General features: G+C 42.2%; 7 protein-coding genes across 7 annotated transcripts; 2 read left to right on the forward strand and 5 right to left on the reverse strand.

Moving 5' to 3' along the window:
* Positions 1-3,503: 3,503 nt before the first annotated feature.
* Positions 3,504-4,442, reverse strand: LOC126494269 (olfactory receptor 2H1-like). The gene has a single exon (XM_050131522.1). The coding sequence runs from the start codon at positions 4,440-4,442 to the stop codon at positions 3,504-3,506; it is 939 nt and encodes a 312-aa protein (XP_049987479.1).
* Positions 4,443-15,425: 10,983 nt separating this feature from the next.
* On the reverse strand, positions 15,426-16,364 carry LOC126494268 (olfactory receptor 2H1-like). The gene has a single exon (XM_050131521.1). The coding sequence runs from the start codon at positions 16,362-16,364 to the stop codon at positions 15,426-15,428; it is 939 nt and encodes a 312-aa protein (XP_049987478.1).
* Positions 16,365-24,444: 8,080 nt separating this feature from the next.
* On the reverse strand, positions 24,445-25,383 carry LOC126494266 (olfactory receptor 2H2-like). The gene has a single exon (XM_050131519.1). It carries the CDS (start codon positions 25,381-25,383, stop codon positions 24,445-24,447), a length of 939 nt encoding a protein of 312 aa, XP_049987476.1.
* A 9,331-nt stretch (positions 25,384-34,714) lies between these two features.
* Positions 34,715-36,908, forward strand: Ubd (ubiquitin D). Its single transcript, XM_050131516.1, has 2 exons — positions 34,715-34,846; positions 36,140-36,908. The coding sequence occupies exons 1-2, from the start codon at positions 34,829-34,831 to the stop codon at positions 36,605-36,607; spliced, it is 486 nt and encodes a 161-aa protein (XP_049987473.1). The 5' UTR covers positions 34,715-34,828; the 3' UTR covers positions 36,608-36,908.
* Positions 36,909-37,888: 980 nt separating this feature from the next.
* LOC126494254 (putative olfactory receptor 2I1) lies at positions 37,889-38,858 on the reverse strand (the record flags this gene model as incomplete). Its single annotated transcript, XM_050131510.1, is given in 2 exon segments — positions 37,889-38,837; positions 38,839-38,858. Coding segments are annotated over 2 exon segments (969 nt in total), but the record flags the coding sequence as incomplete, so codon positions are not given.
* A 7,556-nt stretch (positions 38,859-46,414) lies between these two features.
* Positions 46,415-47,434, reverse strand: Or10c1 (olfactory receptor family 10 subfamily C member 1). The gene has a single exon (XM_050131539.1). It carries the CDS (start codon positions 47,432-47,434, stop codon positions 46,496-46,498), a length of 939 nt encoding a protein of 312 aa, XP_049987496.1. The 3' UTR covers positions 46,415-46,495.
* A 9,870-nt stretch (positions 47,435-57,304) lies between these two features.
* Positions 57,305-58,246, forward strand: Or11a1 (olfactory receptor family 11 subfamily A member 1). Its single transcript, XM_050131514.1, has one exon. It carries the CDS (start codon positions 57,305-57,307, stop codon positions 58,244-58,246), a length of 942 nt encoding a protein of 313 aa, XP_049987471.1.
* The last annotated feature ends 3,489 nt before the right edge of the window (positions 58,247-61,735 follow it).

Genomic DNA, 61,735 nt, shown 5'->3' on the forward strand with positions numbered 1-61,735 from the left:
GATTCCTGGTTTTCATGCCTGAGCCCAGATCTGTATTACTTTCTTTCTGTATCACAGTCTTGTACTGACTAGGCTCTTTTCAATGCTATCATGAAGAAGGACCAGACTCAGGTTAGATTTAAAGGTATGGATGTATGTGTGGGATTCACCTCTGTATGCTGTGAATACCATTGATTAATAAAGAATCTGTCTTGGGCCTGGTGGGGCAGAATAGAGGTAGGTGGGGAAAACTAAATTGAATGCTGGGAGAAAGAAGGTAGAGTCACGGAGAAGCCATGTAGCCCTGCCAGAGATAGACACTGGATGGAACCTTGCTGGTAAGCCACAGCCACATGGCAACACACAGATTAATAGAAATGGGTTAAATTAAGATGTAAGGGTTAGCAATAAGAAGTTAGAGCTAATAGGCCAAGCAATGATTTAATTAATACAGTTTCTGTGTGGTTATTTTGGGGCTGAGCAGCTGGGAACAAACAAGTGGCCTCCTATTACAGATGTAAGTTCACACTACAGTTTTGCTTTAAGATTGTGTCAGAACTCTTTTATAACTGTGTCCCAATGGTACATAGACAGTGTCTTTCCCTTCTTCAAACCAGCCTGAGATAGAGCATGTTCTATCTATCTATCTATCTATCTATCTATCTATCTATCTATCTATCTATCTATCTATCTACTTTATATCTGTAGTTTAACTTAGCCTTCTTCCCACTGTCCGTCCTTCTGTCTGTCCCTCTTTTCCATCCCATCCTCTTTCCCTTCTTGGTTAAAGGGTCTCCCTCTGTATCCAGGGATGACCTGAAGCTTGCAGGTCTTTCTAATGCTGATATCAAAGATGTGCACAGCACACTTGTCTGTAGTGTAATTGCACTGTGGTCAATTTTTAACTATCAATATGGCGGGGCTATGGTGGAGCATATCTTTAATCCTAGTACTCAGAAGACACAGGCAGATGGATCTCTGTGAGTTCAAGGTCAGATTGATCTGCATAGTAAGTTCGAGGATAGGCAAGGCTATGTGGTAAGACCTTGTCTCAAAAACAAGACAAAACAACCAAACACAGCTAACCAACCAAACAAATGAACAAACCTTTTTGATATGATATGTCACAACCATATAGAATTGGAAAGAAATACACAGTTAAACACTGCTGTCAGTGCATGATATAATATTTTATCGTCTAGAAGACATGGCTATAAATAGCCAAAGAGCATAAATAAAACAACTGGGAAAGCATGAGTTTAAATATTTATTATCTTTGTTTTAATAGAATTTACTTCAATTTGAGCTTGTATAAATTAATTTCTTAATGCTGTTTGGATAGATTTATTATAATAATTCTATTCTTTTAAATAACTAAAATAAGATTTTTTTTTTACTTATATGTATGTTGTGCAAGAGGGATGCCTACAGAGGCTGGGAGAGGATTCCTGATCTCCTGGGGCTGGAGTTACAGGTGATTGTGAACTGCCTAATGTATGTGTTGGAAACAGAACTTGAGTCCTCTGGAAGAGCACTTTCAATTGCTGAGCTGTTTCCCCAGCCTCATGCCATTTCCTTCCTCCTCTAGGACAGAGGAGTGATGTGGTAGTCTCTGGTAAAACAGCATGAAGGGAAGCACAAATTAGGACTGAGAAGAAAGTTGTAACAATGTAAACGTGACAAGATTATACAAGGAAGAGAATATTAGTTGTAGGCACATGATAAAAATGACCGTCTATGAAAGGAAAAATTGGGCAAATGTGTAAACCTGATTATGATAATTTTCTTATGAATAACTTGAAAATTTCCATATTTTCAGAATATGGAAAAGGCAACATTTGCTAATCTAAATATTATCTGAAATAGTTAAGAAAGTTCTAGAAATATGTTCAGAAATATTGATGATTCACATAAAATATTTAGAAATATGGGGAGTTGGAGAGATGGCTCAGCAGTTAGGAATGCTTATTGTTCTTACACAGCACCTGGATCAGATCCTAGCATACACACCACAGCTCACAATTGCCTATAATTCCAGTCTCAGGGCATCCAGTGTTTCTTCCAGCCTCTGAGGACTCCTGCACACACATGGTTTGCATATATACATTTTCTAGAGATTCCCTAAACATATGCAGGCACAAATACATGTACACATACAAAACACACCTATATTACATGAACCCATTGCATGAAACCAATAGCAAATTTTCTAACTTTTCAGAAACACATTTTCAATGATCCATTAATCAAAAAAGTTTAAAAGCTACACAAATATTAGTCCCTCTAATATTTCAAAAGGATTTCAGTCTATCCATTGATTCAACATGGTTTAAAATACATGTAGCGAAACTCATTGCTTAAATTTGATTTTAAATACACATTACCTAAAATAAACATTATTGCTAAAAATAAAACATTTTACTTCTATTTTTAAGAGTTAAATTAGAAATAATACCCTAAGACTTATTTTAATAAGACTTGTTGATAATCAGCCTGTTTATAGTTTTCAGAACATTTCCTTCATGATGTGAAATTTCTGAGAATCTTATACAAAGAAATTTCAATCAGGATCTTCATCGCTTGTTTGTAGAATTTGCCGCAGGGAGTATTTTCACAGGACTTTGAAAGTATTAGCTACTACTGACAATTACCTAATCATTAGTCATGATTGAGTTTAACAACTGTTTTCTAGAATTCCAGAAAATTTAACCATCAACTTAATTGAAACTGTACTGGTTAAGCAGGATCAGCCAGGAGAGAAGTGTACAGGAAGCATTTATAATAGTTCAGAGAGTGGGAATAAAACCCATAGAGATCTAGGGTGCCTCATAATTTTGAAATTGTTAGGGATCTGATAGTCTGGACCCTGACGTGACATCCCTTCAGAGTAAGGGCAAATTCTTGTGTTCACATTTAACACCACTGGTAGTTAATCTACTAATGCTTTGACCACAGGGGAAGCAGAGTTCAGTGATGGGCTTCCTTCCTAGAAGCACTTACTGCTGACAGACTGGACCTCAGAGCAGAAAAGGGCTGCTGTACCAGGGCATTGCTGCTTTGCACATCTGGAGTGCTGAAGTATCAGTGGTGGGGAGGAATCCTTGGCCTCGAGAGTTTTTGGTCAAGGTTACCTTACAGTTGCAAGAAAGGTACCCATTGTTTCAGGCCTGCTAGTCATTGAAACCTGTTAGAGACAAGGCTCCCAACTGTGGGATATCTAATGTCCGCATGGCTAGAAATGTTTACCATGAGTGGCTTTCTGTCAAACCAACTGGAAGCTGCACTAGGAGACTGCGCATGACGACAACACCCTTCACTCTACATCTTGAGCAGCTGTACATTTTGTTGTAACACAAGCAGAACTGGAGTTGAAGCAAGACTCAGGTGCCCATCGCATCTCTCCTGTTGTACACATCACTCATTCATGCTCCAATTACCAATTTCTCCCTAATGTTGTTCAACAAGTCTTAATATATCTACCATGTGGGCCTAGTATTAATCCTCCTGCCGTAAGTGTTTCTCTGTTAGGTATTTTTGGAGTCCCCATTTTTCCCCAAAAGCCTCCAGAATGCCCTCTTTACCTCCTTGTTCCTCAGAGTGTAAATGAGAGGGTTGAGCGTAGGCATTCCCACGGCATAGAAGAGGCCAAAGAACTTGCCCCTCTCTTGAGCATAGGGATTTTTGGGCTGCAGGTAGACAGCAATGACTGAGCTGTAGAAGAGGGCAACAACAAGGAGGTGGGAGGAACAGGTCCCCAGAGCCTTTTTCCATGCTTCAGCAGAGTTTATCCTCAGCACTGCCCTGGCAATGGCGCCATAAGAGATGAGGATGAGGCTCAGAGGCACAACCACAAGGATGACACTGGACACAGCTAACTGAATCTCATTAAAAGTAGTGTCCCCACAGGAGAGTCGAATTAGAGATGGCACTTCACATAAAAAGTCATCTATCTGCCTATGGGGACAGAAGGGCAGTTTGAGGGTGGGAGGTGTCTGAACTATGGATTGAAACAAACCAATAGACCAGGCCACAGCTGCCAAATGCAAACACAGGCGGGGGTAGATGATGGTGGCATAGTGCAGGGGCTGGCAGACAGCCACATAGCGGTCAAAGGCCATCACTGTCAGGAGGATGCACTCAGTGGTTCCCAAGGAGAGGAAGATGACGAGCTGGACAAAACATCCCAGGAAGCTGATGGTCTTTGTAGGGCCCCAGAGGTTGACCAGCATCTGGGGCACACAGGTTGTGGTGAAGCAGAGGTCCAGGAAGGAGAGGTTGGAGAGGAAGAAGTACATTGGAGAGTGGAGCCTGGGATCCAGTGTGGACAGCAAGAGGATGAGTGTGTTCCCCAGGAGCATGAGGAGGTAGGAACACAAGACCACCACAAAGAGAATCTTTTCGAGGCGTGGGTGTTCAGAGAAGCCCAGCAGGATGAAGCCCACTGGGGAGGTGTGGTTGACCATGGCCTGTTTCTGCTATGAATCCAACTGGAGTTACTCTCCCATCATCATGATTCAATGTGTCACGAAGTTCTGCTATTTGGACATTTCTGCCTTTGTCTTCTTGGGCACATATCCCAGCAGCTCCTTGTGTTCTCTTCCTGCCCCTGGTCTTCTCCTACTGCTCTGGTCAAATGTCTAGGGATACCAAGGAAACCCAGAACAGATGAATCCTTGTACTAGATCCTCTGATTGTTTGGTTATGGGCAAAGAAGCTGATTAAAAACATAAATTCACTAATTAGTTTTCATTGTCATTACAGATAGTTCCTAAGCATATGTGATGATCTGAACACTGGACTGTTGAAGTTGTTCCTTCTGTTTGGTATAAATGACAATGAGTTGTGTGATGATCTGAACACTGGACTGTTGAAGTTGTTCCTTCTGTTTGGTATAAATGACAATGAGTTGTGTGGCTGATTGTTGATCTGATGATAAATATTAGCAAGGATTTATCTTATTTTGTGGTCACATTTGTGTTGTATTTAGTTCATGTTTGTAGAAGTTTTACCAGAGATTTATATATATATACATTTTCTCATGCACATAAAATTAAATTTAAATAAGAGCAATCTTTATGGCTTATAAATCTGGAACAAATATTTTACCATTAACTGAAAACCTTTACCTCAACTTATCAATATACATATGTGGAAAAATTTAAGAAAAAATTGTTATATCTACAATGACTGTCATATGATACTATATGACATAATTTCTTAAAAACTATAATCATGGGGATGGAGAGAGGACTAAATGGTTACAAATATAAACTAATCTCACAAAAAATTTGAGTTGGATTTCCAGCACCCATGTTGGCCCTCTCACAACTTCCCAGATTTCCTGTTTCAGGGGATCTTACTCCTCTGGGTTCCTCAGTCACCTGTACACATGTGTGCATACTCAAGCACAGACACACATAATTAAAAACAATAAAAATAATATTTAAAAATTGAAAAGAGAAGATACAATACTGGCATTGGTCTGTCTTAGGTACGAGGGCCTGTGAGTTTGAGACAGCCTGGCTACAAACTGAAACCCTGCCTCACAAAATAAAACAGAACAAAACAAAAAAAAAAAGACCAAAAACCACATGCAGTTTACTAATGAAAATCTAAAGTAGGTTCATTGAATTATTTTCATTTCATATAAGTCTTAATTTAGTATCTTAAGTACAATTTACTCCTCCCTGCTCCCCTTACTCCTTCCTTTCCTCCTGGTCTCCCTCCTTCCCTCCCTCCCTCCCTCCCTCCCTGCCTCCCTCCCTCCCTCCCTCCCTCCCTCCCTCCCTCCCTCCCTCCCTCCCTCTCCCCTCCCCCTCCTCCTCCTCCCTCTCTCTTCCTTCCCTTTATTCTTTGAAAGGCAGGGTATTGTTCCACTGCAGAGACTGATGTAAAACTGACCATGTAGTCCCAAATGAACTTGAACTTGAGATCCCCCTGTCTCAGCACCATAATGTTGAAATATGGGACATACAAAGCAGAGTTTGGTTTTGCATAATTCTTGGTTAATAGCATTCAGATACATTTTAAAATATTTTATTTTGAAGTAAGATTATGTATTCATAAAACTTACCAGAGTGTTTTCCTCTCACACTGTATTTCCAGAGAACTTTTTTTGTTTGTTTGTTTGTTTTTCAAGACAGGGTTTATCTGAAGCTTTGGAGCCTGGCCTGGAACTAGCTCTTGTAGACCAGACTGGCCTCAAACTCATAGAGATCTGCTTGTCTCTGCCTCTTGAGTGCTGAGATTAAAGGTGTGTGCCACCACCGCCTGGCCCAGAGCACCATTTTATTCTGAGTATTGAGAGCATATTGCTGGAGTCAAGGTCCTTTCCTCCTCCATATTTCATTATGCATTGGCTACAACAATGTGGTCTCTGAAATAAACTGTACAGGAAGTGAATTCAAAGAATTTAGTTTTTAAAGATATTTTATTTTATGTATATGAGTGCTCTACCTGCATGTGTGATTTTATCCTAGAAGAGACCACCAGAAACCCATTATAGATGGTTGTGAGTCCCCATGTGGTTGCTGGGAACTGAACTCAGGATCTCTGGAAGAGCAGCCTTGAATTCAAAGAATTTATCAATAATATAGTACTGTTACCTCACAAACACCCCATATTCCAAAGTTATCCATTGTTCCAATACCTTTGGAGGTGTCTTTGTTAGGGTTTTCATTGCTGTGATAAAACACCATGGCCAAAGGCAACTTGGGAGGGCAGGAAAGGCTTATTTCAGCTTACAGCTCTCAGGTTACATTTCACTGCTTAGAGAAATCAGGGCAGGAACTGAAGAAGAGACCATGGAGGCATGCTGCCTACAGCAGGTTTGCTTTTGGTGGCTTGTTATTCCTGCTTTCTTATGCCATCCAGATCTACCTCCCCAAGGTAGAGGAATGCCTTTCCTCCATTAATCAAGAAAATACCTCACAGATTTGACTATGGGCAAGATGAGGGTGGCATTTTCTCAAATGAGGTTCCTCTGCCCATATAACTCTAGCTTGTGTTAAGTTAACCAACCCAAACCTAAGCAAACAACCAAACAAAAACCAACCAGGTCAATAGGATTTCTTTTCACATAGGATCAAGTCAAATATCACATACCATTTTTAGTTCACCAGGTTACTATAGCAGGCCACATTAAGTCACTAAGCTAAGAAACTGCTTCAAATATTGGACAACATGAATAGACCATGTGCCAGAGCTCACAGTCTGGAAAGGTGAGTGGTCTCATGCATTTGAAAAATCCAACAGGGCATTCAGCATCCTCAGAAGCCATGTGCCATGGGGTAAAGTTACTGAGTCAGGGAAAGGCAAAGCTATAGAGAAAAGTATTGCGTCCTGAAGGAGGTGATGCTACTGTTTGGAAAGAGAGGAGATCTGGGGCACTGAAGCCCCCCATAGAGGTGGCAGGCAGTGACAGCTGAGAGGCAATAGGTGTGACCTGTGGAGAGGATGGTTGGCTGTGTCTCCTCACAGGTCCCTTCTTGTAAGTTTAGTAGTTCTGTGCCTTCTGGGTGTGTTCGTGCACGCCTTTAATTCCAGAACTCCAGAGGCAGAGGCAGGCATATCTCTGTGAGTTCCAGGACAGCAAGGTCTATAGAGGGAGACCCTGTCTCAAAGGGAAAAATATCTGTGTTGTCTTTCCTTGTCCAGCTTAACTGAATCTCCTTCTTCTTCCTCCTCTTCCTCCCACATTTCCTCTCTGAGGGAAGAGCTTTCAGCCGAATTATCAGTGCTAATTGTTAATAATCATTGCAAAAGGCTGTTTAAGTTTGAAAAGCCCTTTGCATGCCTCTCCTGCTCACACTCACTTCCTACCCCTAAGAGGCAATCACTCTTGTTTATAATATGTTCTCCTGTGTTGTTTTATAGCACCGCATTCTTGTGCAATTCAAGGACATCTTCCTCAGCTGTAAACTCTTCAGTACCCTTCCTGCATCCCTGGTTGTCTTTCTCTCCTGGTCACTTTGTGTTTATTATTTTCAAGCTTCTCAATGTTCACCATCCTTTGTCTTCCTGGTTGTTGTTGTGTTTCAAAACATTCCCCCTTTTACCTGATCTTCTAATTCTGAGACACCACCAAAAAAAAACAAAACAAAACAAAAAAAACCCTTAAATACTACCTGATAGTCTTCCAGTTACATCCATTTTCATGGATGTCTCCTTGTTCTTTGCTGATCACTAAAGACCTATCCCATGTACTATAAAGTACATGAAATGGGTTGCCATATCTGCTCTTGATGGCTTCCACATCCCGACTCTGTTACCATGTGCTGAACACTTTCTGCACATCCGATCCCATGCTACATTTCTAGAATAATCATGGCGATATTCTCCCTTTACAGAGGAGCAGTACCTGAGCGTTGAAACAACTTACCCAACACTACACAGCCAATAAAACCAGGCCTGGACTCTGGGCCCTGTTTGGCTTTCTATTAGGTATCTAGTACTGTACATCAATTGTGCAGCCCAGATACAATGGCTGCATTCTGCCTTTGTTTGCAAATGACGAGAAACACAGAGAGGTTAAACAATTTGTTCAGGATAATACAGTGTGTGCCAGATGTGGCTCCACTCTTGAAGACATGGGTATTTTGATGGACCATAGGAGAAGAAAAATCCCAGGACTTACCATGATCAAGTCAGAATCTTTTCACTTTTGACACCTAACGCTTCTTCATGATGAGGAACTTCTGGTCTGAATGGAGTGTCCACTTAATAGTCACAGCCTGAGAGCAAATTGATGGCTTGTGCTCCTTTGAACGCACTGGCATTATGGCTCAGCAGCAGTGAGCTGGGAATGCCATGCTGTTCTTCATAAAGTACTTTACATCAACGGCATTACATGAATACAACTACCGTGTTTTGCCTTTGATTTCCAGTGAAGAGATGGACGCACAGACAGGCTAAGCAGTTTAGTCAGGATAATATAAAATGAGTTTACACTTGAACCAACAGAGAAGGCCTCCAGGATCTGTCACTCACCACATCTCACCACTATTCAGCCAAAGTCAGGAAGTCGCCTTCCCTTTCACTAGCACTGGAGGTAGAAGGAGAGATCCCTGGACTCCCATCCCATAGGGACACCTGCTCATTAGTTCTGCCAGGACTCTGGGGCCTCTGCCCACTGATGATTAATTAGCAGCTGTTGACAATAATAGTTAAGAGTGGAGTGGGTGGAGGTCAACATTCCATTAGACTATTCCACCCTCTGCTGCTTTGTATCAGTAGGGGGCATGATGACATGATTTTATCTAAGTTGTCCTCTTGGGTGTCCCATTATTTCTCTTAAGTGTTGCTTCGACTCTCTCAATACTCAAGTATTCTATTTTATTTTTTATATTTGTTAAAATTCAAGTACAGTTTACACAAATAAAGTACTTAGGTTAAAAAATTATTAACATGTATTTATTAGTACATTGAGTTACATTATATTGTGTTCACATATGTGTGGAGGCCCCAAAAATGTGAGCCTATTTCCACCTTGTCTGAAGGTCAGAGAGTTTGAGGTTGCTCAAAATTGTTAATAATCAGGGCTATGCATTCTGACCTAGGGTGTGGTTACTTGGTTCTTTTGACATTAAAGTACAACTGGTGGTAGAGGCACATGGTAAGATTTGCTGAAGGAGGCAGAGGCAGGAGAATCACGAGTTTGAGGCCAGCCTGGGCTGTTATGAATTTTTTTTTCTAACACGAGCTCTCTGCCGATGCATATTCCCAATCAAGCCAAATCAAAACAAGCCAAATTAAGAAATATCCAGGTTTAATGGGATTCCTGCGCTCTCGAGTGGCCTCGAGGGGGAACCGAGAGGCCGCGAAAGGACCACCAGAAGGAAGGAAAAGGGACCATGTGATCCTCTTTTGGGAGTTCACTTAAATGCTCGTTGGGAGTGTCATCCTGGTATTTGGAGTCCAGACCAATACAACTCTCAGGCCCGGGGGCTGGGGGCTTTGCTTCCAACTTAACTTAGGCTACATGTTTTTGCCAGGTGATGGTGGAGCATGCCTTTAATCCCAGCACTCTGGAGGCAGAAGCAGAAGGATCTCTGTGAGTCCGAGGTCAGCCTGGTCTACAAGAGCTAATTTCAGGACAGGCTCCAAAGCTACAGAGAAACCCTGCCTTGAAAAGCCAAAGAGAGGGGGGGGCATATAGGTAGATCCACTCCACTCTGACCAATGTTCAAGATAGTCAAACATACTTCTCCTTCTTTTGAAATAGGAGGCTTGCCTTGGGGGTGGCTGCCTTCAGGATACTTGATCTATGGTGGGTTCACTGCATCAACAACAGAGTGCTAATGACTTGATGTCTCAAAGTACTGAGCACATAACTGTTCTAGTTCTTCTTTGTAGCATGTTAAAGCAGTCTTTTCTATTCTTCCCCCTGTTGTAGTGGGGTATAAAAGTGTATGGGAAATTAAAGGCAGGGGAATTTCAGTATTCACTAGACTCCCTCCTGGAACTATTCTATGTTTTCTGTTTATTATTTTCACTCCTGTCTTTGTTCTCTTTGCTATTTTTCTAACCCCCAAGCCTTACCCTGGTAAGTAGTATTTTTGTTGAAGCTGTTCTCCGACACATATGTGTGCAATGTATTTTGATTATATTTCCCTCTGTTACCTTCTCTTGTTCCACTCCTTCCATTGTTCTCTTCTTTCCCCCATCTATTTTCATGTCCTTTTTTTGGTGTAACACAGTGAGTTACATTAGGTTTGCTTACAGCATGGGCCCCTCCTCTGTGGCTACACAATTGAAGGCAATGTCTCTTTTCTCCTTCTCAGTCTCATTATATATAAATGAGCTGTAACAGCAGACAGTTTATTATTTATATACTTCAAAATCAGAAGGAGTATATGATGGCAATAGTGTAGATATAGCCTCTGTATTGTCAGGAGCTGTGGGGTGTAGGCCAGAGATGCAGCCATGCTGCTTCCTGCAGCAGCCTGTGGAGGTCTTTTCGCAGACTTCTACATAAGTGAAGATGGGATAAGTTTGGTGAAGGGAAGAAATTCAGTGTGAGCCAATGTGAAGCAGAGCTTGATTTTCTGAGGAAGAAACCCTCTACAGACTCAAGCATTGGAGACAGGGGTCCTCAGAGCAGGGTAGAGCACACAGAAAGTGTGTGTGGACTTCTCAAGAGAACCCTCTACAGACTAGAGTGTTGGAGACAGGGGTACTCAGAACAGGGTAGAGCACACAGAAAGTGTGTGTGTAGACTTCTCAATAGAATCCTCTACAGACTAGAGTGTTGGAGACAGGGTACTCAGAACAGGGTAGAGGACACAGAAAGTGTGTGTGTGTGTGTGGACTTCTCAAGAGAACCCTCTACAGACTAGAGTGTTGGAGACAGGGGTACTCAGAACAGGGTAGAGGACACAGAAAGTGTGTGTGTGTGTGTGGACTTCTCAAGAGAACCCTCTACAGACTAGAGTGTTGGAGACAGGGGTACTCAGAACAGGGTAGAGGACACAGAAAGTGTGCCCTCTACAGACTCAAGCATCGGAGACGAAGTACTCAGACCAGGGTAGAGCACACAGCAAGTGTGCGTGTGGACTTCTCAATAGAATCCTCTACAGACTAGAGTGTTGGAGACGGGTACTCAGAACAGGGTAGAGCACACAGAAAGTGCATGTGGACTTCTCAATAGAATCCTCTACAGACTAGAGTGTTGGAGACAGGGGTACTCAGAACAGGGTATAGCACACAGAAAGTGTGTGTGTGTGGACTTCTCAAGAGAATCCTCTACAGACTAGAGTGTTGGAGACGGGTACTCAGAACAGGGTAGAGGACAAAGAAAGTGTGCCCTCTACAGACTCAAGCATCGGAGACGAAGTACTCAGAGCAGGGTAGAGCACATAGCAAGTGTGCGTGTGGACTTCTCAAGAGAGAGTTCCCCTTTAGTTTCTCAGTAGTTGCTATTATTTTGGCAGCCCTCAAATATCTCATAAGGTTTTGAAGAATATTTCCCCCCTCATTTTGGTTTTCACTGCCTGGGGGACCAGCCTCCTGCAGCACAGGGCTCAAAGGGAATCCGCAGATTTGATGTACTATTATTGTTTTTTTTTTTTTTTTAACTGAGGGAGTAAGGGGGAAAGACACTCACACACTCTCTTGATGGTTTCCTTCAGACCTTTTCTACCTTATTCTTTTATATTCTCTTCTCTATTCTTATCTCTATCCAGATATGTCCATTCTATCTCTCTTGATATTTTCCTTCTTATTCTCTCATTCTTGATGTTTTCTTTCTCATTTTCCTGATTTTTCCCTTACAGCTCATATACCCTAACAAAATCTTTCAAGCTATATAGAAATTGCAGTGTGGTTACATTCTGTTCTTCAAGTAAATGATAACAAGGACTACCAGTTAAAAACATGTTTTCCATACACCTTAACGTGATTAAACATTTTATGTATTACAGGGGAAAACCAAGTTGTCCCAAGGTACATTCATATACAAGCAGCTTACTATACATTGACAGAGTGCAAGCAAGCGAGGTGTTTCTTCTCAGCCAGTTCTTTTCCTGGAAGACTCCAATTTGTGATTACAATTAAAGGATGAACCACTTTAATAATCATCTTGAAAGGTAATCTTATAAGGAATCTCAAAACTAAACTTTTATATATGAAAAAGAATCGGTCAGCTCTACTTTATACCTTTAGGGTGCATGAAGAAGGACTCTTCTAAGAAATCCCACACTAGCTCAGAATTGAGAACAATAGAGGGTTATTTAATTAGGGGTAGACTCACAGATCTCAATCCACTGCTGGAACGGAGAACGGCAACTGAATCCCGCAGCAGGGAAAGAGGCTGGAAGCATGCTTTCTGTCGGCATATATAGTATAAGAGGCCATGCCCAAGTGGGCAGGTAACTAAAGGCTACTGTACTGGTGGTGGGAATTCCTACAGCACATACACACTCAACAATGGATTTTTATATCAGGATATTGAGGGCAGAAATGGGTATAAGGAATACCTTTGGTATCAACCAATCCTAGCAAGAATTCCTTACAGAATTCCTCACTCAACTATGTGCCTTTCTAAAACTTTAGATTTTCTTCTTGGGTTTTTCACTTCAAAGCTATTTAACAAACACATCTTAGTCTAAGTTTTGGTTATTTTAAAAGCTTTGTTTCAGCTGTGATGCACTCTGAAATCTGTAAACACATCTCTCAACATTAAGATTAAAAGAATTTAAGCTATCTGGACTGCTGGTACTCAATTGTTTTCCTTAATCATTAACCTAAGCCACAGTCTCTGGGGCTCCTCAATAGAAACTCATGTGTTCTAGCTGTGTGGCACTTCCTTGTTTTATATGTTATCCTCAAAACTCTATTTAAACTAACATTATTATTATCAATCAGACAGTACAACTTAGGAAGAAACCATCTTCATAATAATCCACAGGTTAAAATGCCCAGTAGAAACAGGATGTATCCACGAGATAAACACACTATACTGTAGACACTGGGGGTCTCCCCACACCCATTCACACCATCTTAGACACCAGATAAAGATGGCAGCGGCAAACATGTAAAGGCACAACAGAAGCTAAGGACATTCTGGAGTCTGGTTTCATGGTCTTGCCTATCTGAGATTCACCCATCAGGGATTTGCCTCCTGGTGGGCTGACACCTTGAACTTCAATCGTCACCTGCTGCTCCTCTGGCAAGGCCACTGGCATTTGGCCAATGAGATTATAGGCTAACTCCTCCTTAGAAGTCTTGGGTAAAAACACAACCTGATAAGAAAAAAGCACAGGTGAAAAGAGTTGTTTAGGGGCCTAAGACCTGTCTTTTATGATAAATGGAGGTTCTTGTGTGAGTCCTAGAAAATTGCAGGTTTACAGCTGGGAGAGGAACGTGGTTCCTGAAAGTAGTGTGTGCTTAAGCCATGATTCATTGCTGTTTTAACATTCATATTTGAAACTTCTCTCTATGTAGACAACGTTCATAACACATGTTAACCATGCTCCAATTCTGGATTCTCAGCTGGCAAAGGCTTCAAGCTGATTCTGGGGTAAGGACTTCTTTCTTTTCCATTTCCCTCCATTTTCTCAGGCTGTCTATTCTGTTCTAGTTTTAGTGACTTTTGCTGCTGCTAGAACCATAACCTGACAAGAATCAGTAAAAGGGGAAAGGATTTATGCTCATAGATTGAGGGGATGCCATCCCTCATGATGGGCAAACATGGTAGCAGAGTATGAGCAACAGAGCAACACTGGATTCACAGACGGGAAACAAAGAGAGGATGAACTGGGGCCATGGCTCTATAAGCTCAATGCCTGCCTCAGTGACCCACTTCTTCCACATAGGCACCAGTTCCTAAAGGTTCCATCACATCCCCAAACATTTCCTTACCTCTGGACCAAATATCCAGATGCATGAGCTTATTATAGTGGGCATTTCACATTCAAACCACAACCTCTGTCAGGAGAGAAAGAGTTCCTGGTTGCAGATAGCTCTCATCATGTTGCTGTATCCTAATGTTATGGGGCAGTAGGCTTCATGCTCTTCCAGAAAGGGGAGTCACAAGGAAATGTCCCATGACTCCAAGAGACAAACATAGACGATAGATGATTGATAGATAGATAGATGATAGATAGATGATAGATAGATAGATAGTAGATGGATAGATGGATAGATTGATTGATGTTAGATAGATAGATGATAGATGATAGGTAGATAGATAAATGATAGATGATAGATAGATAGATAGATAGATAGTAGATGGATAGATGGATAGATTGATTGATGTTAGATAGATAGATGATAGATGATAGGTAGATAGATAAATGATAGGTGATGGATAGAAAGGTGATAGAAAGATCCATGATAGATGGATAGGCAGAGATGTAAGAAGTCACTAGATTATCAATTCTCTTCCATTGTAAGATGATCAAAGGGCATCTTTTTAAATTTCAGATTTGTTATAACCTAAGACTTTGCTTGCACGGCACATGCTGATATACAGATGGAAGAGCTGGGGAGAGAAGATAAATCAAGAAACACCCAAGTTAGAGTTTGCAGATTTTTGGAAACAAATGAAATAAAAATAAGATGGAAAAGAGAGGAAATATCAATAGTTGATAACGTTTGAGCTTAAGATCTATAAAAAAAAATGCATGTATCCTCTCTCTTCTTCCCTCCCTCTCCAAAGTCACACCGTTCTACTACAGTGGCTCAGGTGTGTGGCTTTGGAAGTTGATCACTTAATTTTTTTCCAAAAGTGTATTTTCATTGAAATAGAATTATATTGATTTCCTCTCCCTTTTCTACCTCTAGCCCCTACCAGATTCCCTCTCTTCAACTCCTCACAAGTCTTTTCTTTCTCAAGTTGACAGCTTCTATTTCTTTTATTATTCTTGTTACATAATATACACACACAAATATATAAATACAACCTACATATCATGAAGAAACTTTTTAATTCAGAAAGCATTTTGCCCTCAGCTCTCCCCAGATTCCCCGTCCTTCCCCAGCAGCCTCCAGAATGCTCTCTTGACCTCCTTGTTCCTCAGGGTGTATACAATAGGGTTGAGTGTAGGAGTGCCCACTGCATAGAAGAGACCAAAGAACTTGCCCCTCTCTTGGGCATAGGGATTTTTGGGCTGCAGGTAGACAGCAATGACTGAGCTGTAGAAGAGGGTGACCACAATGAGGTGAGAGGAACAGGTACCGAAAGCTTTCCTGCGCCCTTTTACAGAGTTAGTCCTGAGCACTGCCCTGGCAATGGCACCATAAGAGATAAGGATGAGGCTAAGAGGCACAAGCAGGAAGATAACACCTGCGACTGCTAACTGAATCTCATTAAAAGTAGTGTCCCCACAAGAGAGTCGAATTAGGGATGGGACTTCACATAAAAAGTCATCTATCTGTCTATGGGGACAGAAGGGCAGTTTGAGGGTGGGTGGAATCTGTACTATGGATTGGGCTAAACCTATAGCCCAGGCCACAGCTGCCAGTTGCCAGCACAGGCGGGGGTGGATGATGGTGGCATAGTGCAGGGGCTGGCAGACAGCCACATAGCGGTCAAAGGCCATCACCGTCAGGAGGATGCACTCGGTTGTCCCCAGAACCATGAAGATGAAGAGCTGGACAGAATATCCCAGGAAGCTGATGGTCTTTGTGGGGCCCCAGAGGTTGACCAGCATCTGGGGCACACAGGTTGTGGTGAAGCAGAGGTCCAGGAAGGAGAGGTTGGAGAGGAAGAAGTACATTGGAGAGTGGAGCCTGGGATCCAGTGTGGACAGCAGGAGGATGAGTGTGTTCCCCAGGAGAGTGAGGAGGTAGGAACACAAGACCACCACAAAGAGAATCTTTTCGAGGCGTGGGTGTTCAGAGAAGCCCAGCAGGATGAAGCCCACTGGGGAGGTGTGGTTGACCATGGCCTTTTGTGTCTAGTTGAAGGGATTGAAGCTGTGATATAAGATCAGTGTGATATAAGAAGCCTGATTAAAACTCACTAAGGAGTTTCTCAGGACATACCAGGCAGATATTTTCCTTCTTCCTCTGGTCTCCCAAGCTTCTTTTCTAGGCTCATCACCAAGTAGGTCCTTGTCTTTGCTTGTTTCTCTTGGTCAAACATTGTCTAGTGGCTATGAGGAAACAGAGAATGTGGTGGAGGCCAGGTAGGTCCTTACACTGGTCCTTTGACTTCCTGGTTAGGGGTGGAGAATGCCAATAGGAGACTGATTAAACAAATCATTCCCTCATTGGCAGAAATGTGTTGGGTGCCCTGTGTTCTCAAAGCTTTTCTGTTTTTTCTCTGTGTTGACTCATGCCTAGCATCTCTTGGAGGAACTAGTTAAATACTGTGTTTTAGGGCTATGGATGTGCCTCTGAGGCTGAAAACCGCCAACCATGGACTGTGGTTTAGACCTGTAGTTTACCAAACAAATAAGTAAATAAAGAAATAAAATAAATTTAAACTAATTATTTTTAATGAATTTTCATTAAATGTATCTCTGTAAGTTTCACAGTATCATCATATATGTGTTGACTTCATTAACACTTATGGGCATAACTAGGAATATATTTCATTTACTTTATGCATCTTCTTATGTAAGGTAGCTTATCAGAGACAGAATGAGTCTTTTTGTTTGTTTGTTTGAAATACGGTTTGAGGTATAGGCTGGCCATCGACTCCAGGCAATCTTCCTGTATCACTTTCTGGAATGCTGAGACTATAAGTCTGAGCCACCAAATCTGGCTCAGAATGTGTTATGTATATGAGACATTTTCTTTCATTTTAGGAGACTCCATTCATACATAGCAGATAATTTCATTTGTCTTGGCTTCTTTACGATCTATTATTAAATAGCTGCCCTGGCTGGGAAGTAGCTTTGGTCCAATCACTCAGTCCTCATGAAAAGTTAACAGCAGGAGGCAAGAGCAGCTTGTTAAAAATTGCTGTGGCTCACAGTTGCATTATCAAAAGACTCAGCTATAAATACCAACCATGCAGGTGAATGAAAGTGCCAAATTTATAAAGGGAAGGAAAATTTGGGGAAAATTTCACCTGCACAGACTTCATCAGTGAGGGGACTGGAAATATTGGAAATACTGGCTGGATCACTGACAGATGAGGGAGGTTTGCAGCTCCTCTGGAAGCTTAACTGAGGACACAGGGTTCTCTGCCCTGGCAGATGAAAGGAAAGCAATGGGTGGGTGGGGCCCAGTCAGAAGAACACTCACAGGGCTCTCACTCACTGCACCAACATTCCTTCCATAGCCTGATTTCCCTTCTTTCCCCCTTTGTTTTTGCATCTTCAGAGTATGTTTCATTATTATTATTTTATATTCAAACCAAAGTATAAACAAAGAAAATTCCTACAGTATGAATAATAAGGAATTCAACCTCTAATGTATCCAGCAATCAGGTTAAGGTTTTAAACAGACATTCCAGGTATCTGTGAGCCCCTCCCTGGCTTCCCATTTTCCTTCCTCAAAGATGGAAACTTTATCAACTTTACATGAACTTTTTCCTGTCTTTTCATGTCTTTAGTTGCTTTAAAAATACATTGCACAGTGACAGGAGAGAGTTCAGCTGTTAAAGGCACTTGCTCTTTTGCAGAGGACCCTATGTCAGTTCCCAGCACTCATATGGTGTCTTACAACCATTCCTAGTTCCTGAAGATCTGATATCTTCATCTGATCTTTGTAGGTGCCAAGCCATATACTGAACATACACACATGCAGGGAAAATACTCATATATGTGATATAAAATAAATAAATCTTATTAAGATGCATTGCATTCATTTTTGTGTGTGGGGAGTGTGACACCATGTGTGTGGAGGTGAGAGGGCAGCTGTGGGAATTGTTTTCCTTCTATCATGAGGATACAAGGGATCGAATCCAGGTCATCAGGATTGGTGGAAGCTGGTTGCCTAAAGGGGTAATCATCTTTCCCTTTTGCTATTAGTACTTTATAGCTGTGAAGTGCATCAATTGTGCCAAGTATGGTAAACAGCTTCCTGAACATCTGGTTTCCATAGTAGCCCTGCAAAAATCTTATCAATTTTACCATGAATTTTTATAGTGAACTGTCTTGGGCAAGTAAGGGTTCTCAGGTCAGCCACTCAAAAAAATGTTGAGACCAAGAGACTTCCTGAGGGAGAACAGGAGAACAGACTGTGGCCTTTTCCTATCCATGAGGGAGGGAGGCCACCAGATCAGCATCATTTAATGTGGCTGATAAAACTCACCCTGTTTTGCAGTATCTAATGCCTATTATCTTGGCAGTCAAGAGGCAGCAGTGGGTGGATTTTCTTTGGGATCAGCCTGGGGGTACACTTGCCTTAAAAGCTAAAATCAGCCCCCAAAGTAATGGATAAGTGCAATCAGATAAAAGCTTCTCACCCATTTTAACTTCCCATCTGGGGCTCTATTGTTGAGGACACATGGAAACCAGCATTTCATGAGAGATAGCAAGTATTCTACTTACCCTCATCTGGTTGCCTGCAATTGCCCATGTTGAAATTCTTAATTGGTGCCTAGTCTCTGCAGGGGCATCAAGAAGGAAACTTGAAATAAGGAAGAAAGATGGTCTCTGAAGGGGCAACTAGATCTCTGGTTGTAACAAGAATTGCTAAGCTTTATAGCCAGGCTCTCTTTTGAGCACACACTCATGTGATTTGTTAGAACAAACTTATCTGATTCTTAAATCCTCAGATTTTATGAGAGAGCTTTTAAATAATAATTACCTAAAATCTTCCATGGCAGGAGTGTTTGTACTATGTAAACGGAGCAAACATTGTAAATGAGGACTCTGCATTCCTTCATCCAAACTGCTAATCATTTATCCACACACCTCTGAATGCCTTTTATAACTCTATGTATTAGTGTCTTCCTTTTTACATGAAGAAGTCAACAAGGAAAGTTTAAACCACTAGGCTAACTCAATATAGTGGTAAACACTAGAGCACATGTGTAAACACTAATGAACTGACCTTTCAACAACCATTGCCTTTTCTATGGGGTAGATGAAGCCAAATAGGGCAGAGGCATCTCTTAACTAGCAAGCTTTATCTGTAGAGAAGTTAGCATCTCATTTAGTGGTCCTGGTGGTGGAAAGCCTGACGAGGTATGTGTTGGAGAGAGGGATCTCAGAACTCCTATCCTATGGAGAGAAACATCTCATTAATTCAGCTGAGACCCAAGGGTTCCACAGCCCACAGACAATTAGCTAGTAATTGTGGTAGAGGGGGCAGGGGACTCTCTGGAGAAAGTGTGCCAGCAATAGCCCTTTCTAGAATAAGTGACAAGGTCACCCATTCCTTCTTTGTTAGGAGAAGTGACAAGGATCACATCTGCTCTCCTTCACCCAGCATCTAAACATTCTGATTTACCCACTCAAGTCCACATTGCATGTGTGTGTGTGTGTGTGTGTGTGTGTGTGTGTCACTTGTGTATGTGTAGACAGGTAAAGACATCTATTTACCCCTCATTTGACACAGGCAGGTATCTATCAGTCATCAGAGTTAGGATATGCGGTCCACACCCTCACGGATGGTTCAGATCTTTGGTCATACCTGACAGTCATCTCAGCCCTCTGGATGTGTAATTTCAATGTTCATATTTTCTTAGATTCTACATTCTCTCCTCCACTGTGGCAGGAAATCCAGAAAAATGTTATAACTCAAGGATATTGCAACGAAAAGATTGAGTGAATGCTATCTGTAAAAGATGGAGGCTTGGTTGTCCCTGTCAGCACCCATGTAATTATCCATTCTAATGAACACAAAAATTTGATAGATCTTGGAGAAAACTGGAATCACACAAATGGAGTCAGGAAATAGCTCTAACTCTGGCTATCATGTCTCATTATTATCATGTCTCATAATTATTATTATTATGATTATCTGTGATCAAAAGATAGACAAACCTTTATCCAAACTAGCTAAAAGGCAGAGAGAGAACAAACCAAATTAACAAAACCAGAAACAAAAAAGGGGATATAACAACAGATGCTGAGAAAATCCATAGAATTATAAGGACATATTTAATCAAAACCTATAAGCTGTCAAATTGGAAAATCTTAAAGAAATGAATAATTTTCTTGATAGGTACCACTTACCAAAAGTTAAATCAAGATCAGATAAATAAATAGACCTATAGCCCTTAGTGAAATAGAAACAGTCAACCAAAACAAACAAACAACAAAACAAAACAACAACAACAAAACCTAAGGGCAAGATGGTTTTAAGGCAGTTTCAAAGAAGAGTTAATGCCAATACCCCTCAAATAATTGCACAAATTATAAACAGAAGAAACATTGGCCAATCCATTTTATGAGTCCACAGTTTTACTCTGATACCCAAACCACATAAAGACTCAACAAAGAAAGAGAATTACAGACTAATTTCCCTTATGAACACAGATGCAAAAATACTTAAAAAATCATTCACTGTGATCAAGTAGGCTTCATCTCAGAGATGCAGGGATTATTCAATATTTGAAAATGAGTAAATGTAATTCACCATATAAACAAAGTAAAAGAAAAAATCCATATAATCATCTCATTCAATGCAAAAAAGGCCTCTAACAAAATCCAACACCCTTTCATGATAAAAGTTTTGGAGAGCTTAGGTACACAGGAACATACTTAAACACAATAAAGGCAATTTATAGCACCACTAAAAAATGAATATTGTAGTTGGGCGATGGTGGCGCACACCTTTAATCCCAGCACTCGGGAGGCAGAGGCAGGCGGATCTCTGTGAGTTCGAGGCCAGCCTGGTGGTCTACAGAGCTAGTTCCAGGACAGGCTCCAAAACCACAGAGAAACCCTGTCTCGAAAAACCAAAACCAAAAAAAAAAAAAGAAAAGAAAAGAAAAAATGAATATTGTAGTCAGCCATTCACCTAATGGATGACAACCTCTGATATTTTGTGCTTCTTTGTTGAATTTCTCTTGTGGGCAAATTCTGTAATTTTTTTTTTTTTTGCTGTGTATAGCTATTGATAGCTCTACTTAGAAATAACTCAACTTCTAAACATTATTTTATATTTTTATTACTGGAAATTGAGCCTAGGGTCCCAAGCATGCTAAGCATATGTTCTATCTATCATGAGTTTACACTCTCAGCTTCTATTGTTCACTTTGACACAGAGTCTCTTACATATATGAACCACCATGACAAACACAAATTACGTTTTTAAGGTGGGCTTTTTATGGATTTCCCCAGGGAAACAAAGCTAATTTTCATCAGTCGGTGGTTGGTTGGGGGTTTTGTGCATAAACTCTCTGAACCAGTATGACTTCACCCTTTTCTGGTAGGCTTACGTGTAACCTGGGAAATGCTTTCCAAGTTCAGGCAGCTTACAAGTCTTCAATGGTTTTCATCAAGATAGACTGCACAAAGTATTTAGCCATTCCAGACACCAGAGTTATGCTGAGCTGGACTAAAGCTTTGGTTGACTTATTGGTTAGAACTTGCTGTTTCATGTCTGGCTGACTTACCAGTCTGTCACTTGATCACAACAGCCCTGCAACCTCGGATCAGCTCCATGCTGACATTTCCTAGTTGTTCTCACTGAGGTGCTGCTTTTGTTAACCTCCAAGTATGTATTACCTCCCCCCCCCCCGTCTCCCCCCCCCCCCCCCCCCCCCCCCCCCCCCCCGTCTGTTCCAAATAAAAGCAGCTCCATCCTCACTAGAACTTCTGATCCCTGTGGTCTGCCTGAATAACCTGGTTTCATGTTGTCCATGGAGGCATGATGGAACCAGCTCCAGACTAGCATGTCCCAAGCTGTTCTTTCTCAGGTTCAGGAGAATTTTTTTTTTGAGTAAGTAGAATTTATTATATTCCTTTGGCTTATTTTCAGTGTCTTGAATTGGTGGGTTTAGACATATTGATGATTTTCAGGGAGATTTTCCAAGATTCTCACCCAGTCATTCTGTCTTCACTGAACTTAAAAAAAAGATCAGAGGATCTGGCCTCTGCATGCACTTGCACACACTTGTGCATGCGTGTGCATGCGCGCACACACAGACAAATACACATAAATAAAAATAAAATAAATATTCAAAAGAATTCACTGTAGGTTTTAAGCTAAACATTTATTTATTAGATTGTGTGTGTTTAAAATTTATTTGTTCTTATTTTGTGTTTATGAACATTGACTGAATGTATGTAAATACACTATGTGGGATCCTGGTTCCTAAGGAAGCCAGAAGAGGGTGTAGATTCCCTTGGAACTAGAAACAGTTTTTAACCACTAGTGGGTGCTGGGAACTGTACCTGGGTCCTTCTGCAAGAACGTCCAGTGCTCTCTACTGCTGAACCATTTCTCCAGCCCCCACAGTAGAGTTTATATTGAGCTTGCTTTACATTTCTAGAACATTCTCATTTTCAAACCTCTGACAAATTCCCTCATGAACCTTAATTCCTGGACAGAAAGAAGGCTTTTCTCTAGGGAAGACATACTGGGTGGTTTGACTGCATCTAGGATATTCCATCAGCTTGGAGTAGGATAGGAGGTGCAAGGATTTCTATGCTTCTCTTTCCATCTCCTTAACCCACCAAAATTCCTGGAATTGCAGTACTACATTATCTGTTTTTTTTGTCTTTATAATAGAAAACAAGATGAGGAAGAGTTATGACCCAGAACAAGATTATCCTTCTGACTCTTTCTCAGGAGGAAAGGATGTCATTCTCAAGGAGAGCTCCTTTCCAAGGTTACCAGTAAGGACATTGGGGTCTCTGAAATAGTTCTATCTCTGGTTTGACCCTGAAAAAAATTCCATGTAGGGAAGGACAAGAGGAGGGAGAGAAATCACATACTAGATGTGTTTATCCCATTTCTAAAAGCAGTACCAATTCCCTGAATGTTCTTGTCTTTGAGTAGGAAAGTCCCTGGATTAGGGTTTTTCTTGTTGTTATTTTTTTTAATGGGATTATTCCTGGCTTCTTTCTAATTATACAGTGGCGAAAACTCCAGATTCTGGGGGTTATGTCTGTGTTAAAGCAGCACTTACCTTTAATTCCAGCACGTGGGAGACAGAGGCAGGGGGATATTGTGAGTTTGATGCCAGCCTGGTCTGCATAATGAGTTCCCAGTTAGCTGTAGCTACAGAGTGAGACTCTGTCTTGAAAAAAATAAAAATAAAAAATCAACAACCCCCCCAAACCACCAAATGAAGTATAAAGTAATGATAAAGACAATTAGAAAAAAGTGGACTCAGAGAATTGAGAATCTACAAACAAAATAAAGGCAATTAAAAACTGAGTGGAAAAGGAAACAAACGGAAGTAAATAAATATTAACCATATCATATTTTGGATGCAAAATAAAGATGCCTCCTCTATCTCTGTCTGTCTGTCTGTCCATCTGTCTGTTTACCTTTAGCTCTGTCCCCCTCTTTTACCTCTCCAGAGAAATGAGAATAAACCCTAGATAGGGCACCAAAGGTAGGGTAAACAAATTATTCCACCCAAGTCCAGCTTGGTCATCTAAGGAGTTTATCGTGGTTTCTTACAGAGCATGGGAGATGTATTACAGCTGTAACTTTGCCACTGAAAGCCTCACTTAAGCATGGATAAAGACTCATTTAAGTTGTCTCATTGGGGTCTGGTGTATAACTTGCTTGCAGCTGGGATTCTAGAGAGGTCTCTGTCTTCCAATTGTTTACTGGTTATGTCATCTCAAGGAGGAGTCACTGGAGTCCTGTAAGTTTCATGGCCTTCCTGGGTTTTGTAAAAATTTTTTCCTTCTAAATTTCTTGAGCTGCCTCCTTGATCAGTCCAGGTAAGAACACTTCAGTTTGGAAGAAACACCTAACACTCTTCCTCTTCCTCTTCGGCTTCTCTACTTCTCATGAGTCTCCTCCCACTATAATCTGTTACTCACTAGGCTCACTATTGTGACTTGGATAGGTTTGGAAGAGCAAGTGGACTTGGGAATTCAATTTTTTTTTCACAAAGGCTCAAAATCGTTTTAATTTGGAAAGCATGCTATTTCTCCCTCAGCTCTCCCCAGAGTCCCCGTCCTTCCCCAGCAGCCTCCAGAATGCTCTCTTGACCTCCTTGTTCCTCAGGGTGTATACAATAGGGTTGAGTGTAGGAGTGCCCACTGCATAGAAGAGACCAAAGAACTTGCCCCTCTCTTGGGCATAGGGATTTTTGGGCTGCAGGTAGACAGCAATGACTGAGCTGTAGAAGAGGGTGACCACAATGAGATGGGAGGAACAGGTCCCGAAAGCTTTCCTGTGCCCTTTTGCAGAGTTTATCCTCAGCACTGCCCTAGTGATAGCACCATAAGAGACAAGGATGAGGCTCAGAGGCACAACCACAATGAAGATACTAGCAACAGCCATCTGGATCTCATTATAGGTAGTATTCCCACAAGAGAGTCGAATTAGGGATGGGACTTCACATAAAAAATCATCTATCTGTCTATGGGGACAGAAGGGCAGTTTGAGGGTAGGAGGTGTCTGAACTGTGGATTGGATCAAACCTATAGCCCAGGCCACAGCTGCTAGTTTCCAGCACAGGCGGGGGTGGATGATGGTGGCATAGTGCAGGGGCTGGCAGACAGCCACATAGCGATCAAAGGCCATCACTGTCAGGAGGATGCACTCGGTTGTTCCCAAGAACATGAAGATGAAGAGCTGGACAAAACATCCCAGGAAGCTGATGGTCTTTGTGGGGCCCCAGAGGTTGACCAGCATCTGGGGCACACAGGTTGTGGTGAAGCAGAGGTCCAGGAAGGAGAGGTTGGAGAGGAAGAAGTACATTGGAGAGTGGAGCCTGGGATCCAGTGTGGACAGCAGGAGGATGAGTGTGTTCCCCAGGAGCGTGAGGAGGTAGGAACACAAGACCACCACAAAGAGAATCTTTTCGAGGCGTGGGTGTTCAGAGAAGCCCAGCAGGATGAAGCCCACTGGGGAGGTGTGGTTGACCATGGCCTTTTGTGTCTAGATGGAGGGATGAAGCTGCCGGACAGTGTATTTCACTATGTTTTGTAGCATCTCACTTTGTGTACTTGTCAGCACACTTGAGGTAGATGCTTCTCTTCTTCCTCTACTCTTCACGTTCCTTTTCCTGGCTCACCATCAAGTCCTATCCTCTTCCCTCGTCTTCCTGGTCAAATGTTTTCTAGTGCCTACGAGGGAACCAGAGATGTTCTGGCAAATGGATGGATTCTCACAGTGACCTCTGACTTCTCAGCTGTAGAAAAAAAAAAGCTGATGAAAAACACGAATTAATTAATCACTGAGTTTTCATTGTTTGAATAAACATTTATTGAGCACAATGTATGATCTGAACACTGTGTAGATATTGACTTTGATCCTTATGGGTATTGGCAGTAATGAGGAACTATGTGGTTGGATCAATGATTTGATGGCAAACAGTGTAGAATTGGTCTCATTTTTTTTTTGAAAAGCTGATTTTTTTCATGTGTCATTCAAATGTCTCAAAGCCTTACTATTCTATTCTAGTTGTGGGTTACTGTCTGAAGGATAGATGGCTTCTTTGTATCTTCTTTTTATTTAATAAACATTTTTCATTTACTTTACATACCAACCTGAAATGACTCAATTCCCAGAGAGATCAATCGACTTATTTTATTATCAGAAATGATACGCACATTCATGGTGGTATGGCTGTAGACTGATTTTACCCTTTAAAAGAGGTCTTTATGAATTATTAAATTGAAAGCAAATGTCTTCTCCTCACTTGAAAACCTCTGTCCTCAACATTTTATCTCACAAATGTGGAACAAGCCAGGATAACACAGTGTTGCTTCTATGTGACCACTGCCTACTTATATAATGACACAGTTCCTTAAGGACATAGAATTCTAGCCCTGGACTGGCTCAGGAAGGAGGGGCTGTGAGGATGAGCAGCCCGGTCTCCGTAATGATGTCATTTTTCAAAAATTAAAACAGTAGAAGCTTAGAAATAGAGAGTTACAGTAGCTGTGTGTTTAGTGACTTAAACACATGGTTTTCTCTCTTCCTTTTTAGGTAGTGTTGCATTGCTATTGGTACTGATCTCATTTTGACTATGTATCCCAGGCTAGCCTGGAACTTGAGATCGTCTTGATTCTTTATCATTATGCTTAATTTATTAATCCAACCAGAAGCACACACTTCTGGTTTCTCTTAATTCTTGGCTAATTTCACTCATATTAAAATTCAAATCTTTTATTTTGAGGTAGGTTCAAATTTACAATCAGGCTGCAAGATGGTTGCAATGAGTCCTGTATCACTATCATTGCTTTTAACAAATTTTTTAGTGTTTTTATTCATTTGTACTCTGATTTCACTCCCACCTATCTTTTAGTTTTTTTCAGTACAGAGTTTCTCTGTGTAGCCCTGACTGTCCTAGATCTCACTCGTGGCCTCAAACTCAGAGATCCACCTATCTTTTCCTCTTGACTGCTGGGATTAAAGACATATACCACTGGTTTCTCTTAATGTGTTTATATATTATTTTTATTTAGCATTATTTAGGAAACCATGCTGTTTTCCTCCGTCATATTTCAGTATGATTTGCTACAAGATAGTCCCTCAATACAGTAATTGAATTCAAATAGGACAATATAGTGTGTGCCAGACATGGCTCCACTCTTGAAGACATGGGGGTATTTTGATGGACAATAGGAGAAGAAAAATCCCAGGACTTACCATGGTCAGTTCAGAATCTTCTCATCCCGTGGCCGCCAAGGTTTGCTCAAGATAAGGAACACTTCTGGTCTGAATGGAGTCTCCACTTGATTTCACTGCATGAAAACTGAGCAAATTGATGGCTTGTGCCCCTTTGAAAGCACTGGCATTAGGGCTCAGCAGTAGTGAGCTGTGAATGCCACGCTGTACTTCTCAAAGCACCTCGCGTCGGTGACGTTGCCTGGATATAACTACTGCAATTTGTTTTGGTTTCTAATGAAGAGATGGAGACACAGGCAGGTTAAGTAATTTAGTTCGGCCAATATAATCGGAGCTGAGCCTTGAACCAAAGGAGACTGACTGTAGTCATTCCACACGCACCATTTCCACCAACACCGTTCTGCGAGAGTCCAGGGAGTCAGTATCGTTTTGGTAGCGCCGGAGATAGAAAGGGCAGCATGGCAGGGATCCCTGCACTCCCATCCCAGAGGAATACCAGTTCCTCATTAGTTCCGCGAGGACTCTGGGGTCTCTGCCCACAGACAGTTAATTAGCCACTGGTGTTAATGATGTATGAATGAAGGAGAGGAGAAGAAGAAATCTGTTAGCAGGCTCACTACCCAGTGTTAAACAAAGAGGTTACCATCTGTTCCTCTCTGTCACTGGATGGTACAAAGATATATTGTTTCATCTGTGTGACTCTTTTGGGTGTACCACACGCTTTCCCTCATATCAATTCATCCTACTTCATGCTAAAGTGTCATGCTTTCTGCCTTCCTTCCTTCCTTCCTTCCTTCCTTCCTTCCTTCCTTCCTTCCTTCCTTCCTTCCAGTATCAGCTGTATTTCTAATCCATTCATCTATTGGTGCTGTTCTTGTCTTTAACGTCCTAATCGCCCTTTTAAATTCTGAATTAGCATTTTCAAAAGCCAAAGATTCAATTAATATTTGTCTGACTTTTGGATCCTATAACTATTCTATTTATAGCTGAATTCAATCTTGGTTAAAAAAAATGTGTGAAGGCTTCTTTTGGGCCTTGTATAATTTTAGTATGTGACTGAGACATATTTTCTGATTTTCAACCTTTTCCCAAGCATTTAAGGTTGCTAAATGACATGGTCCCAAGGTGTGAGCATCAAATCCACACTGCCTTTGTAAATCGACACACTGACCTTCACCAAACAACTGCTCTTGGGAAATATCAATACCTCTAGCCCTGTTTTGTTGTTCTATGACCCTGGCTACCTCTTTCTTCCATGTTATCCATTGTAACTGAGGACCAGCTTCCAGTATTGATGTCTTGTGGTTAATTCTGTTCTGAGTTGCCCATGAATCTGCTTTACATAGGGTAAATGCATACCGTATAAAATGACTGCTTCCTTAAATCTCCTTAAATCTAATATTTCTATAGGATTCCATTTATCTTCTGCATAACCACAGGATGCCTATCATCTGCTAGTCATTCTTGTATAGTAACTGGATAAAATAATAACCTTTATGTATGTGTTTGTTTTTTAGGCTCTTTTATCATTTTGTAAATTCCCCCATATTATTTTGTATCAATTCCGTTAATCATTTTAATTACTGAGGATTATTTTTTTTGTTTAAATATACTGCAATTTGGGGATGGAAAGATGGCTCAGCAGTTTAGAGTGGATGCTGTTCTTTGAGAGGACCAGAGCTCAGTTCCCAGAACCCATATCTGGTGGCTCACAACTGCCTGTAAGTTCAATTCCAGAACATCTGACCTCTTTTGAACTCTGTTGGTATCTACATTCATGTGTACATACCTACATGTAGCCACTGACACATAAATAAAAATAAATCTTGAAATAGATCACAATTTGTTCATCCATTCATCTGCTTGTTGGTGGATATTGCTTTCTCTGATTTTAACATATGTTCCTGTTTTTTGAAGTTTTTCCTTTCATAAGATATTTTTTTCTGTCCCTTTGAATGTGAACTGTATTTAGTGATCTAATATTGTACTGGGGGGTTTTGTGCATCACACAAAGACACAGCTCTAGAGTCATCAGAAGAAGGAACCTCAGCTGAGGAAGTTCCTCCTTGAGATCCAGCTGTAAGGCATTTTCTCATTTAGTGATCAAGGGGAAGGACCCAGCCTATGGTGGGTGGTGTCATTCCCAGACTGCTCGCCCTGGTTTCTATAATAAAGTGGGCTGAGCAAACCATGGGAAGGAAGCCAGTAAGAAGCCCCCCTCTATGCCCTCTGCATTAGCTCCTGCCTCAGGATCTTGTCCTGTTTGAGTTCCTGTCCTGAGTTCCTTTCGTGATAAACAACAGTACTAAAGTGTAAGCTAAACAAGCCCTTTCCTTCCCAAGTGCTTTCTGGTCATGGTTCTTCACTGCACCAGCAGAAACCCTAACTAAGACAATTCTGACTCATAGAATGGGACAGAAATGGTGATGTGTGTCATCCAAGATCAAGCTGAGTAGGACTGTGACACCCTCCTTGCTCTTTTAATCTTTACCTAAGAGAAATAATTCTAGAGTTGAATAGAGAGATGAGTTTTGAAAAGAACTAAAGCTATTTATTAACAACAAGCAGCGTATATCTGGGACATCTCGTAACCCTCAACCAAGTCTTAAAACTATTCAGCCTTGTCCAGGCTTTCTAAGGTTGGCAAGTTGCTGACTTTGTGGCCATAACCTCTAGAGGAACCCTAACAACACATAAGTAGCTTCAAGGGCAGAAATCACATGTTAATCTCAATAGACAAAGAAGAAGCTTTTGACTAAGTTTAATAACCATTCATGGTAAAAACTATGCAGAAACTAGGAATAAAAAGAACATACTTCAACATAACAGAAGTTTTATATGACAAACTTAGAGCAACTACATTTAATGTGCATGGGGTACTCAAAGCATTTCATCTAAAATAAAAATGAGACAAAGGTGCTCACTCTTCCTACTCTTAGGTAATATGATATTTGAAGTTTTAGCTAGATCAACAAAACAGGAAAAGTCATAAAAGATACAAGCAAGAAAGGAAGAAATAAAATTATCCCTATTCCTAGGTAATATAAGCCCATATTTAAAAGACCCTATGCACTCTACAAGAAAGCAAATTTGGTATGCATGTTCAGCAAAGAAACAGAAAATCCAGTAGTTTCCCAGATCTTGAAGCGATAAAGTTACTAAAGGAAAATCTCAGATGCAGGGTCGACCAATTCCCTATGAGATGTTGGTCAGGGAGGCTCTGGGACCTTCCTAGCAATACAGTAATACAACAATACAGACAATTGCTATTGCTGGTTTGGGTTTTTTTTCTTTTTTTTTTTCAACTAAAACAAGAAGATAAGACTGCATTAGTAAGGATACCACACTGGTTACAAGCCATAGAGAAATTGAGTCGAACCTGAGTTGGAAGCTTCCTTCTTGCTGGCTAGCCCTTATAGTGCTAGAAGACTCCATTTGGAGGTGGGGGTTCAAGACAGAGTTCCTCTGTAGCTTTGGAGCCTGTCTTGGAACTCACTCTGTAGACCAGGTTGGCTTCAAACTCACAGAGATCCACCTGTCTCTGCCTCCCAAGTGCTGGGGTTAAAGGTGTGCACCACCACCGCCCGGCCCCCATGCAGACTATTGAGGGAGAATTGTTATTAACAGTCTTATTCAGCTGTTGGCCCTGCATGCTACCCTCCTGCCAGGCAAGATGTGTCCATTTGTGCAATAGTGACAGAAGGTTTATTATCTAAGTAAACTAACCACTTATTTTCAGAGTTGAGGTCCATTTCCACAGGAGGGAATTCATACTGATTCTATAAACCTCAAAAGCCTGTGCCTGGAGACATCACAGGCCCTCATGGAGAAGTAACTGCTATTGGCTTATTAAATGGTCATGATGTACCCATTTTATTACCTTTTATATAATTATGTTTATGCCTATGGAATAATGCCAGCTTCTTTTGGCAGTAGGCAGCTGTAACTTGTAACTGTTGAGACTCATAACTGGTCAAAATGCTGAGAATAAGTGACTGTTGAATGCTGAACTTTTATTTTTTTTTTAGCCAATTTTAGCTTCCTTTGCTTTTATATGACGTTAAGTGATGAATGATCAACTCCCCTTTTGGTAAGTAAAATATTAGTTTCCTGGTCATGATGATGCACATTTGTAACTGCAGCACTACGGAGGCAGAGGCAAATGGATCTCCATGAGTTCAAGGCCGGCACTGGCTACATAGTGAGACCTTGTCTCAAAAAATCTTTAGTGGGACATGCTTATTTTGATGTAGGGAAGGCATAGAATCACAAAAACTAACTTATATATAGGTAGTGAATTTTCTTTTCTTTCTTTCTCTCTCTTTCCTCTCTCTTTCCTCTTTCTTTCTTTCTTTCTTTCTTTCTTTCTTTCTTTCTTTCTTTCTTTCTTTCTTTTTTTCAAGACAGGCTTTCTCTGTGTAGCCCTGGCAGTCCTGAAACTTGTTATGTAGTCCAGGGTGGCCTTGAACTCAGAGATTTACCTGACTCTGCCTCCTGAGTGCTGGGATTAAAGGGGTGTACCACTCATTATGGCTACTACTAGAAAGAACAAATGATGGTCTTTAAGGAGTTGACAGAAACTTTGAGATTTTATAGACCAAGGAAGCAAAGCAGGAGCTGTGACAGTGGCAGAGGAGTTGAGATTGCTCAGGTGTTATTATAGCCCTGATTCGTCAGCAGGATCAAGGGAACTTAGTTCTCACGGGGTGATGACTGTTGCTCAGGGTGCAGCCTTGGTATCACAGTTGTCACCCTCATTCAGAACATGACGTCACCCTGGGCTATTTGCAAGGCTTGCTGTATCATAAAGTAGTTTCAGTTTCTCTACATAAAGATATTTATCGGTCAGTCCTGTCCTTCCTGGAATCCAACTTCTTTCCAGAAGAAAGTGACTCAGGAGGAAAGAAAGCTAAAGAGGCAAACATAGTTAGTTTTGGAGCCTGTTCTAGAACTCTGTCTATAGACCAGGCTAGTCTCAAACTCACAGAGATCTACCTGTCTCTGCCTCCTGAGCACTGGGATTAAAGGTGTGAGCCACCACCGCCTGACTTCATTATATTTCATAAGCAACAGACTGCTTTAAAAACAATAAGTTGGTTAATGACAATAACTTAACTCTGAGTAGAATAAGATGAGGAAATGTCAGCGTGACTTGGAGGCTTTTATTTCCTCTTTAATGTCTTCAAGTAACTCAGCATTTAGATTCAGCTTCACTTCTGTTAGGTGGACACAGCCAGACTTTCAGAATATTTTGTCTCTTTCTCTATTTTAGGTATTATAGTTTTTCATGGTTTTCTTCATACGGTCTTTTTGGTCTTGTGCTCTTATCCATGAAATCTGATAATGAGAAGGAAGTGGTGGAGCTGGGAGGGGACAAGAAGAAAAAAGAGAAGGGGTCAGAGTCCAAATTTATTGTTTGTATTATTTGAAAAGGCACCGTTTCTCAGAATCTAAGTGTTCTCTGGTGGGAAACTCCCAGGATAGCTTCCTCTAGGAGTGTCCCAGATTTGCCTTCACAGTCTGGAAACCCCCAGCTGCAATAGGTGTTTTCTCTGCTCTTTCCTTCCTTTGGAGGCAACAATAATGACTGGAAGCCAAGGTCTACAGTATCAAAGATGAGCACTGAAGTCTTACTGACTAGCTAGCACTTGAATGACTTTAGTGGATTGGTGTTGTTTATCCCTAAAAATACCAATACGTCACCACAATATGGAAGCAACAAATGAGATCATGTTTAATAATCTTAGGCAAGTTTCTGAAACATAAATTCTCACTAAATATTACTTTTTGTTATTAGTTTACTATTTTACTCACACACTATATATTTATTAAGCATCTTTCTGTGCCAGATAAGCTGGGCATACAAGTGAACAAAAACACAATCATGGTCTTCATGAGCTCACTGGGGATGTTAGACAAGCAGACGATCCCATTGCTAGATAAATAGGCTTCAAAAGACTTTAGAAGCCAGAATGGGAGGATAACCCAGAACTGGACGGAAGGAGTAGGGTCTCCTGGACCCTACAAGAGCTTCAATATAATTTTCATTAGGATTTCAAAATATTTGAGTCAGCTTTTGGATAGCCTTACTATACACAGGTACTCTGTAAATCCAAGTTATTCAGAATGGAACATTCTAGAATAAAATGAAATGGTTTAAGATCTTTCAATAGGAGAAGGGAAACGGTCCCACTCCTAACTAAGAAGCTATATGCAATTGATACTGCCCAACAAAAAGAAAAATCAGTTTTTTTTTCCCAATGGAGCCTCATTGGGCAAATTAACCATACTTTAGCGCAGGCAGGCACTATACTCAGAAGTAGTTTGCACACACAAAACTAATTAATTGGTATTTTTGTGGACTTTTTGCTTCATTTGCTTTATTTTGGCAAATTTTGTCCCATTGGTCTTTTGCTTATTTGCTTTGATTCTTGTTTTTGTGTTGTTTATATTTGTGAGTGTGTGTGTGTGTGTTATGTATGTAGGTGTATTTTTTCAGAGACACACAGATAGAGAAAGAACATAAAGTTGGATGGATAGGAGGTGAGGAGGAGGATTTGGGAGGAACTGAGGGAAGGTTTCTCTTATGATCAAAAAAGAAGAAAGAAAGAGAAATTTCAATGGGTGAAGGTACAGTACATAGCCTCAGCAAACACAGAAAAAGGGAATAAATTTGAAATTTTACATAATCCTTTGAAAAAAGCACTTTTAATAAACAAATTTGAAAATTTATTCCATGGAATGTCCTGAGAATCCAGTGACAAACTTGGAATATTCTGAGTGATTAAGTTTCCTGAGGACACACAGCTTAGTCCCATTCTTGATCTCGTTCAACCAAATCTCGAGAGCAAGAGAAGGAGTGGCACCTTCACATGTCTCTGAGCTCAAGGAGGAGAGGAGGGAGGTATCCAAGAATCACGGTGGGGAAACCCAGGAACTGTGGTGTGAGTATGGAAAAAGATGGGAGTCAGGATTTAACTATGGGTTTTGGATTGTTCTCAAGGAGAATGTTAGATTTGCAGGTCCTGAGTCAGGATTGACAATGTATTAGAGAAGAACCAAGAACCCAAAAAGTGTGTGTGTGTGTGTTTAAAATTTTATAAGAAAGATTTTTTTAGAGGTAGGGAGACATTAGGAATGGCCTACAATTATCTAGTTTTATAGACCTATGTTTAAAGAGGGTAGCATCTTTCCATGCTATAATGTATGTAGCAAGTGGTACCCCAGGACACCAAATCATGACTCTGCAGTCCAGGCTCATGTTCGCCTGTAGCTCATGCATGTGGGTTCCATACAGTCTTCCTCTTCAGTGGGCAAAGGTTCCGGACAGCCTGGTCAGTCAGCACCAATCCTGCCTGTCCCCTCTGGGTATCCCTGTTCTTAGAGAGGCCCGGTACTCTTAAACACAGAGAGAGGGCTACCATACGTCATGAATTATCAAGCCTACGAGGGTCTAGGTTAGTGGCTGGACAGTAACAAGGCAGAGTTAGGAGCCCTTATTTTAGAGGAGTTATTTTATGTTTAGAATCTGGAGTACAGATGGAAAGGTTAAAGGGAGAAATCTGTGTACAAAGAGTGTTCATTAGTAACTCCACCCCAGTGAAAGTGAAAGGAAAGTCTTGAGAACAAAGGTTGTTGCTAAACTGGACAAAGCAGCAGTTTTGGGGATTTCCCACCCAGCTTCTCACATATAAGCAGACCCGAGGACTCCTTTATCACTCCGCCTCTGATAGCAGACATGGCTTCCTGCATCTGTGTAAGTTGGGGTCTGATAAAAGAATGGGAAGGGAAAGTATTTCCATGCATTGGGAATATAGTTCCACAGTGCAGGAGGGGTCAATGCCTGGAAGGTGAGCGGGTTGGGTGGGCACCATTTAGGAGACACGGCAGACATTGATGATTGCACAACAGAAGGAAGTACTCTAGAGAGAGGTTGGTTATAAACATTTATAATATTGTATGTATGTATTTATTATCTGAGTGCACGTATATGCAGGGCCAGGGTCAGAAGGTAATCTGCCATAGTTAGTTCTGTCCCCCTCCCACCTAGGTCACAGGGGCTAAGGTCAGGCGGTGAGGCTCGGTGGCAAGGGCCTTTCCCAGATAAGCTATTTTGCCAGCCAAACTTGAGAGAAATGGTAGGGCATTGTGCTTCAACAAGGCTGGCAAGATGTGAAATTAGGGAAATAATTCAGAGTTCTCAGCCTCAAGATTCTCTCTTTTCAAAGAAAAATATCACAAATCTCATTTGTTTTAAGTTATCAGTGATCAAACACATCACCTTAAACAAAAGTATGTCCTCATGAAGAGAACCTGTGACCAGGGCAGTACCCAACAAGGATAAAACCTTCACTGAAGGAGCGTCTGAAACATCTAGATTGGGAAAATGATTCTAAATGGAGTATGAGGAGGTTTGCAGACCTGATTTTCCCCATCTTCCAGAATTCTGCAGTGAATGAAATTAAACTCAGCTATACTTCGATTGGGATTCTGGTCTAATTAAAAGAGGATATCATGCTCTATAACAATAGTAATAAAAATACAAAATCACAGATTAACAACATTAAACACAGCATCACCACAACATGGGCATTATCAAAAATTAACAGGGACATTAATAAGGTGGAGATTATGACTTAATCAGGGTTTGTTCTGAATTAGTCACAGAGGGTATCCTATGAGGTTGAGAGTATCCTATGAGGGTGCTAAATCTTGAAAATCTGCTTTGGAGTTGTTTAGGAACCTGTGTACATCCTTTGAAGCCCTGTAATATCTTTACTTTTAATATTTGGCTTAGGAAAGGCAAGTTAATAAGGTAGGAAATTGATAGTTACATTGGAGATATATTGGACACATATCTCAAGAGGAATGAGACTAATGTTCTAATTTGTGTTATAATATGGGAATTAAATGAAAGTTTCAAGAGAGGGGGAGCTGCAGATTGTTGGGTAGGAGCTGGAGGGCCAAGCAGACAGAACAATGAAGGTGAGAAGTAGGTGTAGAAAGGCAGCAAGCTTTCTGGCTGACTCTCTCGGCTTTCTTTGCTTAGATTGTCCATTCTGAGCAATGGCCATCAATGACCTTTGACACCACCGAGAGCGACAAAGTGAAGAAGATAAACGAACATATCAGATCCAAAACCAAGGTTTCTGTGCAGGACCAGGTCCTTCTGCTAGGCTCCAAGGTCCTCAAGCCCCAGAGAAAGCTTTCATCTTACGGCATTGACAAGGACACTACCATCCACCTCACCCTGAAGGTGGTGAAGCCCAGCGATGAAGAGCTGCCCTTGTTTCTGGTGGAGTCAAGTAATGAGGGGCAAAGGCACCTTCTCCAAGTTCGAAGATCCAGTTCAGTGTCCCAGGTGAAAGAGATGATCGAGAATGTGACCGCTGTGAGCCCCAAGACTCAGGTTGTGACTTGCAATGGAAAGAAGCTGGAAGACGGAAAGATCATGGCTGACTACAACATCAGGAGGGGCAGTTTGCTCTTTCTGACAGGGCACTGCATTGGGGGGTGACTGTGGATGGGTGGTGAGAGGATCCAAGCCCACTCCCCTTAGCTCTTACCAGTCACACCACACCCTTTGATGATTTCCGAAAGCTAATGAAAATGAAATAAAGACAAAACTATTTGCCAAGCCTGTGATTACTTGTTTCTGACAGTTCATCGTGTGGCAGGATGGCCGCCAAGTGAAGAAACTGAAAGGTTAGTTGGGTGTGGTGGTTCACACTTTTAATTTCAGGACTTGGGAGGCAGGGACAGTGGATCAACGAGTAACTGTTGAACCAAATTGAGTTCTACTTACAGAGATTAGAGAAGTAATGTGTTATGAATTTTTAAAACCCCAACAGCATCACAGACTAATAAATGATTTAGAAATTCATTCGATCATTATCCTCTCTTCTTATTTAAAGATGATTGGTATGGAATAAAATCTAGTGCCTCCTCCACCTAACACCTAACAGAATGTTCATCTCTGGGTAAGGAAGGGAAGGGGTTAACTTCTGGTTTCTTCTGAGGATAGAGCTTCCTTTGCTGTAGGATAACTTTCTCCATCTTCCCTCTGTTTTCTCCTCTGTCTCTATCCTGGTCCCATGCAGGCTTTTCTCACAGCCTGACCATGGCTGTCTTTACCTTCTCTTTTAAAACTAGTCCTTTCTCTTTTAAAACTAGTTAAAACTAGTTCACAAGCCATGCCCTGCAGCTGGGATTCCCAGCTTAAACAGGCCTGACACAATCGCCTTATAATAGCAGATTTTCTTTATAGTTTTAAGTATCGAGTGTTCTGTCGTGGGCACTGGTTATCTGGCTAGTTCTGTATTAGCTGGGTTGGCTCCCCAAGAAGGGAAACCACATCCTGTTTCTGGAAGCTCTCTATGTAAGGTAAGACACCTGGCCTCCTTGTTAACTTGAGGGACTGCACCTGATGGCTGAGGCATGGGCTTTCTCACGGTCTTTTGTATGGAAGGCTGAAGGTCAGCACTAGGTGTTCATCATCTTATCTCCATGCGAATTCTTCAGGGGTGGTTACAAAGTCTCCCGAGGATGAGGATGGCCCCCTCCTTCATCATGCTTCCCTTCTGTAGAAAGGCCTGGGATCCATTTACCCCATCACTATATACGTGTGTTTACGTATTTCAGGGATTTCCCCTCAAGAATCCAAACCTTAGCCGGTAGGAGAAAGAGATCTCCCTCTTACTAATCCTGGACTCCTCGAGAACAAAATTTGCAGATTCTCATGCAAAGGCAAACAATATGGGCATCCTAGTTACGGGACCCCGCGCCTTTCTTAGTCCTCTCAGTGCCGGACCTGCAGCCTCCCCAGACTTCCCAAGAACCTCAGAGCCGCCCCCTTCACTTCTTTGTTGCGCAGTGTGTAGATGAGGGGATTTAGCGCGGGTGTGACTACCGTGTAGAAGAGCGAGACGAACTTGCCGCGGCCCTGGTTGTAACTATGTGTAGGTTGCAGGTAGGTGTAGGTGGCCGAACCGTAGAATAGGCAGACGGCGGTCAAGTGAGAGCCACATGTGCTCGCTGCTTTCCGCCGGCCAGCGCGGGAGCGCATACCCCAGACCGCGCGGCCCACGGCGGTGTAGGAGGCCAGGATGACCGCAGAAGGCACCAACAGGATGAACACCCGCGCGGCGAACATCTGGCGCTCGGTGGCGCTGCGGCCGCCACGGCAGGCTAGCTGCAGCAGCGCGGGCAGTTCGCAGATGAAGTGGTCCAGACGGCGGGCCGCACAGAGCGGGCGCGCGGCCAGCAGGGCGGTCTGCGCTGCGGAGTTGGCCAGGCCACCGAGCCAGGAGGCGCTGGCCAGAGCGCGGCACAAGCGCGGTGAGGCGAGGGCGGTGTAGCGCAGCGGGCGGCACACGGCAGCAGCGCGATCCAGCGCCATAACGGCCAGCAGCACGCACTCGGCAGAGCCCAGGGCCAGAGATGCGCACAGCTGCGCCATGCACCCGCCGCGCGGTAGCTGCAGCACCGGGCCGCACAGGCTGACCAGCAGCGGCGGCACCACACTGGTGGTGAAGCCCACATCCACCAAGGCCAAGTGGCAAAGGAAGTAGTACATGGGTGTGTGCAGGCGCGGGTCGCGAATGGCCAGCAGCACCAATGCCGCGTTGCCGGACAGCGTTAGTAGGTAGCAGAGTAGGACCAGTGCGAAGAGGACGGGTTCCAGCGAGGGCCAGTCTGTGAAACCCAGCAGCAGGAAGCGCTCAGCTGAGCTGTGGTTAGCCTGAGGGGAAACTCCGAGAAGGTTCGGAAGGATGAGACAAAGAAGTTTAATGCTAGTGGGCTTAGTGATTCAGGCCTTGTGCTCAGCAGGCAAGCCTGGAAATCTTGGTGAGTTTGAGGCCAGCCTGGTCTACATAGTGAGTTCCAGGTCAGAGAGCTACACAGTGAGACCCTGGCTTATTGCTGTCCACGACAAGCAAGAATTCCCAGTGTGGGATAAACGGGGTAAGAGAGGAAAGCCCATGCCTAAATTTAAGCTTCATTACATAGCCCCATGCCAGTATTCCTTCACAAGTGCCTTCAAGGGAGATAATGCCTCTGTTTAACAGATGAGCCAGTTCAAATTTTAGAAAGTAAAGTTGTCCTAAGTCCATTGATAATCAGGTCTGCCTCCCTCGCTCTGGCCGCACCTCCAGGAATTAAAGAAGAGATTCAGTGTCTCTACCAAGGGCAGCTATGACGATACTGAAGGACATATTCCGCTCTGATCTTTCCTCCCCCATTTTCCTTAAAAATCTGCATGGTCTAAAAGTCGAGACTGAATGAGACTAGATGGAGCAACATTGCCTTTTTTGTTTGTTTATTTATGCAACAGTTAAAGCTGAAGGTAGGAGAACCCAGAGCAGACAAGTCAGTCACACTTCACAGGTGAACCTAACTCTGCTCCACGTGCAAACCAAAGCGGAAGTGTAAATGTCTATTATATAAAATCTCAGAATGTAATCTCAGCCAGTTAGGAGCAGCCAACAGGTATATGCAGCTATAGACTTTTCACTGGAATAGACCAAGTATGATAACTGTAGTCATCAAATATTTTCTTGTACTTGATCCCTCTTCCCTCTCTCTCTTTCTCCCTCCCTGCCTGCCTCTGTTTCCTTTCTTCCCATGCTGCCTGCCCCCTCTCTCCATCCGGTTCTTCAGTTCTGTTTGCAGCAGAAGGAGCTCTTGAACTCCTGACCCTCTTGTGTCCAGCTCCAGAGTGCTGGGGTTACAAGCGTGTCCTTGACTTTCTAGATTGTGACCCTGAATTGCAAAACCATTTATTCTTAGAGCAATGTAACAGACTTACCTTCATGTCTAACCTCTGGCCCTGTTTTTAGACCTCGAATTTATGCTGGTGTCTTGCTCATGTTCTGGATTCCCTGGGTTTGAAATGACAGAGGGAAAGATTAACAAAAGACCCAAATATTTGACTGTATTGGTTGCTGGAATGAATACCTGAGATCAGAGCCAGGCGCCCCAGGTTGAAGACAAGGGGTGGGTGCCATCCTGTTCAGCAGAGAGAAGATGCCTAACTTTGTGGGACTGCGGTACCGAGGCAGAAATGGAGACTTTACTGGAGAGTTCTGTAAGGGGCAAAAACAGGTCAAATGCTTGTGTTGTTGTGGTAGCCAGTTAACCTTAGCTGGTGATTGCACTGAAAATATTCTTTTAAAATCTAACGGGAGAGAGAAAAATGAAGAACACTGACACCTTCTCTCACTAGAGAAGAAACAAGAACCTACTTTCCCTGCTCCTTAGAAGGGGGGTGAGGTGCTGGGGAATCTGTGTCCCACTCCCATAATTAGCCCTTCACGTGGAGGTGTCCAGAGAGACATTCCCCAGAGTGATGGAGAGGGAATCCTGGAGAGACTATCCCTTCAGGGTACTGGTCTCTAGCAGGCTGTGGAGGCTAGAGACCGCATAATTTCCTCTTCCCGTTATTTCTAGTCATTCGCTGACTGACCTGCTGACCCTCAGCAAATTTGTTATGTCTGTAAAGCAGCCCTAATCTGGGGGACACTGCAGATTTAAGTCACAAATGAACAACATTTTAATATATAGTCCAAGCTGCTGGGTGCCAGGATTACTGGAATTGTTCCTCTCATCAATATCTTCCTCAGCTGAACACTGGTTTTGATCACCTGCTACCACTGTGATTGCTGTTAACCCCTCCATCCCTTCGGCTCCTCTTTATTCAAGAATATATTATATTTGGCCCACTCTTCACTCTTACTATAAATCTTAGTGGATAATTATCCCCCCAAATCAAAACTTTGTCTCCTTCCATTTCTACGTTCAGTGATCTGGATATTTGCTGCAGTTCCTCATCTTCCTCCTGTCTCTCCCAGCCCAGATTGCCGTCAGCCATTATAATTACGTCTTTGGGGCTGGCAAAAAGGCTGATTGTCCCAGGACTGACATGGTGGAAGGAGAGAGCCGATTCCTGCAGCTTGTCTTCTGACTTCCACATGTGGGCTGTATCATACACACACCCACACCTCACTACCACTGCACACACAAAACAAATTTAATAAAAGGTTTAAAAATAGTAGTTACTTCTTTGTAAACTCTAAGCAATAGTTTCACTTTTTGATATTCTCTTGGTTAAATTACTACCATATTTAAATTAAACTCTAATTTGATCCATTACCTATGCTTGTTTGGTTGGTAGTAACCGGAGAGAAACAGAGGTTTCACTTCATCCTGACAACTGACTCTGAAGGGCAGGGGCAAAAGCCATCCGATAATGTGTGTGTGTGTGTGTGTGTGTGTGTGTCTGTGTCTGTGTCTGTGTGTGTGTCTGTGTCTGTGTGTACATGTCTATATGTAGTGTAGTTGTTTTTTTCAAGATTGGACCATCCCTTAAGGAGGATACAGGGAAACTCACAAGGCTCATAAAAATTTACAAGCATCAAAGAGCCACATCTGGAGGCTATGTGGGCAGTGGGCTTGGTGAGGATGGGAGACTCCTCGGTGATGCAGCTGTCCCAAAGGTGTATAGGGGACTTCTGTGAGTCCTTAACCCATGCTCAGGTGGGTTTTTCTGAGGTGTGAAGTCACCCATAGCCCTGTAAATAAGCCCAGCAAGGGGCATTGCTTCAGTAAACTTCACTTGGGTGGAATAATTTCTTTGGACTGTTGTTATTCTTTCTATCTGGGGTGAATGAAATAGAACACCTAAGAAAAACTATGGAATGAACTGTTGCCCAAATGAGAATGGACAGAAACCAAACATGAGTTTTGGAGGAACAGTTGTGTGGCTCCTACCACGGTAAGACAGGAAACTGGAGCTGCTCCATCCAAGTGTAGAGCACCCTTAGGGGGAACGCAGAGGTTGTTAGTTTATTTTATATAGTATAAATGTCATGGTTTTTGGTCAGGATTGTAGTCAGACTATGACTGACTACTTAGAGTCTACTGTGGTTGTTAAGCCTAGCAACTGACCTGTCTACGCGAGGAAGGAATTAAAATGTGAAAACAGGGAAGATAAGATAGGCACATTGTCCAGTCCTGCTAACATTTCTCTCCAGCAGGCTTTGAGGAAGAGGACAAGTTAGGTCTGTGGTAAGAAGAGACTTGCCTGGGCTCCAAAATCTTGGAACTTGTGGAGAGTTAGACAGTAAGAAGAGAGAAAGCATAGAAAAGTGACAGGAAACGTATCTGAAATTCAGCCATTAATACAGAGGGTGGCAAAAATCTGTGATTCAGAATGCAGACAGGGCCTTGGTAATGACTCAGAAGAGGAAGCTTATTTTCTGTCATTTATCGAACCGTCAACTTTCAGTTAAGATTCCTGGATATGGTGGACTCCAGTGATAAAGGGTATGGAGATTTCATGTACATTTCCCCCTTTTATGGGGGTGGGTGATGGGATCTTGTACTGGATCATGGGGCCAGCATTTTAAGATGCTGCAGCTTTAAGAGAGACTAGATTTCCTTTCTCTAAGGCTCAGAAACGTTGCAGAGATATAAAGAATCTAGAGCCAGAGCATGGGAAGGAATGCTGGGAAATTCTCTTTTCTGGACATCACCTGGCTGCCGCACTTAGGAAATCACAGCATTGGGGGTTACTTGAACAAGACCTGCAGAAGGCTGGGCCTATTAACGTTCCTTGATGAAAGGAGGAGAGGCTCATGAAACCCCACGCCACCCTGAGGAGTCATAGGCAGCTAATGGCTGATAGAGGAGGGAAGTCATGTTCCATAGCACTGTAGTGCTGGTAAGCTGACCTAGTTCAAGTAATAGGTCCCTACCTATGTTCATGCAAGTGACTCTAATTAAATGTGATAAAGTATGTACACATGAAAAGACATGAGGACTAGAGAGATCGCCTGGCAGTTAAGAGCACTGGTAGCTCTTCCAGAGAACCTGGGTTCTATTCCCAGTACCCAAATGGTGGCTAACAACTGTCTATAACTGCAGTCCCAGGGATCTGATACCTTCTTCTGGCCTCTGCAAGCATGTGGCAAGCAGGGCACACAGATGTAAAAATAGACAAAATACTTATATACATTAAATAAATAAATAAATAAATAAAAAGACGAGAAAAAGTATTTGGTAAGAGGGGCATAAGAGAGGACATTGGAAGGGAATGAATTCAAAGTTCATTATATGTGTTTATAAGAGACTGAAAGACAAAAAATAGAGACCAGATTTGGTACTATTAGAGTGATCTGCTCACCTTCCCTGCAGCCCCAGGCCCCTTTCTGTTTATCATTCCTGCTTCAGCAAGGGCAACCCCTGCTTTATGAGCCCCAGGTACGGTGATAATCCCTGGTCCTTGTTTTCTCTGCCTTCCTGACTTCAGGCATATAGCAACCCCAAAACATTTGAGCTTGTACAAAGCCATACATTGTCTTAGATCACCCACCCTCTCTAGAAACCTATAGGTTAACCTATAGTAAAGAACTCTCTTTAGTTGGGATTCAGAACAAACCCCTATTGCAGTGACTGGTGTTACTAAGCTGTCCTTTCTACCTGAAATAAATCTCAGCTCCTATTTATACCAACCTGGAACAGAATGCTTTGCTCATTTAAAACATCTGGGTGATCAGAAAATTAAAACTGAACAGAAGGATTTCTTGTTTTCTGTGGGACCATGGAGACCAGAAACAGGAAAGAGTGATGAGCAGGAGGGGACTGTAAGGGCCACGCTTCCTTCATCAGAGCTTAGAGATTCAGTCGAGAGAGTCTTAGGTGGCCTGAGTGAACCATCTGTCTTTCAGCCTTTCACCTGGAGACAGGCTTCCTGGGATGCAGTTCCTCTCATTGTCCTATGGACTCCTATAGTGTTTGTTCCCTGGATGCAGCGTTTTTGCCTAGTCACTGGCGGATCCGATAGTGTTTGTTCCCTGAATGCCTAGTCACTGGCGGAGGAAGAGCCATTGTTAAACGTGTGGTGGAGAGGGCCCTTTCTCTTAGATGACTTATTTGGACCAAACTCACTTTGTTGTGCTGTCTTTGGGATGCATTTAAAGTGACTGTTTACAAAAACTTTTACCTGATTTTTTGAGTCCAACAATTTCCTTTAGGCTTCTCCGAATCCTACTTCTTTATGAGTTTCTTGCCGGTCGGCAGTATAGTAGACGCGTGCTGCCACCATGTGGCTGAATAGTGCAACGACACATTTTAGAGTTCTGGAAGGCTGGCTGTCAGGTCCTGAAGCTCAGCAATATTCTCTTGAGCTCAGTGACGCTCAGGGTAGTAATAGTCAGAGTTTTATCTGAGTTGTACTCATGGAATTCCTGAATAATCTTACGATTTTCATGTATAAGTTCTCTGGTGCTGATGCTGGTGCTGTCCTGATAGGTCCATAGTATTGATTCAACTGCCACAGACTCTGCCTTCCCTGTAAAAGTTGATTATACTGTTGAAGAGATGGCCTGCCTCCCTGCAGGGCAATTATTCAAACTGTCTATCCTACCCCCCTTTGTCATTAGGAAGGCTCAAAAGAGCCTGGGGAAATAATAAGAAGACACGAGGCTCTCTGCCACAGTTATCCTGTTCACTGGGTACAAGGTGCGCATGGGCAGAGTTAGACTTGGTTCAGTTCTAACTTTGCAAAAACCCTTTCTGCTTTCTTTGCACCTCTAGCTATTCGTTTTTTGGAGGCAGTCTGTGATCAAAGTCTTGTCACGCTTGTTTTCCAGATCTTTCTCCCAAGCTAATGGTTTAAGCAATGAATCCTTTGAACAACTTAAAGTAAAACATGATCTGTGATACAAAGGTGACACATAAATCCAATTACTTTTAATCAATAAAAACCAGGAGACAGAGATGGGGTAAAAACCTGGAAGATCAGAAAACTGGGAGCAGTCGCCAGTTGCTTCCTATGCGTCGTCTCCTTTCTGCATTTAAAAGGGTGAGATTCTGTCTCTGCCCCACCTTGTCACTTCCTCTCTCTACCTCCCAAGTGCTGTGATTAAAGGCATGAACCACCACCACCACCAACACCACCACCACCACCACCACCACCACCACCAGGCTTCTGTTGTTAAATAAAGATTAGCTCCACCCTGGATCTCCAGGCCAGTTTTATTTGTCAGAACACAAACAAAATGCCACACAACACAAATGGAAGGATTTTCATGAGTCTTTCAGAGGTGTATTCCTCACTTGATCAGACAACAGAGCTGATTGATTAGATCAATCAAATCATGCCTGATTTGTAGACCTACTATGTCTGGAGGCTGCATTCTAAAAGCCAAGCTGAGGAGCTAGTGTGTGTGTGTGTGTGTGTGTGTGTGTGTGTGTGTGTGTCACTCCCAGGCATTGAGCTGAGACTGCTGTCTAAGAGGAGTTTCCAGATTCGAGGTAGGATGCTTAGGTGTAGCTCACAGACATGAGAGAGACATAGAGTAGGAAACACTACATTCTGAAAAGAGGAGCCATCTGATGTCTTGTTCTCTTAACTCTGATGGATCTTGATTACCACAAGACAGCGCCTCCCTGGGTCTTAACTTGTGGATGTTTGTTGTCTGCTGGAAGTCTATGTGAACCCAAGAAACAGAAACCTTTCTCCTTGCCTTCTTTCCTATCTAGGATCAGAATGAATATATTTAGGAGTTTATTTTTTTTAGGATTTATTTATTTATTTATACAGGGTCCTGCCTGTAGGCAAGAAGAGGGCACCAAATCTCATTATAGGCGGTTGTGAGCCACCACGTGGTTGCTGGGAATTGAACTCAGGACCTCTGGAAGAGCAGTCAGTGCTCTTAACCACTGAGCCATCTCTCCAGCCCAGGACTTTTTTTAAAAAAAAAAAAAAAAACAACAAACTGTATTGACTGGTGTTTACTATGGAATCACATGGACAGACTTAAATTTGGCTCAGGACACATTCAGCATTTTCATCAGCAGGTGGGGGAATAGATTGAGGTCTCATGGGACAGTACTCAGAAATGAATATGAATGGGCTGCTATACACCATAGTATGGATAAATTCAAAACAATTATATTGGGTTAAAATAGTCAGAACAAAAAGTTTATTTGTGTAAAACTCTAGAAAAGGCAAACTGATCTGTAATGACGGACTGCAGATGAAAGAGTGGGGAGTGAGGAAACCTTCGGCTGTGTGTGTCACAAATGCCAATAGATTCACGGTGCCTTTATATGCAACACTTATCAGACTATGCGTTTAAATATATGCACTTTATTATATGTCAATGATGACGCCATAAATGATAAGAAAGGAGTTATTGCCAACAGGGTGTGGTGGCTTTGTCTTTAATCCCAGCACTCACGAAATGTGAGTGCAAGACCAACCTTAGTTATACAGCAAGAGCCTATCTCAAAATAAAAGGTGTTGAGGAACACAGTAAGTCTGTGTTCCAAGTCTCTTCTCCTTTGATCCTCGGTAATTAGGAACCTGGAGTTCTGTTCAGGAGTCATCTCCCGCACCTTGTCAAATCTCCGAGGGCCCCATTTTCTGGATACTTCTTTTTAGCGCGGCCTTGACATCAGCATTCCTCAGGCTGTAGATGACAGGATTGAGGATGGGGGTGATCACAGCGTAGAAGAGGGACAGCAGGGGGTCCGTGGCTGGGTCGTAGCTGGCCTTAGGGCGGATATAGATAAAGATGGCAGTACCGTAGAAGAGAGATACCACTACCAGGTGGGAAGAACAGGTGGAGAAGGCCTTGCGGCGACCAGCAGCTGATGGGATGCGGAAGATAGTGACCAGAATCCGCCCATAGGAACTAAGGATGAGGCCAAAGGGGCACAAGATGATGAGGGCGGCAGCCAGGATAATCTGCAGCTCGTTGAGCGAGGTGTCTCCACACACCAACTGCAGCACGGGCTGAATCTCACAGAAGAAGTGAGGGATAGCATTGGGGCCACAGCAAGGCAAGGAGAAGATGAAGGAGGTGTGGCCCAGCCCCACCAGAGCCCCGCAGGCCCACGCCGCGCCGGCGAGCTGCACACACACCCGCCTGCTGAGCAGCATTTGGTAGCGCAGGGGCTCGCAGATAGCAGCATAGCGGTCATAAGCCATGGCAGCTAGCAGGCAGCACTCGGTGGCGCCAAAGAAGAGGAAAAAGAACATCTGCAGAGCGCAGCCGGAGCGCGGGATGTGGCGCCGACCAGTGAGCAGATGGTGCAGCAGCAAGGGGACGGTGACCGACGTGTAGCAGATCTCTAGGGCTGAGAGGATGCGGAGGAAGAAATACATGGGGGATTGCAGCGCTGCGTCTGTGGAGACTAGCGCCACAATGAGGAGATTGCCTGCCACAGTGAGCAGGTAGACAGCCAGGAAGAGGGAGAAGAGGAGGCCTTGAAGGTGGACCAGACGCGAGAAGCCCACCAGTACAAACTCAGTCACCAGGGAAGCGTTGGTGCCCATCTACCACAGCCTATGGCCAGGTAGGAGGGGGAGGGCAAGAAACGCTACTGTGTGTGCTTGGAATCAGGCAGAGATGACCTTTTTGCCTGGGAACTCCTTTTTTTCTTAAGCTATTAGGGCCTTTGAACGGAGGTGTCCACGCACAAGCCCATGTTACACCCTGGTCACCCTAAGAATGCCCTGGGTGTATATTTGCCTTTGGTCTCTGCGCTGTCCCCACCCTCAGAAATACACACTAAATTTAGATTCTTCTGCTCTGGCTCCGGGCTGTTCTGCCCTCTCTCCCACTCTTCCTTATATTTTAGGTTTCAATTATATCTTAGGAAAACCTAGAACTCACTGTATTCCAAACCGGTCTCCAATTCATCTTGATCCTCCTGTCTCAGTTTCGTGAGCGCTGGGATTACGGTAAGTAAACACCACATCCAGCCGTTTTGTATTTCCCAATTTCCCATCCCTGCTGGGGTGGACATTTCCTTCTCAGATGAACACGATTTGATCCACATTCCGACTGGGACAAATCCTACTCCAAGTCAAGGGGATTTCCTGTCCTGTTAAATCCTTTATTTTTCCTCCTCCAATACATTTCTTTCTTTTCTCCTCTCAACGTGTCTCTTCTCTGATCCATTCTTCCCCACTTCCACCAGCCTCTCTTTATTTGCTATCATCTTACCTCACACAGAGTACACAGTCTCCATTTGGTAGAAAAGACTCAAAATAATCATCTCTTTCAGGCAGCTGCAGGAAATAAAGCTATTAACTAGTCAACAGAGTGAAGATCTCTGTAGCAAAAGTGCGGTGGAATACGAGGCCTGCTTCAGCTGCTCATCTTTGCATCTTGGTGCTCTCAGACTCATCCTTTTATATTATAACACATACAAAACCCCCCAGACTCTTAGACAAACCTCATGGACGCATACAATAACATGTTACACTTCTAAATCTAAGCATAGACGTGCACGCTAATAAACTCAGAGGCCAGATTCATCCAAGGTCACAAATGTATCATATTTTATGTACACATACAAACATCATTACAAACAACACTGAAAGGGACTACATATAGTAAAAACATAGACACCCAAAAAGACAAACTTAAGTGGATACATACATTCAAATGCTATGCAAAAACGTAAATGTTCTTCAGAGCCGAGAGCCCACACATTGGTCCTGCTGCAGTACAGTTCTTGCTTTATTTCACCCTGGACCTCCCAGCATTGTCCTGGACATCATCTGTGCAGTATTTTCCTACTTGGGAAAGTAGCCATTGATAAAGGCAGATAGTGCCTGACGCCTGGCTTGTTTTTTTCTTCCTTCTTCAGCATAGGTCCCTCACCAGGAGAATTTTCTTTACGTCTCTGAGGACTTGAGTCTCCTAGTACATTCTGCTTTCCAATTGGGAGAATCTCAAACAATTAATTCACAATAATGACTAACGTTATTTTGGAGTCTTTTCCTTAGATGGCAAGAAGCAGAGGCTGAGAACTTTTCACAGACAACATCAAGGGTTGTGGGTCTCCTTCTTAGTTCTCATGTACTGTTTCTCGTCGTTCATTTTTATTTTCTCCTTTCCATCATTGTAGATGTCACTACATCCACAAAACCAGTAATTCTACTATTATTGATAAAGTTCAATAATGAATTTACTGTGTGTGCTTGTGTGAGTTAACTACATGTGGAGGTCAGAAGTTGATAATGTTATTTTTGTTTTGTTTTTACTTTATTTTTGTTTGTTTATTGGAGGAGTTACTTTCATTGGTTAATAAAGAAACTGCCTTGGCCCATTTGATAGGCCAGCCCTTAGGTGGGTGGAGCAGACAGAACAGAATGCTGGGAGAAAGAAGCCGAGTCAGGCAGTCGCCATGATTCTCCCACTCCAGACAGACGCAGGTTAAGATCTTTCCAGGTAAGCCACCTAGTGGTGTTAAACACATTATTAGAAATGGGTTAAAGCAAGATATGAGAATTAGCCAATAAGAGGCTGGAACTAATGGGACAGGCAGGGTTCAAAAGAATACAGTTTCTGTGTAATTATTTAGGGTAAAGCTAGCAAGGTGGTGGGAAGCGGTCTGCCGCTCTTATTACAACAGTTTATTGAGATATAATCTCACTATATGGCTCTGGCTGACATTTATAGACAAGGCTACCCTTAACTCTTCTGAACCAATTCACCACTATCACACCACTGAACAAATTAGAAGGGGCAGGGAACCTCTTTATCAGTGTTTGCCACCAAAATTTCAAACCTCCTTCTTAAACTATATTTTTGTGGCATGCTAGACTTCCTTTAGCCTTCTTTCTTTCTTTCTTTCTTTCTTTCTTTCTTTCTTTCTTTCTTTCTTTCTTTCTTTCTTCTCTCTTAGTCCATTCCCTTCATTTAGCCCTAATTCCCTCTTTTTCCACCCCAGGCTGCCTACAGATTCTTTATGTAGCTGATAATGATCTTGAACTCTTTTCTGATCAAAGCCTCCACCTTCCAAACATTGGGAGTTTAAGCATTCGCCCTTAAAGCTGGGCTTCAACAATCTAACTTTCTAATGTGACAAATATTGACAGATATAAACCACAAAGATTTCACTCTTAGTGTGCCTTAACTCGTTAAGAGTTGTGTGAGGCTCTCCTGACTGGAAAGCAGAATGTGCTGGGAGGCTCAGGCCCCAGAGACTTAAAGAAAATCCTCTTTATGAGGGACACATGTTTCAGAAAATAAGCCAGTCATCAGAAACCATTTCCTTTATCAATGGCCGTTTTCCCAAGCAGGAAAACACTATACAGGTGATGTCAAGTAGAGAGTTTGTATTACTATCTCAAAAGATACAGTTTTGAATGTCATAATCACAAAAGTTTAAATCTTTAAAATATAATTCTGGGAGTATTTTAAAATTACTTTAAAGACATTTATTTAGATTTTTCAAGGGAGTATTTATTCAGGAAACATAAAACATGGGAGAACGGGATACTCTATCTCACCAGATAGGCAAACGTGTACAAATTTTTGCTTGCATAGCACTCAGCTAAGGTATGCTCATGAAGCATAGATATACCAATTATAAGTGATATATTAAGGACACTAGTCAATAAGCAAAATTATGAACACACTTCAATATGGCTGGCAGTTGTGCACATGGGTTTTATACCCACAGTTACCTGATGAAGTTTATGACTTTCTGAGACGTTAGACTTAAGAGATTTTGGTCTTCAGCGTTTTAGCCTTAGAGTTTATGGCATCCAAGAGTTTCTGAGTTACAATCAGCCACAGCCGTGAAGTAGCACTACACACACGTGCTCAAACTTTATCATAAAGCACACGGAAATACAGCGCAGAGATATCATTGTGACAACATGGAAAACAGTGCAGAGTTGTTACCATCGTGCAGTCGTGGGGAAGAGGACCCAATTCTCAGAGGCCAAAGGACACGGAAGGTCCTGCTAAGGACACACGTTCTGGAGGTTAAAATAAACTATTACCTGCCCTGCTGGTGCTTAATATTTCTGTTCAGAAATCACTATTAATAGGACAGGTTTGCTTTTTTATGTAGTTTGATGCTTCTCACTCACAGCCTTCCAATTCTCTTTTTTTGTTCTTGTAGAATTACTTGAGGAAATGCTTTTCTAAGCTTACCAACTTTACTTTCTAAATGCCATCTTTTGCAGTTGTCTTCTGTTCCTGGATTTGGAAATTGTTATTTTATTAAATATAGTTTGTCTGTCCTTAGGTTTTTTTTTTTTTTTTTTACTTCTTCTCACTCTTCTATGCTAATAATTCACAAGTTTGGTCTTTTAATGACATCCCAGGATCTTCCATGTTCTGTTTGTAATTTGCTATTGTTTCATGTTTACTATTGTCTGACTGTTCTAATTATTTCTGCTTGTCTACAACACTGTTTGACCAATAGCTTAGGCATATTCCTAGCTAGCTCTTACATCTTAAATTAACCCATTTCTATTAATCTGTGACTCACCACAAGGCTGGCAAGTAAGGTGGTGAGGTTGAAGAATTCAATGACAGCCAGAGGAGAAGAATTAATGCTGGGTGATGCAGCTAAGAACTGAGGTGGTCCTTCAGTAATTTAGAAAGTTGGACGGACACAATGAACATGGTATACCAGAGCTCAGCCAAGGAGAGACTGCAGATGAAAAAGTACATGGGAGTGTGCAGGTGTCCATCCAGGGCCACAAGGAACATGACAAAGGTATTGCCCAGAAAAGCATAAGAAGACAAGGAGGAAGAGGGAGAAGAAGCTGGATACATTGCAAATTATAAAATCCACAGAGCAATGAATTCTGCAATGCTGTTTATAACCAAACCTCCATCGTTCAATTTTACCAATAAAGACTCAGAAGCCAGATGTTGGGGTAAAAGCCTGCTAGCTCAGAGAGGCAGAGCAAGCACCCAGCTGTCCTTCCTCCTCTGCTAACATCCAGAGAAAGAATCTTTCTCCTAGTCCATCTCAAACAAGACCCCTCAAATTCAATGTCCCTCCCTTCTACTTCCTGTGCATCTCTCTGTCCATTCTCCCGAATCCCTCTTACTCTTTTTTTCCCCATGAACTGGTTGCTTGCTTTGCCTCTTGACCTACAGTTGACTTTATTTAATTCTGTTTATAATATTGAGGCAGAAAGCTCTTGGATTAAAGGTGTGTGTCTGAGTCATACTACAACTAGACACAGGTTTTCCCAGTAAATAATACAATCTTGGGGTTCATAGTGCTACCAAATGTCTCACAACATTCCTTGTTTTGTCTAAAATAAAAGGTTTAAACACAGCAAAACTATTTATAATAATGAAGCTATTTCTGCCCAGCTTTCCACAGTATCCAGCTTGGTCATACTTAGCCGTTTTAGGATTAAGTATTTTTGAATTCAAAGTTCTGTAAAACGTACATGTCAGTCTCATATGAACTCAGCAATTCGAATGCCCTGAGCACTTTGTAGTCTGAAGTTGACCTTTGGGTGGCATTTGTTAGCTTAGTGGCAATCCTAGCTAGGCAGAATGCAGCAGTTAACCGGAAGGTGTGCAGTGTTTGTGCAGAACAGTGGTGGTTATCTGGTGGGAAGGGGCAGTCACTTGGGCAAAGATGGTGGCACGGGTGCAGGCTCTAGTCTGTGGATCTGAGCTGGGATTTCACTCCAGTCAACTGGAGGGGGCAATACCCCTTGGCCAATTTACTCTTTTTCTTGGGACATTGACAATCTGCCATTTTTCTTCAGATGTTTCACTTGTCCAGTGTCCTCCAGATTCCTTAGTGGGATTCTTTTATTCTCCTGCAAAGACGAAAACAAAACTGCCCCAACTCTAACTTTGGGGAGTTCCTTTTTTGGCTGTCTTGCCTATATGATGCTGTGGAACAATGGTCTTATACTCTGTAAAGATTTGTCACTTGTATTGGTTTAATAAAATGCTGGTTGGCCAGTAGCCAGGCAGGAAGTATAAGGGGGTAACCAGGCAGGAAGTATAGCTGGGGTGACCAGAATAGGAGGATTCTGGGAAGAAGAAAGGCTCAGACTGCAGTGGTCTTTGTAGGTTTTGCTAGATTATGTCATTTCCATTCATGCCCCCTATTACAATATATCTTTGCCACTTTCCTGCTAGTTAGGATAGAGCGGAGTCAGGTGAATTCGTTGGTGAGTTACTGGAAAGAGACTGGGAGTTGGTGTGAGATTGCCTTGGGGAGTGCAGAGTATTTTTCCCTAAGGGGATGGAAAGGAAGGTTTCCTGTAGCTCTTTTAGTTTTTGCTCCAGTTTTGGTCAAGCCAACATTCAGGAGTTCTCTAATAATGATGATGATGATGATGATGATGATACCGCCCCGCAGTGGGCTGCTTCATCTTGTTCATTTAAGGTTGCCCTGCAGTAAATCTGTAATTTGTTCTCAAGGGCCTCTTCTGCCAGCCTTCCCTTGTGATAAAAGGGCTCTCAGAGAAAGGGCAGGATGATTGGGAGCTAGAAGAGGGCATGAAGGTCAGAGAGAACAGTTTAGAGATGGAGAGAAGCAAGGAAGGTGTTTCTAATCAGGATCCTGTATTATTTCAAGTTGAGCTAAAACCTGAAGGGACTGAAGTTGGGAAATCCAGCCATTCTGAAGTCTTCAGAAAACCTTAGCTTCTCTTCTTTAGCTTTGTCTGGAGAGAGCAAGCTGTTCTATAACACTTCCCAGGTAAACTCCCATTTCTGTGTAAAGTTTCCCAGATTTGTTCATTGACCTTTTAAAAAAGCTAAAAAGTTGGTTTTGACAGCTGTTTTCCTCTAACTGACCTAGAGAGCCCAAAAGTCCCTTTGTGGCAAGCATTTCAGGAAATCCTGTTTGATTCCTTCAAGATCCTGGTGTTGAGGTTTCCTTCATTGGATCCTTACAAGATGATTCCAGTTTCTTCCCTGTTTCCCTGGTCCTTTACAGAATGGGGTGGGCACTCCTGCCCCCAGGCTCTGGTTAGTGTCCTACATTCTCAGGGTATGGGAAAACTTAAATATGCTTAAAATTGTATGATTTTTTAAAAGTCTTTGAAATTTATTTATCATTCGGCATTCATAAAAATAAAATGTTTAGCAGATATTATAAAATATATAATAAAGTAACATTTTCTTGTTTTAAAGATCAGTTAAAATTATAATTTAGCATACATTTCTTTAAATATGTGTACTTGGATGTTATTCGAATTTATTTGCCAGAAGTGGTGATGGTTTCAGCTGAGGGCTCTCTGCTGTCTCAGAGTCTGTGTAGAACGGGAGCTGCAGCTCTAACCCAGGGTAGTCTGGGAGTCATTGCTCATTAGAAAATTGGACAGGTATTTTTCAATATTCTCATTTTCCAATAAGTTAGTAAGACCAAAATAATCTTGATTCTAAAATTATCCTGCATTCCTTTTCTAACTTCAGAGTCAGCCATCCTCCCATCCTGGAGGCTGAACAGCGACAAATTCTTTAGCTTATGATAACACCTGTTTCTCGTTTCTCACTCCCTTGCCTCTGCTATGTCTGTCTCGCTTTTCTGCAGTTCTTAAATCTCACTACGCTCTTCTTCCTCTTCTTCCTAACTCCCCACTCTTCGAACAATAGGATTGGTTATGCCATCTTCTGAAAACCCTAATGATCTTTTTTTTTTTTCTTATAGAAAAGCAGACTTCAAGTGGAGAACTCTTTCTCCACCATTCAAGAGATTTATTGGGAGAGAAGAATCCAGGAGAGTGAATGCCTCTGCCAGGGCGGAGGAAGAGCAGCCCAGGTGGGAAGCTTTTAAACACTAAATATCAGGATTGTGCGAGCTTGTTTGGGTTGGTCAGTATCCTTACCTGTGTCCTGCTCAGGGACAGCACAGAGAGATTGTAAAGAACAGATTTGTTTTAGTGCAGATAAAATAATCAGGACGTTACAGAGTGAGTGCACAGAATGGCAATGGAAAAATGGGCAAGGAGATCCTGGGGCAATGAGCAGCAACCCCAATAAAGGGCAGAACCCCAGACTGGTGGAGCCACAGATGTAGGTCAGAGGAGAGGCGGTTTTACATCTCAGATCTTTGTTGTTAGCTATGGTAGATTGAAATTTTATCTCCTGTAGAGTGTGTGGTGGGTGTATGCTTTTAATCCCAGAACTTGAGAGGCAGAGTCCATCCTGGTCTACATAGCAAATTCCAGAGAAGCCTGTGCTGAATGCACTTGCTTTGGGGAGAATGGAAATTATAAACATAAAACCTGTGACTATGTCTTTACATTTCACTATCATCTGGGTGAGTTCTCTCTCTTTCTCCCTCCATTCCTCTCTCCCCCCGCCTCACTCTCAATTCTCATTATCTTGGATTTAGGTTTTCCTGATGCTGTTGTCTAATTTCATGTGGACCCTGTCACCATACCACTCTCTGTCTTAAAAGCCCGCGCTCAGCCAGGCTTTGAGGCCAACAGGGCGGAGTTGTAGATACAGCTCGTGACCAGCAGAGGGGGCCATGTTCCATTGCTGCCCTCCTCTCTGTTTTACTCATCTGCTTCTTAGATGAATGGTTCTCAACCTTCTTAATGCTGCGACTCTTTAATGCAGTTCCTTATGTTGTGGTGAATCCCACCCCTCACCATAAAATCATCTTTGTTGTTACTTCATAACTGTAACTTTGATACTGTTATAAATCTTAATGTAAATATCGGATATACAAGATACCTGTGACCACTTGTGAAAGGGTTGTTTGACTTCCCAAGAAGACATGACCCACAGGTCGAGAACCACTGTTTTGATGCTCCTTCAGAGATGAATTTCCTTGATCACCCTTGGCTACTTAACTCTGCAGCCTCTTTTTCATCCTCACACACTGTAACATTTCTTGCCTCAGAATCTATCCACAGCTTTTTATCTGGAATATCCTCATCTTCCATTACATTTTCCTCAGCCATAGTAGGCTACTCAGAACCTCTTCTCGCAGAACTATTTCATTCAGGTTTAATTTACCAACTTCCTCTCCATGTGCTGCAATCACCTGCTGTTGTGTGCACCTGTTACATAAGGATCCTTAAAGTAATGGCCTGGTTTTATTTGACTGGGAATCCTAAAGATTTAAAATAATGTCCTCTATATAATCAATATATGATCACTAAAGAGAAGAGTGGCTAGCCACGGAGACCCCGGGGGAGACATGAAACTTAAGCTGTGCCTCTCTGTCTCTGAGGAGGTAGCATGAGTGTTACACAGAAATAGAAAATGTAATTCCATGCAATAGACAGATTTGGCCTGTGGCAAAGTCACAAACATCATGCAGACTCCTGAGCCTCTTGGCCCCGAGTCACTCAGTTTCACCGTCATAGACAGCTGTTGTAGGGCATTTGTGTTAAACAATTTCATGTTATAATTGATACGTACTTTTATTACTACTATGGAGTAGAAACAGTTTAAATCCTGTGAGAATACGTGTATGGTTTGTTCTTGCCTTTTCCTCAGCCATTATCCTTCATCCCCAGCCATCCTACATCTACTCTTTGCAGTGAAAGCATGTGAGGAAGTCCTGCCTGCAGGACAAGGATCTCTTCAGCTCTTCAGAAGCACTGTGCTCCCTCAAACCTCTGCATCCACAAGCTTTTACATCAGGGTAACATTGCCCACTACACTGTCTTTTGGCTGGCCCACTGTTATCTGGCCTTCAAAACTTTGTTTAATATAGGCCAGTATCTTATAAAGACAGTAAGTTAAAAGCTACTGTCTTCAGGAAGTGGCCCCAAACTTATTCTCACACCATCTACCCCACAACTTGAGTCTGGGTTTCTTTTCCTTCTGCTCTCACAGACACTACAACTTCTTGATCACCATCATCTATTAACCACAACCAAAACCTCTAGCCATCTAAAGGAATTGTACTTACAGAGGATATTTTGATAAACATTTCTAAAAACCAGAGAAAAGAAGGGCCATCATACACACATAGGAGTGGAATATAGAGGAAGAAATGGTAGGAAATTAACGAAATTGATGAGGCAAGTGACTGTGATGGGGACCAGAGAGGCTGTTGAAGATGACTAACCTTTACCGTGGGATTCCAGCATAACATTCCAATCTTGGGCAGCAGTGTTGGCTGTGGTTGTGAAAGGTAAAAGTTTGTTGATGGAGGACACGCATGGTGGTCACTACATAAAGTTTTGGTTTTTATTGAAAATTTAAATATGTATAAGCTCTCCTAGGCTATTAGGAATATGCTACATTTAAGAGCATGGGAAAGGAAGAGCCAAAGTGGAAACAACTAAAAGAAGGGGAAGATGGAGACTCGTTTAATCCATCCTCATTTTACGCACTCTGTCATCTTGTTTCAGCCCTATCAATCTTAGAATTGCAGCAGACAACAGAGACACACTAGAATTTCTCTAGCTACTGTCAAGTCAAGCAGAAAACTGAATGATCGCATGGAAAGTGTCTCCACAGGAAACCAAACTGTCACCAAGTTTGTACTTCTTGGCTTCCATGAAGTCCCTGGGCTGCACCTCCTCTTCTTTTCCATTCTTACGATCATCTATGTCTCCATCATCACAGGGAACATGCTTATTGTAGTGGTGGTGGTCAGCTCCCAGAGGCTTCACACGCCCATGTATTTCTTTCTGGTGAACCTGTCCTTCATTGAGATCCTCTATACCTCCACAGTGGTGCCCAAAATGTTGGAGGGCTTCCTACAGGAGTCTGCCATCTCTGTGGCTGGCTGCTTGTTCCAGTTCTTCATCTTTGGCTCTCTGGCTACAGATGAGTGTTTTCTTCTGGCTGTGATGGCGTACGATCGCTACCTAGCAATCTGTCACCCTCTAAGATACCCAGTCCTGATGGGGCCTCGATGGTGTCTGGGGTTGGTGCTCACAGTCTGGCTGTCTGGATTCATGGTAGATGGACTAGTTGTTGCTCTGATGACCCAGCTGAGATTCTGTGGCCCCAACCAAATTGACCACTTCTACTGTGATTTCTCACCTTTGATGGTCCTGGCCTGCTCAGACACTGGAGTGGTCCAGGGGACTACGATTGTTCTCTCTGTTGTCTTCCTGACTGTCCCCTTTGGGCTGGTTCTGGTCTCCTACGCTCAGATTGTGGTGATTGTGCTGAGAGTTCCCTCTGGAGCCAGAAGAGCAAAGGCTTTCTCCACTTGCTCCTCTCACCTGGCTGTGGTGTCCACATTCTATGGAACACTCATGGTCTTGTACATTGCGCCCTCTGCTGTCCATTCCCAGCTACTCTCCAAGGTTGTTGCCCTGCTCTACACAGTGGTCACTCCAATCTTCAACCCTGTCATCTATACCTTGAGGAACCAGGAGGTGCATCAGGCACTAAACAGGTTTCTCTACTGCAAAACATCTGAAATGTGACCTAAGGGGGATGAAGATTTCTTATTGGAATTTCAGTGCCTTGATGACTGAAAAGTCTCCCACAATGGGCTAGAGATGAGAACTTTGTTCTTTCCCCAAATTTCCCTTTAGATCTTCTGAATTATGCCCGAGGGGAAGATAATGGTCTAACAATTCTCAAATGTTAGTGTTGTGGTTTGAATGTCAGTGGCCAACACAGGCTCATAAATTTGAATTTTGGTCATCATGGAGTGGCACTATTTGAAAGGATTAGGAGGGGTGGCCTTGATGGAGGATGTGTGTCACTGAGGGTGGACTTTGACATTTTGAGAGCCTAAGCTAGGACCAATGGCTCTTTCTCTTCCTGCTTCCTATAGATCTGGATGTAGAACTCTTAGCTACTTCTCCAGCACCATGGCCAAGTGTGCTGCCAAGCTACCTGCCATCATAATGGACTAAATCTCTGAAATTGTAAGCAAGCCTCTTTGATAAGTGTTGCTGTAGTCATGGTGTCTCTTCAAAGAAAGGGGACACCGACTAAGACAGTTAGTTTAAGAGATTATGTAAACTAATATGGGTTTTTGGAAATTGAACGCACCATAAATAGTGTGCTGTTTTGATCATCCAACAAGGTGGACATGTACTGATGTGTTACTCTGTAGCCCGTTGCTGTATATAATGCTACTACTACTGATTAATGAAAAGACAATTAAAGAAAGAAAATATCAATACTGAAACAAATTTAGAATTAATCCTCACTTATATTACTGTAGTATGACATTTAAAGAGTTTTTTCTTTTGGGTGTGTGTGTGTCTACAGCTTGTATAGTAGTATTTGCAACTTGTTTTCCCACTGAATAATACATCATGAACAAATCCTATACTATCATCCACTTCTTTCTTCTTTTAAGTTTCTTCATATGGCTAACCATAATGGAATAGTTTAAATAAACTTCTGTTGTTAGGAATGTTTAGCTATACTCAGCTTTAAAAAAAACTCAACTTTTTATACATCTATGTTTTTTATAATAAATTTTAGAACATAAGTTGCTAGGGCTAATGATATGTGCATTTACAAATATTAAAGTTGACTTTATTTTACTTATTTACTTTGTGTCTTCTTTTTATTATAGAAACATACATAAAATAGTGTACAGTGTATTGGTAGTGAATACATAATTACTTTGAACTTTTAGGGCTAAGGATTATGCTATTCACAAATTGTGTATATATTTCACATACAATTTTTTTATTATACTTTCCTATTTCTAGAGACAGCTTTTCACTAGGCTCCAATGGATGGTTTGATATCCATGATCATCACACAGACCCCCTTGGTTAAAGGCTCCAGTGTGTAGACACATACCCATAGTCTTACAGACCACCTTGGTTAAAATCTCCCATGCATAGCCCATGCCTACAGTCATAAAGACTGCCTTGGTTAAACTCAGTGGGTCTCAAAACAAAACCAAAAGACATGAATGTGGGAAGTGGATTTGTAGGGCAGAGAAGGGGCTAATGGGGATGGGAATGAGATAAGAGAGAGGAAATGAGAGTAATTAGAATACTTCAAACAGATACGTGAATTGTAGAAAAATAAATTTAATTTGAAATATGATTTAAAATGTAAAGATAAACACAAAGAACAAAAATAAAAAGACAATTTTTAGAAGCATGCCCAATAGGGGCTTGAGAGATAGCTTAGCAAAATGGTTACCTTGTAAGCACAAAGACTGGAGTTCAAGCCCCCAGAACCTACCTAGAAAAATCCAGTGGTTGTGGTACTGTCTTGAAATCACAGCAACAGGAGATGAGATAGGCAGACTTCTGGGGCTTGCTGACCAACCCTCCCATCTTATCTGACAAGCTCCTGGTTAGTGAGAGATCCCGTCTCAAAAGGTAAAAGAAGACTGGTTTTCTGCCTGCACGGTGGCTGCTCCGAGTCTGCTGCTGCTTCAGCCCATAACTGCAGTTCCGCGGTTACTGGCCCAGGTGTCCGGCAGTGGCCAGGCAGGACTTTTACGTTTCACCAGTTTTCCTCCTGCCACTGCCACCAAATGTTTTTAACTAAATCTCTATCGTTCTATTTACCAATAAGAATCGGGAGTCAGAGGCTTGGGTGAAAACCTGCTAGCTTAGAGAGGTTGAGTAGCAACTAGCTGACCTTCTTTGCCAGCTTCTCTGAAAGAGAGTGTCCTTCCTCTCTACCAAACCAAAAAAGACCGCCACACCCAAAGGCCCTCTCTATCACTTCTGTGTGTTTCTCTATCCATGTTTCTAGTTCCTATGGACTCTCTATGGCTAATGTTGGTCAACCATTTGCTGCCTCCACCCCCTGATCCAAGGTTAATTTTGTTAATGCATTCTTGGGGTTTCACAGTGTCATCAAATTCTGTCAATAGAGGACAATGCCTGAAATATGATAATATGATTCCTCGGGTTGTCCTCTGGCTTACACGTAACTCGCAAATAAATATGCATACATGTCTGCATATTCATGAAAACACACACACACACACACACACATATACTTGCAGGAGTCTCTCCAAGGCTCATGGATTGACAGAATTAATATTGGGGAAATGACTGTATTATTGAAATCATTGGAAGTCTCCATTCAAACCCTAATGTTTTTGTTCACCAAATCAGGAAAAAAAATAGCATTTGTATAGAGGCACTAAAGTTCATCAATAGCCAAAGCAATTCTAAGCAGAAGGAAAAATGCTCGAGACACCATTAACACATGAACTCAAATTATATTACAGAGCCATAGTATCAGAAGTAAGAGTTATACTAGTATAAAACAGGAAAATGCAATAGGAGAGAGGACACACATGTGCTCCTTCACATATGCAAATATTCACACTTAAAAGCACATCTACCAAATATGTTAGAATACATAACATAATTTTCAATATTGCCTTCAGGACTGTTTATACAATATAATTCCAAATTTCTCTACTGATATTTAAGCAACCTTAATTAGTACCGAGACAAAACACCTCGTGTTAGTGTGCTGTTGATGCTTTTTTTGAGACGAGGTTTCTCTGTGTAGCCCTAGCCACTCTAGAACAGCCTGGCCTTGAACTCAGAGAGATCCACCTGCCTTTGCCTGCCAAGTGCTGGGATTAAAGGTGAGCACCACCACGGCCCAGCAGCCGTGTACTCTTTTAATACCTGACAACATGTACTTAGTTGTGACTCTTAGAGGTCATACATGTAGGACTTACCCCAATCTTTGTTCCTTTGTTAGAGCATTCTTAGACTATCAGATCTACCTTTTATCTTACTTTACACCATAGTCCTAATATGGAGGATGCCATCAACTATTTTGTGAAGTATTTATGAAAGTTTTAAGCTGATGTTTGTCTCCATCACAAGACAATATGGACAGTATGAAAGAAACTGAATATGAATTTCTTCTCCACAGTACACCTGGTGTTCGACACAAAAAAGGCAGCAAACATTCATCATGAATTAGATAAATAAGCTAAGGGAGATTGGAGCAGG

This window comes from Alexandromys fortis, unplaced genomic scaffold (assembly GCF_014885135.2).
Source record: "Alexandromys fortis isolate MF-2015 unplaced genomic scaffold, M_Fortis_MF-2015_v1.1 scaffold_372, whole genome shotgun sequence".
NCBI lineage: Eukaryota > Metazoa > Chordata > Mammalia > Rodentia > Cricetidae > Alexandromys > Alexandromys fortis.

Coding starts and splice junctions, on each gene's coding strand:
- LOC126494269 (XM_050131522.1), bottom strand. CDS start 4,442: ATGGTCAACCACACCTCCCCAGTGGGCTTCATCCTGCTGGGCTTCTCT.
- Or11a1 (XM_050131514.1), top strand. CDS start 57,305: ATGGAAAGTGTCTCCACAGGAAACCAAACTGTCACCAAGTTTGTACTT.
- Or10c1 (XM_050131539.1), bottom strand. CDS start 47,434: ATGGGCACCAACGCTTCCCTGGTGACTGAGTTTGTACTGGTGGGCTTC.
- LOC126494268 (XM_050131521.1), bottom strand. CDS start 16,364: ATGGTCAACCACACCTCCCCAGTGGGCTTCATCCTGCTGGGCTTCTCT.
- LOC126494266 (XM_050131519.1), bottom strand. CDS start 25,383: ATGGTCAACCACACCTCCCCAGTGGGCTTCATCCTGCTGGGCTTCTCT.